The sequence below is a fragment of the Brassica napus genome, chromosome C6 (genome assembly GCF_020379485.1).
Source record: "Brassica napus cultivar Da-Ae chromosome C6, Da-Ae, whole genome shotgun sequence".
In the NCBI taxonomy this organism is placed as follows: Eukaryota; Viridiplantae; Streptophyta; class Magnoliopsida; order Brassicales; family Brassicaceae; genus Brassica; species Brassica napus.
Window position 1 is genome coordinate 39426370 of NC_063449.1, and position 72089 is coordinate 39498458.

At 37.4% G+C, this 72089-nt stretch overlaps 3 protein-coding genes, 2 long non-coding RNA genes, 1 other non-coding gene and 1 pseudogene across 6 annotated transcripts in view; 3 read left to right on the forward strand and 4 right to left on the reverse strand.

The window, feature by feature from the left end:
• Positions 1 to 1142: 1142 nt before the first annotated feature.
• Positions 1143 to 1249, reverse strand: LOC125589410. The gene has a single exon (XR_007325603.1). It is a non-coding gene; the product is annotated as a small nucleolar RNA R71 (small nucleolar RNA).
• A 12340-nt stretch (positions 1250 to 13589) lies between these two features.
• On the reverse strand, positions 13590 to 15784 carry LOC106371334 (annotated as a pseudogene).
• Positions 15785 to 33583: 17799 nt separating this feature from the next.
• LOC106404961 (S-locus-specific glycoprotein S13-like) lies at positions 33584 to 39675 on the forward strand. Its single transcript, XM_013845591.3, has 2 exons — positions 33584 to 38511; positions 39347 to 39675. The coding sequence occupies exons 1-2, from the start codon at positions 37203 to 37205 to the stop codon at positions 39520 to 39522; spliced, it is 1485 nt and encodes a 494-aa protein (XP_013701045.1). The 5' UTR covers positions 33584 to 37202; the 3' UTR covers positions 39523 to 39675.
• An 18924-nt stretch (positions 39676 to 58599) lies between these two features.
• Positions 58600 to 61977, forward strand: LOC111210237. Its single transcript, XR_007325068.1, has 4 exons — positions 58600 to 59271; positions 59366 to 59433; positions 59641 to 61234; positions 61682 to 61977. It is a non-coding gene; the product is annotated as an uncharacterized LOC111210237 (long non-coding RNA).
• A 52-nt stretch (positions 61978 to 62029) lies between these two features.
• On the reverse strand, positions 62030 to 63502 carry LOC125588864. The gene is made up of 2 exons (XR_007325069.1): positions 62482 to 63502; positions 62030 to 62377 (listed from the first exon to the last, which is right to left on the reverse strand). It is a non-coding gene; the product is annotated as an uncharacterized LOC125588864 (long non-coding RNA).
• A 34-nt stretch (positions 63503 to 63536) lies between these two features.
• LOC106405496 (S-locus-specific glycoprotein S13-like) lies at positions 63537 to 66391 on the forward strand. The gene is made up of 2 exons (XM_048760777.1): positions 63537 to 65003; positions 66136 to 66391. Exons 1-2 carry the CDS (start codon positions 63683 to 63685, stop codon positions 66150 to 66152), a joined length of 1338 nt encoding a protein of 445 aa, XP_048616734.1. The 5' UTR covers positions 63537 to 63682; the 3' UTR covers positions 66153 to 66391.
• Positions 66392 to 71597: 5206 nt separating this feature from the next.
• Positions 71598 to 72089, reverse strand: part of LOC106403693 — a 3396-nt gene continuing 2904 nt past the window's right edge. The window contains exons 4-5 of the mRNA XM_013844501.2: positions 71734 to 72089; positions 71598 to 71624 (exon numbers count right to left, since the gene is read on the reverse strand). The exon at positions 71734 to 72089 is cut by the window's right edge and continues 361 nt beyond it. Coding sequence (XP_013699955.2) covers positions 71598 to 71624; positions 71734 to 72089 — 383 coding nt within the window. The remainder of the gene's footprint in view (positions 71625 to 71733) is intronic.

The window sequence follows — 72089 nt, forward strand, 5'->3', positions numbered from 1 at the left end:
TCTATAACATAGAGAATTAGCGCTACGGAAGTAGGTTAATTCTAATATCGTGTTTGAGTTCTAGACGGTTCTTAATATATCCCTGTGTCTTCCATTAATTGTATCTTGATTAAAAAGAAATCCCTGAGAATTCCCAATGCCCAACGTTTGTTTTAAAATAGTTTTCAAATCGTTTAAATCATCTTTTTACAACTTGTTTATGCTTTGTGACACTAGAGAAAATTAAATAAAAACCAACAAAAATATATCTTGTTTCGCTGTAGCTATTAACTTGTCTGCAACTCTACGTGTGATCATCGGTCCCTGTGGATTCGATCCCGCATTACTACTGCGTACTTTACTGTGCACTTGCAGTTAGATAATCGGGTTAAAACTCGAGACATCAAGTTTTTGGCGCCGTTGCCGGGGACCATTTGGTCACCCTAGAGTTAATGATCAGTTTAAGACTATAGCATTTTCTTTATTTTGTCTAATGTTTCTGTCTTTCTCTTTTTGTTTGTGTTTTCAGGTGAATGAGCGGATTTCATACTAGAAGCAAAGGATCATCGAATTTAATACCTTTGGAGTTAGAGCTCGGCCGCCTAGAGAGACAAGTGAAAAAGAAAAGACTTGAGTCCGCTGAAGAGGTTGAAATGGCTGAACACCAAGAAGACCAATTTCAGGACAACCCGCAAAATCCAATTCCTGTAAATGAACGAGAAGGCAACAATGCCGGTGATAATCAGCAGGCTGGTGTAGCTGCAAGACAACAAGCTGGAGACTATGGCATGCCTAGGATGACGCTTGCACATTATGATACACCAGATGCATTCTATGCCGATCGTTCTGGGATTCGCCCACCTCCCATTGAGAGAAGAGACTTTGAGATCAAGACTGGTCTCATTAATTTGGTGGAGAAAAATCCGTTTCATGGAAACCCGTCTGAGGACCCGATGTATCACTTGGAGCATTTTGAGCGAGTCTGTGACACCAGCAGACATAATGGAGTTCCTCAAGGCGCTTTGAAATGCAGGTTGTTCCCGTTTTCCTTAGCTGATAAAGCTATCAGATGGTTAAAGTCCATCCCTCCAGGATCTCTTACTACATGGGAAGAGACAAGAGCTGCTTTTCTACAGCATTTCTTCACCAAGTCAAGGTCCACATATCTGAGAAGCAGAATTGGAAGCTTTCAGCAACTTGATTCAGAAAGCTTTCATGAGGCTTGGGAGCGTTTCAAGGAGTACACACAGGACTGCCCTCACCATGGCTACACTGATGTGAGTTTGCTGAACATTTTCTATAATGGAGTTCATGAAGAGAGTCAAGATGCCATGGACACAGCAAGTAATGGTGATTTCATGACCAAGACTGTTGAAGAAGCTTACACCTTGTTGAACAACCTGTCATCCAGCAAAGCAAACCGCAAGTCAAGGTTTGATACCAGCCAGAAGGGTGTTGGTTATGAATCCAAGAAGATAGATGAGCTGAATGCCAAGATTGAGATGCTTCTCAAGAGAGATCAGAAATCTGTGAAATTTGTGGAGGAGCAAGGCTATCGTTCCTCACAAGAAGCTGTTGGTGATGATTCAAGTGATATGCAGGCTGATGTGAACTACATTGGTGGTCAAGGAAACTACAACAGAGGCTACAATCAGAACCTTGGGTGGAATCAAAATCAGCAAAATAATCTGTCTTACCGGAGCAACAATGTGGAGAATCCACAACATCAGTCCTACCCTCAGGCAGGAAACAGGCAGAACCAGAATCAGAACCAGAGTGTGTTCAACCAAGGATTTCAGAACAGAAATCAATATCAGGGGAACAACTCGGGCAACTCAGGATTTCAGCAAAGGCAGCAGTACAACAACTATCAGAATCAAGGAAATGCCTCTTCGTCACAGCCTTCTCAGGATAACGAAATTAAGAAGATGCTGCAAATGGTGCTAGAAGGTCAGAAGAATAGCACTGCAGAGATAAACACCAAGGTGGATAACATGTATGGAGAGCTTAATGGGAAGTTCGAAGCTTTGAACACCCATTTGAAAGTTTTGGAAAAGCAAGTTGCTCAAACCGCCTCCAGCAGCAGAACAGCACCTGGATTTCTACCAGGGAAGTCAGAGACGAATCCAAAGGAGTTTGTGAATGCTATAACACTTAGGAGTGGAAAAACGATTGAGGAATCGAAAGAGAAAGAGATCGACCGATCTCAAGAACAGATCGACCGATCCAAGGGGAAGGAGATCGACCGATCCAAGGGGAAGGAGATCGACCGATCCGGTCCATCCGGATCGACCGATCCCGTGTCGACAAGCCAAATTCCTCTGAACCTGAAGAGGTGTATGTGGCGCCTCCTGCTTATGTTCCTAAGGCTCCATACCCATCCAGACCAAGGCAGAAGATCAAAGAACGTGAGTACGAGAAGCTAAAGAACCTTGTTGGGGAGTTACATGTGAGATTGCCATTTGTTGAAGCGGTGAAGATGGTACCTTCTCTTAAAAGGTACATGAAGGAGATTCTTACCGATAAGATGAGCCTAGAGCGGGGTGTGTTGATGCTCAATGAGGAGTGTAGCGCAGTTCTACAAAATGTCATGCCTAAAAAGCGTGAAGATCCCGGAGCATTTGTTCTACCATGCCGCATTGGATCACTTACTTTTGAGAAGAGTCTCTGCGATCTGGGTTCAGGAGTGAGCCTAATGCCTTTCTCTGTCTCTGAGAGGCTAGGCATGACGAACTACAAACCTACAAGGATCTCCTTGGTCCTTGCTGACCGATCAGTGCGAAGACCAGTCGGTGTACTAGAAAACATCCCTGTTGGTGTTGGAAAGGGATATGTGCTTACCGATTTTGTAGTTCTGGAGCTGGAAGAGGAACCTAAAGATCCTCTCATTTTGGGCAGACCATTTTTAGCTACTGCTGGAGCCATGATTGATGTACAGAATGGGCATATAGACTTACGTCTAGGAGACATGGCGATGAGATACAATGTGGAGAAGGTGCTGAAAAATCCGACTATTGATGGACAGACTTTCTGGGTTGATACATTGACTGAACTGGTGGAGGAAATGGATGAAGAGTTGCACACTGATGATCCTCTACAAGTCGCATTGACCCAAAGGGAGAGTGAGTTCGGGTTCATGAACCAAGAAGTGGTTGGATTTTCTGAGATTTTGGATTCAGCCCACCGATTGAGAAGCATGTCGCCTATGTCAGCCTTGAAGACTCAGGCACCGATAAAACCGTCAAACCGTCATCCTCCCAACCAGATTGGAGTGAGGAGAATGCTCCAAAGGTGGAACTTAAAGCCCTCCCAGCTGGGCTGAGGTATGCATTCTTGGGACCGAATTCCACATATCCTGTTATTATTTGTGCTAACCTGAATAATGTGGAGACCGCTTTGCTTCTTTCAAAATTGCGAAAGTATAGAAAAGCATTGGGGTACTCTTTGGATGATATTACAGGTATTTCTCCAGATCTTTGCATGCACAAGATTCACTTGGAGGATGAGTCAAAGACGTCCATAGAGCACCAGCGAAGACTGAATCCCAAACTGATGGAAGTTGTGAAAAAGGAGATTCTAAAGCTGTTGAGTGCAGGGGTGATCTACCCAATTTCAGACAGCACTTGGGTGAGCCCGGTTCATGTGGTTCCTAAGAAGGGTGGCATCACTGTCATCACAAATGAGAAAGCTGAGCTGATTCCTACCAGAACAGTCACAGGGCATAGGATGTGCATTGACTACAGGAAGCTAAACTCAGCCACAAGGAAGGACCACTTCCCACTTCCTTTCATTGACCAGATGCTGGAAAGACTAGCCAACCACCCCTACTACTGTTTTCTCGATGGCTACTCTGGGTTCTTTCAGATACCCATTCATCCAGACGACCAAGAGAAGACAACATTCACCTGCCCATACGGTACTTTTGCCTACAGGAGAATGCCTTTCGGATTGTGCAATGCTCCTGCCACTTTCCAGAGATGCATGATGTCGATCTTTACTGATCTTATTGAGGACATTATGGAGGTTTTTATGGACGATTTCTCAGTCTACGGTTCTTCATTTAGCGACTGCCTTGCTAATCTGTGCAAGGTGCTGGAAAGATGTGAGGAGAAGAACTTGGTGTTAAATTGGGAGAAGTGTCATTTCATGGTGAAAGATGGCATTGTTTTGGGTCACAGGATATCAGAGCAGGGTATCGAGGTTGACAAAGCAAAGATTGAAGTTATGACCAGCCTACAGCCTCCCAGGACAGTGAGGGATATTCGGAGTTTTCTGGGACATGCCGGTTTCTACAGGAGGTTTATCAAAGACTTCTCTATGATAGCGAGGCCACTCACCCGTCTGCTGTGCAAAGAAGCGAAGTTTGTTTTTGATGCTGACTGCCTCGCTGCGTTTCAGATTCTCAAGAAGTCTCTAGTCAGTGCTCCCATTGTGCAGCCACCAGATTGGGACTTGCCATTTGAAATAATGTGTGACGCAAGTGATTACGCGATTGGAGCTGTTTTGGGGCAGAGAAAAGACAAGAAACTCCATGTGATCTATTATGCCAGCCGAACGCTTGATGATGCTCAAATCAAGTATGCTACCACTGAGAAGGAGTTGCTGGCAGTAGTTTATGCTTTCGAGAAGTTCAGGTCCTATTTGGTGGGCTCGAAAGTAATTGTGCACACAGACCATGCAGCCTTGAAGTACCTGATGACGAAAAAAGATGCTAAACCGAGACTCTTAAGGTGGATCTTACTGCTACAGGAGTTTGATATTGAGATCAGAGACAAGAGAGGAGCAGAAAATGGAGTGGCAGATCATCTTTCCCGAATGAGAGTGGAAGCTGAAACACCACTGGATGATACATTACCCGAGGAGAATGTCTATGTGATCACCTTGCTGGAGGATGAGTATTTGGATCAGGCTGATTGCTGTGTCATGAGACAAATTCAGGATGATCTCCCATGGTTTGCAGACTTTGCAAACTACCTATGTGCTGGAATTGAACCACCGAACCTGAAGGGTATGAGAGGAAGAAGTTCATGAGAGATGTGAACCACTACTACTGGGATGATCCCTTCCTCTACAAGAGATGCTCAGATGGTTTATTCAGGAGATGTGTTCTGGAGAATGAGATGCAAGGGATTCTTTTCCACTGCCACAGTTCAGAATACGCAGGCCATTTTGCAACATTCAAGACGGTTTCTAAGGTCCTGCAGGCTGGTTACTGGTGGCCTACACTTTTCAGAGACGCCCATGAGTTTGTCTCAAAGTGTGATGCATGTCAGCGGAAGGGTAACATCAGTAAGAGAAATGAGATGCCCCAAAATTTCATCCTTGAAGTTGAAGTTTTTGATGTATGGGGAATTGATTTTATGGGCCCTTTCCCATCTTCTTATGGAAATGAGTACATCTTGGTTGCGGTTGATTATGTCTCCAAGTGGGTGGAAGCAGTAGCCAGCAAGACAAATGACTCTAGTGTTGTCAAGAAAATGTTCAAGACAGTCATTTTTCCAAGATTCGGGATCCCGAGAGTGGTTATTAGTGATGGAGGCTCTCACTTCATCAACAAGACGTTCGATAAACTGCTGAAGAAACATGGAGTAAAGCATAAGGTAGCTACACCTTATCATCCTCAAACAAGTGGGCAGGTTGAAATATCGAACCGAGAAATCAAAGGGATTTTGGAGAAGGTTGTAGGCAAAACGAGGAAAGACTGGGCTGTGAAGCTTGATGATGCCTTATGGGCGTATAGAACCGCCTACAAGACTCCTTTGGGCACCACTCCTTTTAATCTGGTCTATGGAAAGTCTTGTCACCTACCTGTGGAATTGGAGTACAGTGGTTTTTGGGCAACGAAGTTGATGAACTTCGACATTAAAACCGCAGCAGAAAGGAGGATGGTTCAGTTGAACGAGCTGGACGAGATTCGGTTGAACGCCTATGAGAACACCAAAATCTACAAGGAAAGAACTAAGGCATGGCATGACAGAAAGATAATCCCGAGAGACTTCGCTGCTGGAGACAAAGTCCTTCTGTTCAACTCTAGACTCAAGCTATTTCCTGGAAAGCTTAAGTCTCGTTGGTCCGGACCTTTCGCCATCACAGAGGTTAGACCTTATGGAGCTGTTGTCTTGGAAGACAATGGGAGGAAATTCACCGTTAATGGGCAGAGGCTAAAACCTTACTTCACAGATGCAAAACCCGAAGAAGGAACCAACATTCCTTTAACGGAACCCAATCTCGCCTAAGGACAACAAAATAGTCAGGCTCGCGACTTTAAACAAGCGCTGACTGGGAGGCAACCCACATGGTTTGATTTTCTTTCTCTTTTGTGATTATGTTTTCTTGTGTGAATTGATTTTTGGTTGTGTTTTTAGATGATTTTCAGGCATGTATCACGATCAGGCAGAGATCGATCGATCATAAAGAAACAGAACAGGCGATCCCTGTAAGAGATCGGTCGATCCTACACGTACGGATCGGTCGATCTAAGGTGCTCACGACACATGACGACTCGGGCGCTCACGACACCGCTGCTGGACCTGAGGCAGCGGAGGACTCTGACGATGATGGAGCCTTGGAGAGGCGCTCCAAGAGGCGCACTGACCGCAACGCCTGATCGGTAATCTCTCTTGGAATTATTTTCACACCGAGACGGTGTGAAGTAAGTCTGGGGGAGGATGCTACTTATGTATCATATTGCTTTTATTTCTTTTATTTTCTTAGTTTATCGGATTTGATTGTGTTTTTTTTAAAAAAAAAAAAAAAAAAAAAAAAAAAAAAAACTCTCTACGTATTTTTCTCAGACCCTGTGATGATTACTAGACTATTTCCTTGTGTGTTGTGCATTATATTTCATATTGGCCATTTTTCAGGACTGTTAGCGCAGACAAACCGAGGAACCACTTGACCAAACGACCTCTCCTTAAATCTTTTATCAAGTCTCGGTGAATTGTAATCGACTCAACTATTTTTGACCATTAATGAATTTAATTTCTTTTGACCAGGAATCAACATCAGGAAACGGTACACCATATACACATTCAGGATTATCTTTACCACATTTTACCACTCTTTAATAATCCTGAATGGCCAGACTCATCAATAGTTTGGTACCTCACCTACACCTTACCCTTTTATTTCATCTCCATGCATTCTTACACACTGATCATATGTGCATACATGTGCAAAAACAATGGAGAGATTAGGGTAGACATGGTTCATCCGACTGCTTAGGTAGGATCGGAACATTTAGGTGGTTAGACACGGACCTGTGTGTCTAGAGGTGTAAATAGAAAAATTGGGTGTTGTAAGTGTGTGATTGCATCGCAGTGTATATATTCGATTTCGGTTTGTATAAGTTTTCGTTCTAAAAAAAAAAAAAAAAAAAAAAAAGAAATGAAAATGAAAAAAAAAAAAAAAAAAAAAAAAAAAGAGTTCATGTTTATATCTCATTCAGTAGATTTGATTTAGACATTTTATTTTTATTTTGTGTACCAGAGATGATGCGTTGTTTAAATTTGGGGTTAGAGTTTGAGATTTGTTGGGTTTTGATCATTTGAAACTTGAGCAGTTCGAAAACGTGGTTATCAATATACTCGGTTTCTCCAGCGATTTTGCATAATGTTTTGCATTTTTTTTGTTATCGCTGATACCCACAAACACTTGAGCCTCACCTAATTAAACACTAAAACAGCCTCCCAAACACCGAGCCCGTTAAACCTGATGGAGATATCTTTGGTGGAAAGGTCACGCCCTTTTTAATGAATGTAAAGAGTTGATTACTTGAAACTGAGACTTGCAGGTCTGAAATATGGAAAGGTTTGCGCGGTCTTGGTGGGGATTTGGAATGAATGCCTTGACAGTCTCTGATTTAAGTGGTTAGCGAAATCACAAGGTAAAGTCTACTGAGGGTTAGTGAGCTCCCAAATTTTAATCCTCTTTACTTGAGGACAAGCAAAGATTCAAGTCTGGGGGAGTTGATATTCCGTATTTTTAACGGTTTTAAACTCGTTTTGGAGCAATTAAATGGTCGGTTTTAATTAATGTTTTGGTCTATTTGATGCGTTTTGGTGTTCTTAAGTGTAATATGCAGGTTACTAGATAGCTTGAAAGAAAAGAACGCATTCGGGATTTATTCAGAAGCAAGATGGACCGAACAATGGACCGAATGAAGTATTGATCGCACAGAGCACGAGATCGACCGATCCGGGCTACCTGGATCGACCGATCTGTGGCTTTCATGCACTAGATCGACCGATCCGAGCCATGTGGATCGACCGATCTCAGGCGCTACGGGCTCCACACGCACAAACGAGCTTTTCACTCCTTTTTACCCACTCCCCTCAATAATTCAGAGAAGAACTCGACTTTGGAGACTCAGAAAAGACCAGGGGGCGACCAAGGAGGAGATTTACAAGTTCTAGAGAGAGATTTGAGTGTTTTGTACTTGTTTTGGTGTGATTTGTGAAGATTTGTAAAGGAGTTCATCTCAAAACCATTTGGAGAAGATCTTCTGAACCTTTACTCTGTTTTAATACAATCTTATCATGTTTTCTTCATCAAAATCGTTTTGTTCTTGCTTAGTTATGTGTGAGTAGTCATCTAGTTGGGTTTAGGGGTTCTCATAAGGGATTTCTTGATGTTTTGATCCATAAAACGTGTGTAGACTAAGGGATTACGTTTTGGTTCTTCATCTAATGGATTTCTTACTGCTTGAACTGAATTGATCACTTAGTTCATGATATTAGATTGTTTGATGCACCGAAAGTGATTGTTTGAACTTCCGAAAATACTTTAGATGAGCAAAGTGTCCTTAACCCTCGGAAGTTGATGTTATTGCGCTTTGTGAACATATTGAACCTGTTCTTAATGCTTGTTTAGAAATTGAAACTCAGCGGAAGTTAGTGTGGAGATTTCTATAACATAGAGAATTAGCGCTACGGAAGTAGGTTAATTCTAATATCGTGTTTGAGTTCTAGACGGTTCTTAATATATCCCTGTGTCTTCCATTAATTGTATCTTGATTAAAAAGAAATCCCTGAGAATTCCCAATGCCCAACGTTTGTTTTAAAATAGTTTTCAAATCGTTTAAATCATCTTTTTACAACTTGTTTATGCTTTGTGACACTAGAGAAAATTAAATAAAAACCAACAAAAATATATCTTGTTTCGCTGTAGCTATTAACTTGTCTGCAACTCTACGTGTGATCATCGGTCCCTGTGGATTCGATCCCGCATTACTACTGCGTACTTTACTGTGCACTTGCAGTTAGATAATCGGGTTAAAACTCGAGACATCAACTGCCAAGTTGAACAATTGTCTTGTTCAACTTGTTCACTACTTATTTACTGCTTTATAATCTATTAGCCTAACTTAATCATAAACTGTTTAGATCTAATTGGTTCCCTAACTCCCTGTGAATTTGATCCCTAAGTATTACAACTCGACCTCTTATTTGAAAGAGTATAAATCACTACTTAGAGTAATTTGAGTGATATCATGAGTGTCATCAAGTTGCTTCTTCAGGTCAAGGATGCAGAAGAAGAGAATTCACTGAACTCGCGCTTGCCATTGACCAGAGTTTGTTGGAGGCTGCCAATCCCATAGTGCTGTCCTCTTTCATTTGTGAAAATAAACTACTACAACAACAACAAATGTTAATTTTATACTACAAAGCATAAGAAAAAGTATCAAGTATGAAGAACAAAGCCAAAAATAAAAGAATCAGCTTACCAAAACGAATAGCTTGTTATCCTCATCTAGGGAGATATGTTGATCATTGGAAGCACCGTCTGATATCTGTGAGTTATCACCCTCAAGGGTAGACAACTCGGCTTCTTTGTTCCTCTGATATACCTCTGCAATCTGCTGGGTTTTCTTATCAACAAAGGTTCCATCCTTTGTTGTATGTGTCTTGATGAAAACTTCACCAAGAGTAACTGGTCTACTCAATTCCTCAACCTGAAATGGTAAAAAAAAAATAAAGGTTAAAAACACAAATCAAAGTATATATATATATGTATGTCTATATTTTAGGGTTAAGTTATGGGGTTTAGGGTTTGAAATATGATGTAAGTTTTTGGTTATGTTTTGGAGTTTAGGATTTGAAGGACACCAAACTCCATATACTAGTATCTTACTAAATATATAACCCCTAAAATATTACACATATAAATATTTTATATCAAAACTCTAATTATCATTTTTATCTCTATTTTTATGAATATATATAAATATTGTATGACCGCCGATTCCAATGGTTTCTGTTTGGTTAAGTATTCTTCCGGTTTTTTATTTGATTCAAATAATATCAATAGTACATCAAAGATACAACACACAAACAACATAAGCAAACATATACTCACTCCACAATGAAACAAAGAGATCGCACGAAAGAGAAAAAAACACACACAAGATAAAACCTCTGAAAAATACTAAATGACTCAATCTTGAACAAATTTAGGATTTAGCCCTCTTGTCTTCCTCGTCTTCCCTACAAATAGATCCTTCGACTTGATCAAACCAGGGAGGCAACCAACGACTGTCGCAAACGGAAACTGAGCCAACGAATCTTTTCTTCCTAAAGAAACAATGGCCATCTCTGTCTTTGACCCTAACTATCTTTCAAAACAGTCCCAGTGAGCCATTGAGAGAAAGTGTAATTTTAAAATTTTAGATTAAAAATTATAAATTAATAGTACTATCTTAGCAAAAAAAAATGATATTGTGAATTTGAGGAGCTGGTATTGGATTGGGAAGTTTGGTGGAATTAAATATAACTGTAATTAGGATTCTTTTAATGGATTTCATTGGATTCTTAAAAGATGAGAAGGAAAATAGAGATTTTTGAAAGATTCTTTACGTGATAAGCAATTGGATTTTAGAACTATACACGAACTTGGGCTTAGACTTTGTTTCCAAATCAACAATAAAAAATATGAAAATCATTACTAAAATATCTTTTGCAAATAAATAAAACTATGTAGTTGTTGCCAGAAAAGGAAAAAAAAAGCTAAGTAGTTGCATCTTTCCACATTTCTTCAGCCATAGCTTCTCTCCAGATATTAGCACTTTCTGTTTCTTGATCTTGTGTCTCCAAAATTTCTTCAACATTTTCAGAATCATCTCTTGCATTGTTTCCTTCCCTATTTTTTGCATTGGTAGTTTCATTGGGAACTTCAACAGGAAACTCATCTGAGCGACAATGCTTGCGAAGAAAATTATGTAAAGCTACACAAGCCAATACCAATTCTGCTTGTCTCTTGATAGAAAACGGAGGAGCAGATTTAAATATTAGAAATCGTGATTTGAATATCCCGAATATTCTCTCAGTCACATTTCTTAAGGAGGAATGACGATGATTGAACAATTCATGTGGAGTTTCGGGATCACAGCCTTGGCCAGTAAAGTCTTGAAGATGATATTTAGTACCTCAAAAAGGAGCCAAAAGTCTGTGTCTGTTAGCAAATCCACAATCAGCTAAATAAAATTTTCCTGAAATAGAATTAAACATAGAACTATTAGCTCATCATTTAATAGATAAAATTACTAGCTTAATATTTATTATACAAAAAATTACCATGTGGAAATTCAAATTTATTAGTTCTCTTCGTTAAAGCATCATATGATACTTTTGAATCATGAGCTGAGCCTTCCCATCCACTGAGAACGTATATGAATTTCATATCAAAATTGCAAACAGCCAACACATTTTGCGATATTATTCCTTTTCGATTGCGGTAGCTAGGAGCATCACACTTAGTACAATCAATTGCTCCTAAACAATCCTAAAATAAATATGAATTTTTAGTTTTCTCAAATATAATAATAAAGAATAAAAAATATATTAAAACACACACATACCTAAAAATAAAGATAAAATCTCATACTTTCTCTGATTTTCCTAGGTACCGTGAGTTTGGGTTTGGCCATCAAACTTGGAGCAATTGTATTTATTGCCCTTAAGACTTTGTGGAAATTTGTGCTTGTTGCGAAATTTGACCTTTTGAAAGTATCTTTGGTGTGACAATACCTCGAATTTTGGCCGACGGTGACTAGAAAAGTGGCAACCATTTCTTCAACACAGATGAATCTCGTATCTTTCAGATGTGTTGTTTCTTTAATAAGGTCACATAGCTTGAGAAACACATCTGGATACATTCGATACAACTGTCGAAAATGTTGAGGATCTTCTTGCAACACCTTGTGTATATAGTCGTATCCGATTCTTGTGATAGGCCGTCGAATGGGATAATCGATATAGCTCTTAAATTTGAAATATCGATGTGCAATCAATATTTGTGCCAATCCAATCATTGTCACCAATAAATGCAACACTTTTGTATCTAAATCTTCATCTTCTATTTGTTTTCTTATAATTTCGATCTCTTCACCTTCATCCGTTAACCTTGTGCAAGAAAAAAGATGAATCTATTAAAATATATGGACTAATATCATTATCTCAAACAATTAGTGATACTAATATTATTAAAATATATGGACTAATATCATTATCTCAAACAGTTAGTGATACTAATATTATTAAAATATATGGACTAATATAATGTTATTGCTAGGCCTGAGACTTTTATCTGAGATTCGATCCGGATCTGATCCGAAAATCCGGATATCCGGAGGGGCCGAATCCGGATCCGAATAGTAAAATGTTGGATCCGTCAAAGTCGGATCCGGATCCGGATACCTTAATTTTTTAGTCCAGATATCCGGATCCGTAAGTTTTATTAATAACTATTTCAAAAATAGTAATATCTATATATAAAAATTAATTTATTTAATATATTTTTATTTTTATAATAGTATATATAAATTTTATGTAAATTTTGTAATATTAATACATAGAAATAATTAAAAAACATTATATATATATATTTTTTTTTTAATATTTTTTATATATTAATATTATTTTTTATTTATTTTAAGGATCCAAATCCGGATCCGGATATCCGCCGGATATTACAATTTTTAGAAGGATATCCGACACCCGGATATCCGAGAACCCCGGATCCGGATAAAAATAGTAAAATTATGGATCCGCCGGATAAAGATCCGGATCTAGATACCTTAAAATTGCCCGGATATCCGATCCGTCTTAGGCCTAATTATTGCTATTAATATTACTAGGGTTCGTCAGCGCGGGGTTAGTAAATGTTGTATATCCCAATATACTAATTTCCAAGATTTCTAATAGAACTGCTATCATTTCTATACCTCAAAGATTATAACTTACTTAGAAAAACACGTTGATTAGTGAGCAAAGTACGAATTAACTTTGGACCATATGTTTTCCAAAACTTATATGATCGTGCTTGGGAGAACATATATTTTGCGTTTGGTAATGCATTTAGAAAGTAGCTCAAGAGAGTAGAGCTGATTACTTTCATGAGCTGTTCGAGTCTTCATGAATCATATTTGATGCTTCTGGGGTAAAGTCTTTCATGATTAGATTAACTGAGAAGTTTTGACATATGACTCTCAAAGTATTTTACTCTGTTTTTCTTTTATCAATTCTATGTTTTCTATTTATTTATCTAACATTGTTTGAAATTTATGAGACTTTGTAATAGGTAGAATCTATTATCAGTCATATAAAATATCTATGTATTAGGAAAAAATATTTTAGCAAAAAAAAAACAACATGATTAATATTTCTTGGTGTGCAGGAAGCTTAATATTTAGCAAATACATCAAACTACAAAACAAATGTACGTGGAGTGAACGTCTTTTACATTTCCTCGAGTTATTCAATGACACAACGTACACCTCCCTGCTAAGGCCCCCACCTACAACCCTCTGCACATGCAAAGATCTGCAGCTCACCACTTCATAGTTCTTTCAACCTACAACCTTAGGAGATGTAAGAACTGGGTATTGTTGTGGCTTTGTGTGCCTGATGTTGCAGAGCCATTCTTTGAGGTGGTCAATGAATCCACCACATCGTCTTGCTAAAATTCTCGTCTGTAATCCAAAGTTATGACCTGAAGTTCGTGCGTGTCTATAATCTCTTGAGGTATGCTCATATGATTATTACTGAAGCTGATGATGACACTAACCTCAAGAAGCCATCCAATATATGTGACATTATTGACATGATGGTTCATGCCGAGATCAGCTCGTCTTGGCTGCAAAGAAACATGATTATAAAGTCCTTTAGGAATGTTGATTCTTACAAAGAATCTTATTGTTCTATTTTATACCTTAAGTCCAATGATTGAGTACTTGGCCAGATCTTCGAGTTTGGGGATATTCTTCAAGCTTCTGGTATTTTCCTCCTCAGGATATGCTAATCTACAAAGATATACAATAAACAGAATAGTTGGCAATTCATGAATATAACGATATGATTGACCAGCAAACATTGCATTGGCACAAAGTTCTTTTACCTGGGTTCTTTAGGACAAAACATCAAGTGCTCGTCCCGAACATCATCAGAAACTTTCTGTAGCCGTCTTGTGTCTTGGTTCATCATCACCTACTTGCTGAAACGGTAACACATAGGTACAACTAATCAGGACAGTCCCATAAACCCAAGTGACAGAAACTTATATCTTTAACATAAGAAAATTTTATTCCATTGCACAAACCAATGGAGAAAGCAAACAATGATGAGAAGGAAACCTAGTAGCGCGGCCAGTGAATTCACCGTTAGCAATGTCCTTAAGAATCCAGTCACGCCTTGTCGCTATCCTTCCTTCACTCTGACAACCACATCACCCCTGTAACCAAAATTTTTAAGAATTCAACTCATTTGTTGTCATCAAAACATACGCAGCCAAAAAGAAAAAAAAAAAACAATACCAAGCTGGATATCTGTAGATCTCAATGTGCATTCTCGAAGTGACCCAAATGAGATTCAGTTTCCTCATGGTAGGTGTTGTCGCAAACCCATCAGTCAAAAATACAACGCTCTGAAACTGATTACATCCCACCTCCTAACCTACATCAAACGAACAACAAAGTTCTTGTTTTTTTAAATATTGACCAATCAAGATGCATACATAGTTTTAACTATCTAAAATCTAACCTGCAAAAGATTGGCAATGGTTTGAACCGTAGCGGTTTTGCTACATAGCACTTCGTGGGATCTGACTATGAACTTCTCCGTATACACGATACGCCATCCTCCGTCAAGCTACCCAACATGATGCCTCTTTCCACCGCCGAGTAGACATCTGTGACGAGGTCCACCATTAGAAACCGAATCCCCTCCTCCTCTGCCATCACCACATCGCTCCACTGGTTCGTCTTCACCCTTCGATTCTTCAACCTGCAACAAAATCAAAGCCACACAGAAGAGAGATGATGAGAAAGTTAATTATTTGTATACCTAAAAAAAGAGGAGGGGATTCGTTACCATCGACAGCACCGGTAGTGAGGATGGAGAGACATGAGATCTCGCGAGGGTGGAGATACAGGGAGCATAGATCTGAGGAAAGAAAAAAAAAACAGACATAGAGAGAGTTAGAGAAGAGTAGAGACGCAGAGAAAGATGGGCGGAGAGGAGCTGAGATGTCACGAAGTAGGAGAGAAGGCATCACCGTGCTTAGTTATTTCACGGAGAAAAGAGGCATAGGAGGAGTGGAGGCGTCACAGTTCTTGGTGACGGCGAAAGAGGGGAAAGAAAGATTTCGTGGAGTAGAAATGTAGAGGAGATGAATTTTTTTTTTGATCAAAAGAAGCGGATCAAATGACCACAATGGGTCAAAAAAATCTGATATAGACTTCTTGATTTTTTTACTTTAAAAATGAATTAAAAATAAATGAGAAATAGGGAAAAAAAACCATGAGATCTAATAATTTAAATATATTTATTAACCTATGTCATTGTAATCATATCCAGATTCCAATCCGGATCCAAACCCAAACCCGACCCGGATCCAAACCCAAACCCGACCCAACTTTAACCTAATCTTTTTCTTCTTCCATTTTTCTTCTCCATTTGATGTTCTTTCACTTTAAAACAAAATCAAAAAATTTCTTCAACCATCCACTAATTTTCTCATTTTTGATCTAAATCGATCAACTCATAGTCATATTTAATCAATTATATCTTATCTAGAATCAAATTTCATCTTTTACGAACGAGATTCAAAATAAAAAAGAACGCAAAGTATAACTAATACAACTAGTACAACTCCAACTAGTACAACTAATACAAATCAAATTAGTACAACTAGTACAACTAAAACAAGTATAACTAGTATAAATATACTGAGTCTAGCCAATATAACTGATACAAGAAAAACTTGTATAACTAGTACAACTTCACAATAATTTGGTGGTCTTTATTTTTTGTTTTCAGCGTATAATAGAAAAAAGGATGACGTAGAACCAATAAGACATGTTAGTCTAATTTTCTCCCGCCTGCATGTATCAAATACATGAATTGTATATTTTTCATAATATTAGAATTGGATAATGATTTATTTACAAGTTGTACTAGTTATACTAGTTGTACTATTTTCGGAAAAAAAAATCATCTTCATCTTTTTGTTCTCAAGGCAAAAAAAGTAGATGCGGATCCAAAAAAATATTCAACCATGGTTCCAAAAAACACTAGTCAATGGAAAAAGAAAAAGGAGGGAGCGTCGACGATGAGTAAGAGTAACCACCGTCGTTGAAGAAAAAGAAGGTCTCTACTGTGAAGAAGAGAGATGATGCATCGAAGAAGAAGAAAGACGCAGTGAAGAAGAAGAGAGATGTGAAAAACAAGAGTGAAGTCGTGGCGAAGAAGAGGAAGCTTGACGATGGTGTCCACGGTGGATCTTCGTCAAATCAAAACAAGTGGGCTCGAAATTGCGAGAGAGAAACCGCATCTCCACCGAACCCTCAATGCGATCTTTTCCCGGAACCATCAACGGCTTCTCCATCTCAACGCACTAGTAAGCCCCATAAATCATCAGGTCAACCCAAAAATTTAGATGTATTTTAATATAACTAATGCAACAAGTTCAACTACACAATAATATGTAAGAATAGTACAACTAGTAAAACTACTCGACATTAGTGTTTGAACCAAAATGTTTAAAACGTGATACACATTTAAAATGTGATGCACATTTAAAACAATATTAAATAAAATAACAAGTAGTTGTACCAGTTTTCTAGTTGTACCGGCTATGCATAGTTGTACTAGTTTTTGAGTTGTACCACTTTGTGCATAGTTGTACTTTGGCAGTAAAAAAGAAAATATTAGTTGTATCATATAATAAATATAGTTACCTCAGTGGTACCACTTTTTTATGTTTTCATGTCTTTGTCCAGTTACAATGAAATCATCAATTTTGTAAAAATACATTTCATGTATGTTTTCCAAAAAATTATGTGGACAAACAAGTTAACAAACCTTAAAAGTATAAGGTATATCATGTAAACTTTTGGAGTTGTGTAATAATTTTTTATCTTTTCCAGAACTTAAAATAAATTAAGAGAAACTTTCTGAGTACATACCAATTGAGATATTTGATTGTTTTTCTCATGTGGAATACCAAATTGGTTTTGTTAATTTCTAAAATATCAAAGTTGTACCAGTTGTACCAGTAATACTTGTCTAATATATAATAAAAAAATTATATCAATTGTGTATATGTCTAGTTTTAGGGGTTGTACCAATATTTTACATCATAGGTTTGTAAAAATATGTTCGAATAATATGACTAATGTAGTTAACATACCTTAAAAATATATAGTATATAATATAAAATTAGGAGTATAATGTAGTAATTTAACAACAATTTGAAAAAAAAAGTTAAATAAAATAGATGAAATTTTGTCATTATATACCAATTAGGATATTTGCTTCTCTATTTTATATGTAAAACAAGATTTATTAGTCGTGTCTAGTAACTACATATTATACATAAATTATAATATTTATATACGAGTTATACCAGTTATACAATTTTTAACATGTTTAGTTGTACGAGTTATATTAGTTATACTCAATCGAACGAGAGAATTAGATAAGGAAGATTGTGTGGCTGTGAATTGTTAATGTGGTTGAAATTAAAGAAAGAGAAATAGAAAGAAGGAAATATAATTGTAAATTCAATGGCCAAGATTAAAACATAAACATAAGATCTGATGGCTAAGGGTGAGCTATCATTAATGGTAAAATTGTTATTTACACAGCCCTTGGTCCATGTAGATTAATTTAGGAAGTTGTAGATTTTTTTGAAGGCATTTGGTCTATATCAAATTTTTGTCCAAAAGAAGCCCACTCACGTAAAACTCTTTTTTATAGCCCATTTTGTTAAAAAAAAGAGGTGGGACCCATTTGAAATGAGGCAACTGCCCCCATTATATTATAGATTTAATTCTTAAACTGCTTATTATAGTTTAATCAAGAAACATGCTATTATTGAAAGAAAAAAAACCTTAGACACTAAACAGTATATATGAAGTCTTTCAGAAACTTGATAAAAACAATCGTACTTGATTACTCTTGTTTTTGAGCAAAGATTACATTAAAATCTATGGTAACTGAATTCTACCAAAATCATTTGGTTTTTGAATAACACCTGTTTTGATTCATTTTCAATTCCACTTATCAAATCCTCAATCCAATAACAGTTGATTTTAATGTACTTTAATCAAATCCTAATCCAATAACACGGGAATTCACTCTAGATTTAAATTACATTCAATTCCATTAGTCTTCCCAACCCAATAACCCCTTCTGAGACTTTGTTATGTTTAACTTAGACATTACTTGTTTTTCAAAAAAATAATATTTACATATTTTATAAAATTTAATTAAGTACAATAAATAAATGACAGATTTTATAAAATTTAAATAAGTACAAATAAATAAATTACAGATTTTATGAAACTAAAAGTATAAAATCATTGTAACTAATATGAATATGAAACATATAAATTAAATACATACAAATCATTGGGTGTTCATGGGCTTGACCATTTGGACATAGTCTCTATTGGTTATGGGCATTTTTTGGACTATTGTCCAATATAGACCATCCAATACTGTCCATAATTGAAATGGTCCATTTGGTCAAGTTCAAATGAGTTCTGGACGGTACATTTGACAGTTCTAATCTCTGACCCAAACTATCTTTCAAAACAGTCCCACTGAGCCATTGAGAAGACAGAGGTTTCCCAACACAGAGAAAATGACAATCTGCGTGTATAATCTCTCCTCCTGAAGTCCGGTATATTTTGTTTCCGTCTGAAGCTAAACAGTGATTTCTGCAGCTAGTTCCACACCAGAAGGTCCTCCACCAACAATCAGAACTGATTTAAAAGATCTGATCTTCTCATATTCTGCAACCAAACAAGATCAGTAAAGAAACTAGTTTTGAATCCTAAACCGGTCTAAACCGTAAACATGAACCAACTATACCAAGTGATCTGTACACACTAATAGTCCCCCTCAAGATGGGACGAAGATGTTTAAGAGACCCATCTTGCCAAACAAACGTCGAAATGGAGCAGGGTACAGAGGTTTGGTGAAAGGATCTGCAAGCTGTAAGTCAGTACGGACATGAAGAAGCTTGAAGTAACCTGCAACCAAACGCTCTCTCACACTATGACAGTCAATCTCAAGATTATTGGTGCGTTCATGAAAGATAAGCTGGTGTTTCGACTCTCCTATGAGATGACTGAATCGTTGATTCAGGAACATCAGAAAGAGGGACCGCAGTGGGCAGATTCATCTTGATTGAAGTAGAGGAACAAGTATCTACAACAGGAATTGGTGAATTCACAAGAGGAAATGGAGGATAGATCCGGAAAGAAGTTATGAACTCATCAATCTAAATCAACTTCAACAAAAGGAAAGAGATCTTCATGAAAAGTAACATGACGAGAAATAGAAATTGAGTTAGTCTCTAGGTCAAGTAACTTGTATCCTTTAACGCCTGAAGGATAGCCTAAAAGGACACAAGCACAAGCCCGAGGATCAAATTTACGTCTACCCTTTGGTGAAGTAGAGGCATAACAGAGGCAACCAAAGGTCTTAAGAAGAGAGTAATCAGGAATCTTTTTGGTTAAGAGTTCAAAAGGACTTTTGTTTTCAAGAACATGGGATGGAAGGCGATTAATGAGATGAACATAGGTGAGAATACAGTCACCCCAATAAGAAAGAGGAATGTGAGATTGAAAATGAAGAGATCGAGCAACATTAAGAATGTGCTGATTTTTACTTTCCACAACAGAGTTTTGTTGTGGAGTTTTAGGGCAAGAGTGAAATGAAAGAATGCCTTTTGACTTAAAAAGGGATGTGAAGCTGAGTTCTGGTGCATTGTTAGATCTAACTCCCTTAATTTTTCTACCAAATTGAGTTTCAACCATAGTAATAAAGCTAGGAAAGATTGTAAGGACATCAGACTTAGCCTTTAAAAGATAAACCCAAGTGGCCCTAGAGTGATCATCGACTATGGTGAGAAAGTACTTAAAACCATCATGAGTTGGTGTAGAAAAGGGACCCCAGATATCTATATGGACAAGATCAAAAGGTTCAGTGCTTCGGTTATGGTTTGATATAAATGGGAGATGTTTTTGTTTAGAAAGATGACATACATTACAGTGTGAATATTCTTTATTTAATGTATTTGGAAAAGAAAGTACAGACTGCCTTATTTGAAGCTTAGAGAGAGAGGGATGACATAACCTCTTATGCCAAAGATCCAAACTAACAACAGACCCAACAAATGGTTTAATAGAAGACACGGTACCTTGTGAAGAAACTGACTCAATGTCCAGGAAATATAAGTTGGCGACTTCTCTACCCATTCCAATCATCCCGTGTAGGATCCTGAATACCACAAGAAAACTCGTCAAACCAGACACAATACATTTTTTTTGTTATGCAACTGACACTAAGAAGATTAAATTTAAATTGGGGTATGTAAAGGACATCTGTTAAGACCATGTGACTACCCAGATTAATATTTCCTATTCCAACAACGTTCACCAGATCTCCATTAGGAAGAGTTACATTGGTATTAGGAAGGGTTTTAAAAGAGGTAAAAGAAGATCTTTGATGAGAAAGATGGTTAGTTGCCCCTGAATCTATGACCCAACCATTAATAGCGTTGATATCACTATTAAGAGAACAAACAAAAGGCCTATCAACTCCGGTAAAAGAACAAAGGATATAGGGACTGAATGTGCCGCAGATTGGGCAAGTTTGAGAAGAAGAGGGCACAAAAACTGAGACAGAGTGAACTTTGGATTGAGGATGATCCGCTGGACTCTGAAGTTTGCTGCTAAGGAAAGATACGAGCTGCTAAATTTGTGTAGGAGATAGATCATCTGAAGCTCCTTCATCAATAGTAACGTTAGCAGACACAGGAGCAGAGATCTTATCAGAACGTTGATTTGGTTTAAAGCTTGTAGGATAGCCATAATTTTTGTAACACTTATCAAAGATATGAACTACACGGTGACAGTAAGTACAATAAGGACGATCTTTTCTGATATAGCCTCCAGATTTTCCAGATTTTCCAGCAGAAGATGAGGACTGATATTGTCCAGGACTCGGAGATTGAGAGATGTGAAAGGCTGTTGTGAGATATCCATAGAAGATAGAACAGTAGCATCCTTTTGACTATCTTCTTGATCGAGAAGATTATACACCTCTGATAAAGAAGGTAAGGATTTCTTCATCAAGATTCTGCTTCGAATAACTTTCATAACTCTCGTTGAGTCCAATAAGAAAATCAATAACTCAATTGGTTTCTTTCTCAGCCAATAATTCTTCAACAATAGATACAGGGGGTTGAATACTTATTAATTCTTCCTAGAGAGCCTGCGTTTGAGTGTGATATGAGGATAAATCCAAGCTGCCTTGACATAGTGAATGAATCTGATGTCGAACTTTGTACAAGCGAGGAAGGTTGGATTTGTGAAAGCGAGTGTGAAGATCCTTCCAGATATCCGCAGCATTCTTGAAGTAAAGAATACTAGTGTAGATCTTCTTAGAAACGCTATTCAACAACCAAGACTTGAGCATACTGTTGCAACGACACCAAATCTTATAGTATTGATCATTCTCCAGAGGTTTAACTATAGATCCATCCTAGCTTGTTCTTAACTTCAAGACTAGTAGTCATAGCAATGAGCCATATCCCATAGTTATTTCCATCCAATGGTTCCGAAACTAAGACTAAGACTGGATGATCCGAGTTGTGAAGATAATATGGAGAATGAATGTTATCAGGACTGTTGGATACCTCAAAACAATCACCAGAAGAGATTTCATGAGATCGATGAATGACAAAAGGAGTTGCATCGCCGGAAAGAGGAGTACGAATCTCCGATGGTCGATGAGCTGAATTAGAACGAGATGCTTCACCATGAGTCATAGGAGGTGGGGAATTGATGTTCGGTGAAGCTGGAACGGCGGAATGATACTTCGATTTGCAGTTTCGCTTTCCCATTGAAACTGATTCGGCTGAATCTGAGCTCGAATTGCACAGGAAAGTGAGGAGAGATACTAATCAAAGCTTGTGTGAGGATCGGTGAGTGAAATCTGGCGAGATTCTAGTGATAATCCGACGAACACACGATGGAGACGATGAGTTTGTTAGAGTTTGTTAGAAAATGTTATGGCTCTGATACCATATGAGTGATGGACCTAACTCACATCATATGATACCATATGAGTAAAGTTCAACATTTTCATTAATTGTAAAAGAATGTACAATTGAGGTTTATATACAATTCAATAACTCACTAATGAACCGGTCGATACCGTAAACATAAACCAACTATACAAAGTGATATGTACACACTAATAGTATCCTATAAACTCAAGAAGAGAGAAAACAAAGAGCTATCAAATAGAAAAAGAAAAAAAAGATGACATCTTTGCTTTATTAAGAACCAAATAAACAACCTTTTGAGGCTTGATCAATGAACTTACCAGCGAATATGAAATAGGGTCGTCTCCTGTAACCAAAAACCGTTACAACATTGGTCAATAAACCCCAAACCTTTACTGAGACCTTGGATAACGCCGTAGACGATAATTTCACCGAAGAAGAAGCTGCAGTGAAGCTCTTCGATGAGCATTCTAAGCCACCATAGAGGCTTTTTGAACATTACCAGCAGATTCCTCTTTGGTAACTTCGCCGCAAAACTTTGTCGTGCTCTGCTTCCTCTGACCCAGAAATCATTACAAAATCGTAACCCTTGACCCTGAAACAGATAGTCAAGATAAATCGAAACCCAAACCTAAAAACCCCCAAATCGAAACCCTAAGAAAGAATTAAGAAGAGAAACTGACCGGAAAGCCATGAAGAAACTGACCGGGAAGCACGACGGAGGAGAGATGGAGATGAAGAGACGATGAGTTAGAGAGAGAGAGGTAGAGAAAGAGACTCCAGTTTGCGATTCTGAGAAACAATACATGTGGGAACCGAAATTCGCACTGTCGATTTCCGTTGATTTAGGAAAGATAGGAAACCCTAAATTTCCTAGCAATCAAAAACACGAAACTATAGACGAAAATATGAGAATCGAAAAGAGAGCAAGAAGTGTTTTATTCCGAATCTACGTATGAGCGTTACAACAAGGTAAGAGCCTTGGCCACGAGAGCTGTCGGTGAGATCCCTAGTTCTAGCAACCTAAGACTGCGGAAAACCTAGTTGAGTCGCAGCTCGATAACAAAAACGGAAAGTTGCCTAAATGCTCTAATTGCTAAGTTTTGCTCTGAGTAGAAAAATTGTGTCCCTCTGCATCTTCAACCTCGACATCCTTATATACTTCTCCTAGAGGCGGTATTCTCTTTTCCTTTCTACTATCAGTCAAGTTTATCTCTTCGCGGAAATATTCCATTTTTCTTCGATCTTCGTATTTATCTTTGGAAACTTCACATTTATTTTCCGAACTTGACATTTATCTTTTCCAACATAACAAAAGATAAACCGTCATACGATTGGGCTCGATTTCGTATAAAATCGCGAGTGGGCTTCTAGCCACATTCTGGACCCTTTCGTGCCGTCTTCCGACTTAAGCGTTTTTACGATTTATCGAAAGAGCGCTTCCGAAACGACGTTGATTCCGAAGAAAGTTTGAACTTCTCATATAGTGGAGGAAGTTTGAGGTGTTTAGTTAACCGTTGCCGTTTTATACGATTAATTCGAATTTCATACGAGAAAACGAGTTCTCGCGGTTTTTAAACTGTAAAGTTCCAATGCTAACTCCGATCGAAATGAAACAAGAGGATGTTCGATCCGATCTCAAAGGAGTGCTCGTTCATATGTTGCTGACGTATCTCCTCAAACTTCTCCTGGACCAAAACCAGTGTGTCTTGATCCCAAGTTTGAGTTTTCTATAAAAGAATAGAGAAGGTTGATGTTAAAAATCAAATAAAATAGGGTTTAGATTAAATATAAAAGAAAAGACTTAACTGCAAATTATATAAAGAATCAAATAAAACTTGTTTGTAAAGATCTTTGTGATCTTCCGCCCTTGACACGACCGAACCTCAAAACACAGAAACAAAATTGTAACGATCCTAACCCGGTTTTTTTTTCTAAAGCCGGTTTGCTTTGGCTAATTAATTTTTTTTGTTACTAAACCAAATCCCTTATTTTATTTTTAAGTTGTGCGTGTGTGTATTTAAAAGGAATCACCTATTCTTTTATGAGAAATTCTTGGGTTCACCCCCTAGGTGAACCTCTAGATTCACCAACCAATAGTGTTTGAGTATTTGATATTTGATATCTTTTAAAAAAGGAAACAAAATTGAATTTCCAAATAAGATTATATTTTTGAAATAAAACAATAAAAATACATAAAAATAGTTAAAAAAATAAATAAATAAATATTGATAAACTTTTAGCAAAATACTAAATCTTATACCCTAAATCCTAAACTCCAAACTCTAAATTATAAACCTTAAATCTTGGATAAACCGTAAACCATTAGAAAATTTTAAATCCTAAATCATACATTAAAAACTAAATCTTAATAACACTAAACCCTAAACCCTAATCACTAAACCCTAAACCCTAATCACTAAACCCTAAACCCTTGGATAAACTCTGAACCTTGGATAAATCATAAACTCTAAATCAAAAATATTTAAAATTAAACCCTAGAATTTATGATTTATCCAAGGGTTCAGAGTTTACCCAAGGGTTTAGGGTTTACCCAAGGGTTTAGGGTTTAGTGATTAGGATTTAGGGTTTAGTGTTAGTAAAATTTAGTTTTTAATGTATGATTTAGGGTTTAAGATTTTCCAACGGTTTAGAGTTTATCCAAAGTTTAAGGTTTAACGTTTAGGGTTTAGGGTTTAGGATTTAGGATTTAGGGTATAGGGTTTAGTATTTTGCTGAAGATTTAACAATATTAATTAATTTATTTTTGTAACTATTTTTATGTATTTTTATTATTTTATTTTAAAAATATAATCTAATTTGGATATTCAATTTTATTTCTTTTTTTAAAAGATATCAAATATCAAATACTCAAACACTATTGATTGGTGAATCTAAAGGTGAACCCAAGAATTTCTCTTTCTTTTATTATTTGGTCGAGAGTGGAGCAGCCGTTATCATCTGATCATCTCTTCTTCTATCTCTGGTATCTTTTTCTCCATTCACCATTTCTCATCTCCTCCCCACCTCTCTATCGCGTTAGTATCTTCTGCTCCTCCATTATCATTCATGTGTTAGTGTGAAAGGAGAGGTCATCTCTGTTGTGTTGACGTCGGAGGAGACGAGACGCACCGTTCACCACCAATCACCACCGGATCCATTGTAGTTGCTGTCAGTTGAGCCACCTTTGCCCTTGTTGGTTTAGTGTATCAGAACCGAGACATGGAGGAGATGATTAACGTCGTAGCTGCCGCATCTCATCCCCTATGTTTCCGCTCTTCACCACTTCCGTCTCTGATCCACTCGGCAATCAACTGTGACTCGCCGGAGACGTTTCCATGTCACCGGAGCCAGAGGTATATAACCGTAAGCTCATGTGTATGGTTCTCATGCGTATGGTTTAAGTGCCAACTTTCCATGTTACTTTTGAAGCAAGTAACATCATGTCATAAATCTGTTATTCATATATAACGATGTCTCTCGTTTGACCTTGTTTCTTTTGATCCCGTGCATCTTTGGCATGAGGTCGACATCTATGGTGAAACTCTAGCTTTCTTGCTGATCAAGTGATTACGCGTTTAAGCACACACCAATTAACCTAATGTGCCAACAATACCACAATCGAATGGTATGTCATTGTAGCATTTTAGGATCGAATCCACAGAGAACTAGAGACTTATAACACCAACAATACACAAACCTTCCTAATCTAAGCAAACAAGAAGATAGATGATTTGTAACAAACTAATATACTAGAAATATAAACAAGGTGATCTCAAATCCAATCAAGAAATAAGTGCAAGAATTCAATCAAATACTAAGGATGGATCCATGGTAAGGATAACTGATATAAAATGATCAAGGTTCAATCTAAAGGTGGCAACATTCAATCAATCTATCAACTTTAGGCTTAGACACAATCCTAAACAAACTCTATCTCTAGATGGATGTTCATTCACTAAGATAACTCAAGCATCAAATCTCTTTGGTTGAATATTATCTAAGCAATCATTAAAATCAAGTCTATTAGCCATTTTAACACCTTTAACAACAAATCTCTTTGGTAAAGAATGTTAAAAGCTTAGGAGAGTTGGTTCAGACATTTCATCAAACACCTTTCGGGTATGAAATGTCTAGAGCTCAATTTTAGAGAGGCCAACTCTAAAATAGCATTAAGATCACTCAACAAGCAAGGAATAAGAAGGATCTACAATAAAACACCTTAAATCTACACTTAAGCACCCTAATCTACCTTAACCCATGAATCCAAGGAGTGTCTACTCTCTAATCTCCATGAGAAACCTCAAACCCATGATGGATTCAAGGCTCATCATGTTTATGAGAAGGAGAAACAAGATATAATATGAAGAACTTCATTAGATTATGATATAAAGATTCAAGCTTTTTACAAAGGAGACAATGTTCTTGAGAGAAAAAAATGAGATTCTCCTCAGATTAGGTCTTAAAGGTGTTTATAGATGTCTAAAAACGAGCTGGGTTAACCCAACAAACCTTGGTTAACCCACAAAAACATAGATATTTTTCTCCGTAGTGACCAGAAAAGGTCGCTACCAGAGGTCACTACGCTCTGTAGCGACTTGTCATGCCCGCTACGTGTGGCCGCTAGGATACTTGGGAAATTTTAGAAGTCTTGAACGCATAGCGACCTCGTAAAGTCGCTATGGGTGGCCGCTGTAGAAGGCGCTTCAAATCTAGCGGCCTCTACATCCCGCTACACATGCCCGCTACGGTACTTATCTTCTGTAGCGACCAGCCTTTGCCGCTACGCCTGGCCGCTAGGATCCTTCAACGACTCATCTACATTCTTTGGGCATCAAAACACTCCCTGGGGCACAAAGTTCATCATGAAACTCCCTCCAACACCTGATAAGGACTAATGCATGGAAATGCAACCTAAACATGTGTAAATGCTATTCCAAAAGACCAATGTGCACAAGAAATGATAATTAAAACAATGTAAATATGCAAGATATCAACTCCCCCAAACTTGTTCTTTACTTGTCCTCAAGTAAACATTCAAGATCAATTAAAGAGGAGGGAATTGAAAATGGAAACACATAACCAAAAGAGACACTTTCTAGCCTTCAACCTAACATCCTAAAAGAAACATAGCAAATAGCATGAGCAACTCTCTAGTGCACTCTAGTTTCTCAAGGCCTATTAAGACTCTTTTATCTCTACACAAGGCTCATTGTCATCCAACCAACAAGTTTCTTAGCCAACTCTCACATTCATTCACACACACACACACAAGTTGAATTCTTGCAAATGGATATTTGATCTCGATCATTTGGTTTGGTGAGAAAGAGTGGTCTAGTAGTGTGAAGAAAAGTGGGTTTCAATTGCATCATTTATAGTGGCTCACACTCAAGAATATGAGCAAGATCATTATGCAAAATTTATCTAAGAAAAGGAGCAATTCATGCATACAATGCTTGTTCTCATCATTCTACCATTTTCTTAAGTAGCTTTAAGTTCTATCATTCCTTTCTTTCTTTCCTTTGATTTAACTAACTAGAGACTTGTTCTTTTATATTTAAACTTTTAGACTTAGCTCTCTTCTTTTCTTTTCCCCCACTCAACTATTGTTTCTTTGATTCCCTTTTTTTTTAATATTTGGGAGGGGGTTCTATTGATACTTTAGAGCTTTTCCTTCCTAACTTTCTTTGTCCCTAGGGGTTTCTTACTTTAAACACTCTTTTTGGTTCATCTCTTTCGCTCAATCTCTCTCATTCCCAAGATCAAAAGAATTTAAGCTTACAAACCCAAAAACAATCCTAGAGGCTAGCTCAAATGAAGTCCCAATGCTAGCCAAAGATTAGAACAACCCCATTGTCGCTCCTAATACTCTAAAGATTTTGCACATGACATGCTATCAATAAAAGACCTCACTCAAGCAAATTAATGTTGGCTTCAAAGAATGGTGAGGGTTAATGGGTATGAGAGTGCCATTTGGGTTAACAAAGATTGGTACAAGGAGAAAAAGATAACCCAAATGTGTATAATATCCACGATCAAGTATGCAAATGCCCATATGCAAGAGAGATTAAGTTCATTAAGCCTTAGTTCATTTGGAGTTGGTTTCAAAAACAATGTCAATCATCAAGCAAGCAACATGTGTCAAGAAGAGTTTTCAAGGCTCAAAGCTTACAAGCTTTTTTCAAAAGATGCTTAAGGTACTATATATATTTAGCTAGGATGTCGAATCGAGTTCTAGACATGTGTTCTTTACAAGGTTTCTTCCTATGCATGAATGGAATCTAAATGCTTCTAGACTCAATCCTACAAATGCAAATGATGCAACTAAATTTTTCATTTTTTTTTGATAGGTATGCACAATGGAATGCATGAGACTCAATGACAAGTAGACAAAAGAAAACACAATATGAGATAGTAGACTCTCCCCCAAACTTACTTCACACAGTCTCTTGTGTGAGAGTAAACTTGAAAGAGAGATCAAAGGAGAAATAAAAGATGAAAGAGCTAAGTATTTACAAGGGTGGAATGCACTTAGTTGAAGTTGGCTGTCATGATAGAAGGGAAATGAGGAGGGAGGACTTGTTGTCGCCTTGGAATTTTCGACATGATCTTTGGGAATTTTTGAGAATTCCCCCAAACTTGTCCCTAAGCTTATTCAAACACACTAAAGCAAGAAAAAGATATATAAAAAAATTTATACAAAGGATACCATGGGACTTCCTCCCAAGTGAGCTTTTTTTAAGTCTCTAGCTTGACTTTGTGTGCTTGCTAATCATAAGTATCAAAAGGCTGAGCCAATGCACCTTTGGTCTTTCTCCTACAAGAACAAGAAACCAAGTGTGCAAAGAAACACACTACTGTCCATAGAAAATAGACAGATTTTTCCTCAAAGAGCTTCACTAAAGATATGACATGAGTTATGAAATGCTCCTTGAGGTTCAGATGATCATGAGAATCAAAAGCATTAGGTGGAAACACAAAATCAACTACAGGTTCAAACGAGGTTTTAACAAAGTAGTCAACTCTATCTCCATCAATCAAATAATACACAATGTTCATATTCTCATGATAGTTTTCAGCATGGGGGTTTTCTATCTCAAGCAAGGGCTTATCCACATCAAGTTCATCCCCTAAATCAGCAAGTTCAAGAAGAGGTCTAGAATTCTCAAGCAGCAAAAAGTTGGACTCAAGATCAAATGAAGCACAAATATAGTTCTTGACAAAGCAAACTTCAATGTGATCTTTAGCAAGTTTTTCTACTCTCAATTCATCTAGTTTCCTAGTTTCACATATCAGATCAAGACATTCATTTATGAGCACAAGAGAATCAAGATCAGGGGCGCTATCCTCACCACAAGGCAAGCAAATTTCCTCAAGTTTAAGTTCTAAAGTAGAAATGCTTGTACCTGCCAGCTGGGGTGGTGGAACCCAATACATTATCTCATCAAGGGCACAAGCAGCATCAAACTCATACTGAGTAACATCTCTTCTTTCAAACTCTGCTCTATCCCTAATAAGGTGTATCCGGACCATTTGTGCTAGGTGTCTTATTGGCTTGCCCCAATACTCTTTCGTTCTCTGAAGCCGGTGTAACTCCACTCTCTGATCTGGTGTGAGTATGCGTATATCAAAGGGTGGTGGCTTCACATATGGCTGATCTTCAATGTGATCTTCAAATGTCTCTTCCTCTTCCTGTGGCTTCTCAGAGTAGCTTGAAGCCATCTCTACAAATAACAAAAGCTAGAAGAAGAGGTTAGTAGCTATACAAAAGCAAAACAAAGCATAAGAAAATAAAGCTTAATCTCAAGAAAGTTTGAAATCCTAATGACAAATCTACTTAGTTCCCCGGCAACGGCGCCAAATTGATTACGCGTTTAAGCACACACCAGTGAACCTAATGTGCCAGCAATACCACAATCGAATGGTATGTCATTGTAGCATTTTAGGATCGAATCCACAGAGAACTAGAGACTTATAACACCAAGAATACACAAACCTTCCTAATCTAAGCAAACAAGAAGATAGATGATTTGTAACAAACTAATATCCTAGAAATATAAACAAGGTGATCTCTGTTGTGAAAGGAGAGGTCATCTCTGTTGTGTTGACGTCGGAGGAGACGAAACGCACCGTTCACCACCAATCACCACCGGATCCATTGTAGTTGCTGTCAGTTGAGCCACCTTTGCCCTTGTTGGTTTAGTGTATCAGAACCGAGACATGGAGGAGATGATTAACGTCGTAGCTGCCGCATCTCATCCCCTATGTTTCCGCTCTTCACCACTTCCGTCTCTGATCCACTCGGCAATCAACTGTGACTCGCCGGAGACGTTTCCATGTCACCGGAGCCAGAGGTATATAACCGTAAGCTCATGTGTATGGTTCTCATGCGTATGGTTTAAGTGCCAACTTTCCATGTTACTTTTGAAGCAAGTAACATCATGTCATAAATCTGTTATTCATATATAACGATGTCTCTCGTTTGACCTTGTTTCTTTTGATCCCGTGCATCTTTGGCATGAGGTCGACATCTATGGTGAAACTCTAGCTTTCTTGCTGATCAAGTGATTACGCGTTTAAGCACACACCAATTAACCTAATGTGCCAACAATACCACAATCGAATGGTATGTCATTGTAGCATTTTAGGATCGAATCCACAGAGAACTAGAGACTTATAACACCAACAATACACAAACCTTCCTAATCTAAGCAAACAAGAAGATAGATGATTTGTAACAAACTAATATACTAGAAATATAAACAAGGTGATCTCAAATCCAATCAAGAAATAAGTGCAAGAATTCATTCAAATACTAAGGATGGATCCATGGTAAGGATAACTGATATAAAATGATCAAGGTTCAATCTAAAGGTGGCAACATTCAATCAATCTATCAACCTTAGGCTTAGACACAATCCTAAACAAACTCTATCTCTAGATGGATGTTCATTCACTAAGATAACTCAAGCATCAAATCTCTTTGGTTGAATATTATCTAAGCAATCATTAAAATCAAGTCTATTAGTCATTTTAACACCTTTAACAACAAATCTCTTTGGTAAAGAATGTTAAAAGCTTAGGAGAGTTGGTTCAGACATTTCATCAAACACCTTTCGGGTATGAAATGTCTAGAGCTCAATTTTAGAGAGGCCAACTCTAAAATAGCATTAAGATCACTCAACAAGCAAGGAATAAGAAGGATCTACAATAAAACACCCTAAATCTACACTTAAGCACCCTAATCTACCTTAACCCATGAATCCAAGGAGTGTCTACTCTCTAATCTCCATGAGAAACCTCAAACCCATGATGGATTCAAGGCTCATCATGTTTATGAGAAGGAGAAACAAGATATAATATGAAGAACTTCCTTAGATTATGATATAAAGATTCAAGCTTTTTACAAAGGAGGCAATGTTCTTGAGAGAAAAAAATGAGATTCTCCTCAGATTAGGTCTTAAAGGTGTTTATAGATGTCTAAAAATGAGTTGGGTTAACCCAACAAACCTTGGTTAACCCACAATAACATAGATATTTTTCTCCGTAGTGACCAGAAAAGGTCGCTACCAGAGGTCACTACGCTCTGTAGCGACTTGTCATGCCCGCTACGTGTGGCCGCTAGGATACTTGGGAAATTTTAGAAGTCTTGAACGCATAGCGACCTCGTAAAGTCGCTATGGGTGGCTGCTGTAGAAGGCGCTTCAAATCTAGCGGCCTCTACATCCCGCTACACATGCCCGCTACGGTACTTATCTTCTGTAGCGACCAGCCTTTGCCGCCACGCCTGGCCGCTAGGATCCTTCAACGACTCATCTACATTCTTTGGGCATCAAAACACTCCTTGGGGCACAGAGTTCATCATGAAACTCCCTCCAACACCTGATAAGGACTAATGCATGGAAATGCAACCTAAACATGTGTAAATGCTATTCCAAAAGACCAATGTGCACAAGAAATGATAATTAAAACAATGTAATATGCAAGATATCATCAAGTCATCTCGTCTATTATTGGATCCCCATCTGGTTTTCTAGTATTGGCTAAGGTGAGGTCTATTCTGTAAATCTCGTACCAGTGTAGAATTTTCCCTATGTTAGTTTAAATTTTGAATCATGATCTCTCTGTTTGGATTGAGTCTATTTAAGTTTTGATTGTTAGTTAGTTTGTTCATGATAAACTAAAATTTGCGGTCTAGAAAATTCAATCGTTCATTAGACTGTGTGATGTTAAGAGATGCTATATATGTGTACACATAGTTATGAGTAGGGACTATATGCGAGGGTGAGGGTTCAGAGATGTATGGACTATCAAAGCCACTATGGAGGGTGGGGGGCTCAGAGACATCTGGGCTAGCGACACAATTGTGTGGGGCGTGGTGCAGAGATGTTTGCATTCGACGCAACTTTGGTGGGCGGAGATACAGAGACATATTGTACTAGTGATGCCGCGTATGTATATCCGTATGAGGAAATGTGGGATGTGGTCTAACTATGTACTATCAGCGCTAGGGGTGGGCACTTTACCCGATATCCGAAGCCGCACTCGAACCCGATCCGAAATCCGAAACGAAGTAGCAAAATATCCGAACGGGTATTGAATTAGGAGAGATTGGATATCCGAACCCGAACGGGTAATATCCGAACCCGAATGGATATCCGAGGATAACCGAATATATGTATAATTAACCATATATTTCTAGTTTACATCTCTCATTTTATATAAAAATATTTATATTGATACTACACATACTTTATGTTCATATGATATATATAGAATTACGGAGAAAATAATTTACTACTCACTTAAAATGGCATGTCAAACTTTTTATTTCAAGAATTAACAAAAAGTTACATCCAAAATTTAAAAACAATAACCAAATTAATGTCTTTTTTAGTTTTAAAATGTTATGTCCAAATCTATTAATCATTCAATCTATTAAAAATAAAAAATTAGTTAAGTGAAAGTTATATTTTTAAATACAAAAAATTTGAGAAATGAAAAATTTAAATTTTTTTTCAAAATCTAAATATCCGAACCCGATCTGAAATAACCGAACCTGAACTAAAAATACCTGAACCCGACCCGAAGTACATAAATACCCGAACGGGTTCTATACCTCTATACCGAAATACTCGATCCGAACCCGAACAGGTACCCGTCGCCCACCCCTAATCAGTGCATTGGTTGTTCCGTGTGATGCTTTAGGCGTCTGTTTGTTCATGTTAGAGCTAAACATCCATAGTGGGAGTTCTCTTTATTCAAGTCAGTGGTTTGTGTGGTTAGCATCGTATACCTTACTGAGTGATTCCCGTGTTACTACTCTTTTTTCCCTTTGCGGGTTAGCATGACGAGTAGTCATATATCTGGAGGGTTTGGTGTTTTGGGATCGCTGTGATTTTATTTCGGTTTTAATTCATGTTTTATACGATTTTTCAATATATTTTATTTTGGCTATTAAATTTAAAAATGATTTATCGCGCATTTACTTTATTTAATGTTTTAATATTTATCCGATTTTTAATAATTGGTTTAATTCGATATTTTACCGGTACATAACATGCTCTTCTCGAGAAGGGAGGAGACGGTGGTTATGAAAATAGTGAATATATTAGACACGGGTCTGAGCTAGATCAGAAAGAGAACCCAAGAAATGGGCAGATTAAATTTACAAGTTCTATGACATAATACACTTGTAAGAAAGACATTATAAGTCAATTAAAACTCAGTGACAGAACCAGTTAACATCTAATGAAGCAAGCCTCAAGTCCCGAATTAACATCGAGTCAAGTAAAACTCAATGGAATGGAACATCATAATTTTTTTTTTAAAACATCAAACAAAAAATGCCTCAAGTCTCGAACTAATTAACATTGAGTCAAACAATGATCCACAGCTCAAACCAGTGAGATAACATCAAACTCAAAACTCAAACATTCAATGGAATAAAACAAGATTCCCAAGGGCGGTCGACCTCAAACACTCAAAATAATATTATTGATCATTGCCAACTATTCATCAAATATCAATCAAACTCAAAACTCATTCGGTCAATTAAAAACATCAAGTTAATCAAACCAAGCCTCAAGTTTCGAACATCAACCCAGTTAAAAAACATCAAGTTAAACAAACCAAGCCTCAAGTCTCGAACATCAAGTTAAACATGAATAACTCACGTACCACGTGCTTCCAAGCTCGAAGGTCGGAGAAAGGGTCTGCATGTAGAGCTCCCGTTCTGGCTGGGATAGCAGTGCGTTGAGAACATGCACTGCTCTTCAGATAGTGTTGGTTCGACTGGAGGTGGGTCGAGATCAAGTTCCACAGCTTCCTCACCTCGAGGGGTTTTGAGCCTGAGAACTGGAGGAGGTGGGTTCAGACCGTCGAGGTTGTGTGATGTTTGAGGAAGAGGCGCTGAAGCAGCTTGAGGGACAAGCTTGACTCTTTATATTGCTCCCTGTGTTTAAAATGGCGCATGGCGCTCCATGGCGATGAGGTGTGTGCTTTGCGCCTTGCGCCAAGGCGCACCGAGGCGCTCGCCTTGAAGACCACTTGAAAGTTAACGTTAACTATGTCTTATTGTCTTGTTATGTAACAAGCACGAGTGTTGGTGTTATGTAAAGAAGTTATAATAAGAAGAAGAACCTATGAGACTAGAAAAGAGTAGATAGTACTCTAACCTTAAGCAAAACACAGTTAGATCTATGTTTTGTGAGTATTTTTGATGTTTGGTTTTCACTTTCATAAAGAGGAAGTTAGAGTTTTGAGGAGTATTTTTGACGTTTGGTTTTAAGATTGGTTAATTAGTTAGAGTAGGGTTTCGTTTCTACTTGGTTTAGTACCGGTTAACATACAGTCTCCAAGGCGCGCCTTTGCATCGCCTTTGATGCCACTGCCTTATGGCCAAAGCGCACCTAGGCGAGCGGCTTGGGGAAACTAGGCTAGCCTCAGGGTTCCATGGCGGTGGAGCCATCGCCACAGTGCGCCTTGCGCCTTGGCGCAAAGGGCTATGGCTTTTTTAAACACAGATTGCTCCAAATAATATGAGCTACTGAGGTCAAAAGCTTGGAAATCAACCGAGGAAGACGTGGAGAAAAGCGATTTTACCTTGTGGAGCAGAAGAAACTCTCAGCCAAAAACTTGAGATTAGCGATCACTGTAAATCTCGAAATATCTTGAAAGTTTCCTTAAAATCTCAGCCGCCAGAGCAGCTGTTCCAATTGAAATCAGCTGGTCCATACAAGAACGGCTGGTCTGGCAAGAATTCTCGGAATTTCACTTTTTTCTGCATAGGTCCTTACATCTCAACCTACTTCGGACCTGAAATGACTCGAAAATGACAAGAAAGATTCGATAAAGATCTAAAAACACTTTATAAGACATATACAATGTGTCAAAAACACATATATCAAAGATCCGAACCGTTGCATCAAGACCAAGATAAAGCACTCCTCCTACGCACAACTTCTTCAACATAACTAGGCACTAGAGAAGTCTGAAAAAAAAAACTAGGCACTAGAGAAAAAACTCCAACCAGAATGTCAGAAGCGCCAACACAAAACCAGATTGGGATGATAATTAATCTCTTGCTTAACCCTCACCCCAAGGTAAATAGAAACCTCAGCAAAGCCACAAGTGCAATCCATCCAAGTTACCGCAACAGCTCAAACTGAGTAACAAGCAAAACCAGAATGAAACCAACAAGAGAAGGACAAAGCAAAAACCAGAGCTTTGCAAGTCCAAATGCTAAAACAAACCCAATACTCTACCAAATGCCACAAGAGACCACAAATGAGACCGGGGAGAGGTACCAAGAGATAATGCCTTCACGAGGATCAACCCAAATCTCGAAATCTGTTGTAACCAACTGTAGAATCAAGAATCTGTCTACTCTACTAGAGACGTCAAGCCTATATCTCCATCAGTAATTACACCAACCCGCTGGGAAGGAAGAAAGCCACCAAGGAAAGAAACCCATCAGAAATAGACGATAAAACACCCATCATTGAGATGGTAAGCCTAGACCGAGTTAACATCCATCAAAAAGAATCCCACGCTGGCACGGATCTAACTACGAAAGAAGTAAAAGCAAAAGAAAGAGGATTGGGACCTCTCCGGAGAGGCCCAGATCTGAAACTTGAAAACTTGGCGGCAGAAAGAGAGAGACTGCGGACTAGGGCGAGCCAAGTTTAATTATGTGACATCATGATGATTATTAGCTTTTGTTTCCTCTAGTCCAGCTATCGTTTAATCTTCCATGATCGTTAGACTAAATGGTACGAAAGTTTTCAATATACTTTGAATGTATCGATTCATACTATTGAGACCACCATACTTGCGGAATACCATATGCTATGTGTTTTCTTAACGAAAAGTACTCCATATGCAATGTTGGCAGCGTGAGAACTACTAACGTGTAGATATAAAAGTAGTTGACGAATGATACAAGTTTGTGGAAGTGAATTAATCGATGGGATGAAAAAGTCATGGACTATGGAACACAACATTTTGCTTGCCAGCTAGGTTCGTCATAATAGTTTAATTTCGAATTTTCTTGCAAAGTAACTTAGGATGTATATATATATATGTATGCAAGTTAGGACAAAAACTAACAACAAGAAAAAAAGAAAGAAAGAAAGTGGTGGGGAGAGATGAAAGGGCTACAGAACATTTACCACCATTCTTACACCTTCTCGTTCTTGCTAGTCTTCCTTGTCTTGATTCTATTTCATCCTGCCCTTTCGATCTATGTCAACACTTTGTCGTCTTCAGAGTCTCTCACAATCTCGAGCAATAGAACACTTGTATCTCACGGTGGAGTCTTCGAGCTTGGTTTCTTCAAACCCTTGGGACGGTCGCGTTGGTATCTCGGAATATGGTATAAGAAAGTCTCCCAGAAAACCTACGCATGGGTCGCCAACAGAGACAGCCCTCTCTCCAATTCCATTGGAACCCTCAAAATCTCTGGCAACAATCTTGTCCTGCTAGGTCAGTCTAATAACACTGTTTGGTCGACAAATCTTACTAGAGAAAATGTGAGATCACCAGTGATAGCAGAGCTTCTTCCCAACGGTAATTTTGTAATGAGATACTCCAGCAACAAAGACTCAAGTGGATTCTTGTGGCAGAGTTTCGATTTTCCGACAGATACTTTACTTCCGGATATGAAACTAGGTTACGATCTCAAAACAGGGCGTAACAGAATTCTTACATCATGGAGAAGTTCAGATGATCCGTCAAGCGGGAATACCACGTACAAAATCGACACTCAAAGGGGATTGCCAGAGTTTATTCTTAATCAAGGACGTTATGAAATGCAAAGGAGCGGTCCGTGGAATGGAATGGAGTTTAGTGGCATACCGGAGGTGCAAGGATTAAATTACATGGTTTACAATTATACGGAGAACAGTGAGGAGATCTCTTACACGTTCCATATGACCAACCAAAGCATCTACTCCAGATTGACAGTCAGTGACTATACACTTAATCGATTGACGTGGATCCCGCCATCACGGGCATGGAGCATGTTCTGGACTTTACCGACGGACGTGTGCGATCCACTTTACTTATGTGGATCTTATTCTTACTGTGACCTAATTACGTCACCTAACTGTAACTGTATTAGAGGGTTCGTTCCCAAGAACCCGCAGCAGTGGGACTTGAGAGACGGAACACAGGGGTGTGTGAGGACGACGCAGATGAGCTGTAGTGGAGATGGCTTTTTGCGGCTAAACAATATGAATTTGCCGGATACCAAGACGGCGACTGTGGATCGGATAATTGATGTGAAAAAATGCGAAGAGAGGTGTCTAAGTGATTGTAACTGTACGTCGTTTGCTATTGCGGATGTTCGAAACGGCGGATTGGGTTGTGTGTTTTGGACCGGAGAGCTCGTTGAGATCAGGAAATTTGCCGTCGGTGGTCAAGATCTTTACGTCAGGTTGAATGCTGCTGATCTAGGTTAGTGTAATCTTCTAAAACTAAACACATCGGATATCCTATCTCATCAATTCAAATAATAAATGTGACCCGTTCATCCAAATAAGTAAATAAACAAAAAGCAAAAACAGTTAATAGAATAAAATAGTATAATTGGACAGTTACATAGGAACATATTGATAGCTAATTATAATCCCATTGATAGTGTATGCATCTACTATGTTAGAGTTTCATAATGATGTTGACAAAAAAACATTGTGGATACAAAAAAAATAGTGGATACAAAATTATAAAATGCATAATAAATGATATATATTTTCTGATCAAATCAATATATGATATTATAAGATGCAAAATAGTAAGTTATCAGCCCGTACCTTGCATGGACAATATATAGTAGATATAAAATCGTAAATAAATAAATTTAAATATATTTTTTCTGTTGGACAACTAAATAAAATTATTTAAACACGAATTATACATGCAACGGGCCGGCTAATATTAGTATTTATGATTACTAATTCTGTAGAAGCAGGACGATAAAATAGATGAATATAATTCGGCAAATACAAGGGATGTATACGTGAACTCGACCAAATATTTTTTTAAAAAAAAACTCGACCAAATATTTTAAAAAACTATAACTCATAATTTCTGTCATGTCAGCGTCAGGCGTCATTAACTACATAAGACATTAGTTTTTTGTTTTTGTTCCTCGTCCTCGATCTCATACTAATTTCTTAACCTGTCGAAGTCAATTTTTTTTTGTTTTATGCGCTGCAAAAGCCATTCATGCCAAAAGGTTTGAGTTGGTCAGCTTAATAGCCTGTCAAATTTGTGACACGACTCTGTGCAGATTTTTCCTCGGATGAGAAGAGACACCGAACTGGAAAAATCATAGGTTGGAGTATTGGAGTCAGCGTTATGCTTATTCTGAGTGTTCTCGTGTTATGCTTTTGGAAGAGGAGACAGAAGCAAGCAAAAGCATATGTTGTTGGAATGAAAAACTTTGTAGAGATGGAAAAAGTGTGAAAAAGTGTTTAAGTACTTGAAAAAAAAGAAATTTTGCGAAGAAAACAACTTTTTATTATTTAAGAGGATTTGTTATTACTAGAATGATACAAAATGAAAAGAGAATGAATGTATTTAGAACCTCCAAAGTACAAAATATTTTAAATATTTTAATCTAAAATCTAAAAAAATCTACTTAATTAAACATCTAGATAATTTTATGAAAATATATAGATTTTTATTTTAAAGAGATGGAAGACTTCTTTAGAACTTATGTTAAATATGGACCAACACATGATTTGTGAATTGTTATCCCAATAATATAACCCAAATCGTTGCCAAAAAAAAAAAATATATATATATATATATATAACCCAAATCAAGTTTTCTTTTCAACACCCTTCCCTAAACTTGATTTGCTTATTCTGAGTAACCTCAGCATTTTGATATTGTCTTTCCGTTTGAGTGGCTTAGTGAAGATATTAGCTACTTGATAATTTGTCTTCACATACTCCAATTGCACGTTCATATTGGTAACCCATTTTCTAATATAATGATAACGAATATTTATGTGCTTACTCCAATGATGAAAGACTGGATTTCACCAATGCTATTGTTGATTTGTTATCTGTTGGAGGATGGACCTTCAGCCTGTTCGCGAGTTGAACATATTTGAATAAGGCCCAGTACGGGGAAGCCGACCCGTTTGGAATGATAACCCTCGCTCTTCACGCAAACAAGGACAACGAGGAACAGTGGCCTAGACCGTAGGCTGCACTCTTCGCCGATCATAGCCAAACACGAACCGATTCTCTGACACAACCACCGCTAGACGGAAGGAGAAAGGGAAATAGGTCTTTATATACAGGAGAGAATTCAATGAGAAAGGGGGATCCAGAACGAGAGAGAGAGAGAGAGAGAGCTATTGACAACGAGTTCACTTTCTTTTGTATCTTTCTGTTCGGCAAACAGCTTAACACTTCAATAAACAAGATCTTTGGCCCCTAAACTCTATTTATTATTGTATAAGATCCTTAAACTTGGTTACAGGTTTTAGGATTCAACAATATTGGCCCCCACAGTGGAGCCTTAAGGATTCCTACGCACAAAGTTCGCAAGCGCTATCAGAGTTTAAATTATATTGGTTAAATTCGGTTTCCTTTTGCCGGTTTACCTTAAGTTTGGTTTAGTATAGATTGTATATAAAGTGAACGTTGTACATTGATTTTAAACTAATGAGAAATATCTTTTAATCTGTAACAAACTTTCTCATCTCTTCTCTCTTGATTCTCTCTCGATTCTCTCTCAGTCCTGATTCGTAATATGGTATCAGAGCCATCTGAGCTCGTTTATTCGTGATTCTTCCGTTGATTCGTGTTTTTCTCAAGCTCACGATGGTATCGGTGAAGAAGATTCCGCGAAAATCGACTCGCGTAACTCGCAAACCGATCCGGTCCACCGATGTCGATGATTCACCTCCGCCTTCTCCTCCGGTAGCTCAACCTCGCAACACCGGAGCTCCGCGAATGGTGATACCTCCTGAATCGATGGATCCGAATCAATCTCCTCTATTTATGCATAATGCCGATCATCCAGGTTTACAGCTGATTTCTCTTAAACTGGATGGATCGAATTATGATGATTGGAATGCAGCTATGAAGATTGCTCTAGATGCGAAAAATAAGATAGGATTTGTAGATGGAACTCTCACTCGTCCTGATACATCCGATCCTACTTTTCGCTTATGGTCTAGATGCAATAGTATGGTGAAATCATGGTTGTTGAACTCAGTTTCTCCTCAGATCTATCGCAGTATTTTGCGCTTGAATGATGCTGCAGATATTTGGCGTGATCTTCATGGTCGCTTTCATATGACGAACCTCCCTCGGACGTTTAACTTGACTCAAGAGATTCAAGATCTCAAGCAAGGATCCATGTCTCTCTCGGATTACTACACTACTCTAAAGACACTTTGGGATAATTTGGAGAGTGTAGATGAACCAGATACACCTTGTGTTTGTGGGAATGCAGAAAAATTGCAGAAAAAGGTAGATAGAGCAAAGATTGTTAAGTTTCTTGCTGGCTTAAATGACTCTTATGCAATCATTCGAAGACAGATCATTATGAAGAAAGTTTTGCCCTCTCTGGTTGAAGTATACAACATTCTTGATCAAGATGATAGTCAGAAAGGCTTCTCAACGGCTATCACTCCGGCAGCTTTCAATGTTTCTGAGAATGTGCCTCCTCCAATGGCTGAAGCAGGGATTTGTTATGTTCAAACTGGTCCTAATAAAGGAAGACCTATCTGTTCTTTCTGCAACCGTGTGGGTCATATTGCTGAAAGATGCTATAAAAAGCATGGATTTCCACCGGGGTTTGTTTCCAAATACAAGTCTCAGTCATCAGGAGATAGACTTCAGAAGCCTAAACAAGTGGCAGCTCAAGTATCTTTCAGTCCTCCGAACTCAGGACAGTCACCGATGACTATGGATCATCTGGTTGGCAATCACAGCAAAGAACAACTTCAACAGTTCATTGCTCTCTTCAGTTCTCAGTTACCAAATGTCACCATGGGTTCAAATGAAGCAAGTTCTTCTAAACAGCCTATGGATAACTCTGGTATATCTTTTAATCCAACTACTCTTGTTTTCATTGGTTTATTGACTGTCTCTAGACATACTTTGGCCAATGAAACATGGATAATAGATTCTGGGGCTACTCATCATGTTTGTCATGATCGCAGTATGTATACTTCTATTGACATCACTACAACTAGTAATGTGAATTTGCCAAATGGGATGATAGTCAAGATCAGTGGAGTTGGAATTGTTCAACTAAATGAGCATATTACTCTCCACAACGTCTTGTATATACCAGAATTTCGGCTCAACCTCCTCAGTATCAGTTCTCTGACAAGTGATATTGGTTCTCAGGTTATCTTTGATGTTTCTTCTTGTGCAATTCAGGATCCTACCAAGGGTTGGACGATTGGACAGGGTAGACGTGTTGCTAATCTCTATGTGCTTGATGTTAAGAGTTCACCGATGAAGATCAATGCAGTGGTGGATATTAGTCTATGGCACAAGAGGTTGGGACATCCTTCCTACACAAGACTGGATAAAATTTCCGAAGCTCTAGGAACTACGAAACACAAGAATAAAGGCGATGCTCACTGTCATGTGTGTCATCTTGCAAAGCAGAAGAAGTTGTCTTATTCTTCTCAGAATCATATTTGTACTGCGAGTTTTCAATTACTTCATGTTGACGTTTGGGGACCATTTTCTGTGGAAACTTTGGAAGGTTATAAGTATTTTCTCACCATTGTTGATGATCACTCTCGAGCAACATGGATCTACTTATTACAATCCAAAAGTGATGTTCTTCACATCTTCCCTACCTTTGTCAATCAAATTGAAACACAGTACAACACAAAGATCAAATCAGTGAGAAGAGATAATGCACCGGAGCTAAGTTTCACAGAGTTATTCAAGGAGAAGGGTATTGTTTCTTATCATTCTTGTCCTGAGACACTAGAGCAGAATTCTGTTTTAGAGAGGAAACATCAACACTTATTGAATGTTGCTCGTGCATTGATGTTTCAGTCTCAAGTTCCTTTACAATATTGGGGAGATTGTGTGCTCACTGCTGCTTTTCTCATCAACAGAACTCCATCTCCTTTGCTTGCTAATAAGTCACCTTATGAAGTACTTATGGGTAAAGCTCCTCAGTATGATCAGCTTCGAACATTTGGGTGTTTGTGTTATGGTTCCACATCTCCAAAACAACGTCACAAGTTCATGCCTCGGTCTCGTGCTTGTGTGTTTTTGGGCTACCCTTCTGGCTATAAGGGGTACAAACTTCTGGATTTGGAGAGCAACAAGATATATATATCTCGGAATGTTACTTTTCATGAAGATATCTTTCCTATGGCTAAACATCAGAAGATGGATGAATCATCACTTCATTTCTTTCCTCCAAAAGTTACCGTACCATCAGCTCCATCACCAAATATTTCTTCTTCTCCTTTTTCAACCTTATCACCACAAATTTCTAAAAGACAGAGAACAGTTCCTGCTCATCTAAAGGACTTTCATTGTTACTCTGTTCATGACTCTGCTTATCCCATATCTTCTACTCTTTCATACTCTCAAATTTCTTCACATCATCTTGCTTACATTAATAGCATTACAAATATCCCTATTCCACAATCATATGCTGAGGTACGGCAATCTAAAGAATGGACTGAGTCTGCAGATAAAGAGTTGGATGCAATGGAGGAGAATGATACATGGGATGTTGTTCCATTGCCTAAAGGGAAGAAAGCTATTGGATGTCGTTGGGTACATACGTTGAAGTTTAATGCGGATGGCACGTTGGAAAGAAGAAAATCTCGGTTGGTTGGTAAAGGTTATACTCAAAAGGAGGGATTGGATTATATTGAGACATTTTCTCCAGTGGCAAAGATGGCTACGGTGAAATTGTTGTTGAAAGTTGGAGCTTCAAAGAAATGGTTTCTTCATCAGTTAGATATATCAAATGCTTTCCTTAATGGTGAACTGGATGAAGAAATCTATATGAAGCTTCCTGAGGGTTATGCAGAGAGAAAGGGGGACTTGCCACCTAATGCTGTTTGTAAGTTGAAGAAGTCCATCTATGGTCTCAAACAAGCATCTAGACAGTGGTTTAAGAAATTTTCAACCTCGTTGTTTCAGCTTGGGTTTCAGAAAGCTCATGGTGATCATACTCTTTTTGTGAGACAAACTGAGAATGATTTTGTTGCGGTATTGGTGTATGTAGATGATATCGTAATTGCTAGTACTGATGATGCTGTTGCAGTGAAACTCAAGTCTGATCTTAAGAGCTTCTTTAAGCTACGTGATCTTGGAAGCCTTAAGTATTTTTTTGGGTTTGGAAATCTCTAGGACATCTGATGGTATTTCTCTATGTCAACGCAAGTATGCCTTGGAACTTCTCACTTCTACAGGCATGCTAGACTGTAAACCATCCAGTGTTCCTATGATGCCAAACTTGAAGTTGTCTAAAGTGGATGGAGATTTAATTGAAGATCGGGAGATGTACAGACGTCTTGTTGGTCGTTTGATGTACTTGACAATTACAAGACCTGACATCACATTCGCAGTAAATAAACTCTGTCAGTTCTCTTCCGCTCCAAGAACATCTCATCTTGGTGCAGTATATAAGGTGTTACAATACATCAAGGGTACTGTAGGACAGGGTTTGTTCTACTCTGCTCATTCTGATTTGACTTTGAAAGGCTTTGCGGATGCTGATTGGGCGGCTTGTGTTGATAGTCGCCGCTCCACTACTGGTTTCACGATGTTTGTAGGTGATTCATTAATTTCTTGGCGCTCTAAGAAACAGCCCACGGTTTCTAGATCATCAGCTGAAGCTGAATATAGAGCTTTGGCGCTTGCATCTTGTGAAATGATGTGGCTGTGTATTCTTCTTCGTGAACTGCATGTTGCTTCTTCATCAGTTCCAGTTCTCTTTTCCGATAGTACTGCAGCCATTTATATTGCGACAAACCCGGTCTTTCACGAACGGACTAAGCATATTGAGCTTGATTGTCATACCGTGCGTGAGAAGATTGATAAAGGTTTGCTTAAGACTCTTCATGTGAGAACAGAGGATCAGGTTGCAGATATCCTTACTAAACCATTATTCCCTTATCAATTTGAACATCTGAAATCCAAGATGTGCATACGCAACATCTTCTGCACATCTTGAGGGGGACTATCAGAGTTTAAATTATATTGGTTAAATTCGGTTTCCTTTTGCCGGTTTACCTTAAGTTTGGTTTAGTATAGATTGTATATAAAGTGAACGTTGTACATTGATTTTAAACTAATGAGAAATATCTTTTAATCTGTAACAAACTTTCTCATCTCTTCTCTCACTCTCGATTCTCTCTCAGTCCTGATTCGTAATAAGCGCCCGCAAAGCAGGAAAAATGTCTACATCATCCACCGGACAACCCACGACTAAAGCAAGTGACCGACAAACCCTAGCACCGCGACAAAGTGGGGTGGAGTCAGGAAAGAGCAGCCAGATTAACCCCGGAAATATGCGCCACCCATCCTCGTCCGCCATCGACGCCTTGCTCTCAAACGCCAGGACCGCTTCTACCACGACACCATCTACGGCACAGACGAACCACCCTCATGAAATCATGACCAGCCCGGCGCAACCCCTGATCACCCGATGGAACTGCCGAACCCAACCCACACGCGGCTAAAAAAGATCCCCAAATACTGACGTTACGGCCGTACTACACACACTAGTCGAAAAAGTAGATGAACTCACTTGCCGAGGAACGCAAGAACCAGCGACCTAAACCTAGATGCCGACTCCACATAACTGCTGGAGGAGGAGCAGACGACCCGAAATGTTGGGCGCATACCCATCGAGTTGACCGCTTAGATTCAGCGAAACCTTTTTGGAGACTCGGAAACACCGACCCAAAGGAAAACGGCACCTCCAACTCACTTTTAGACAATTGTACGTCCCATCAACTTTTTATGGATATCCTTGAACTATGCTCCTAATTGATTTGCTTGGCTTGCATTAATTTCCAAGAGCTGGTTGAGAAGAAGATCAGTACTAATCTCCTTTGGTTGAGGGTTTGAAGAACTTCCTTTTCTTTGGTTTGGTGTATTGTCTTTGTAAGGACAGAAACTGGGTGGATAGTTGTTGAGTTTGGGTTGATAGCCTCCTTGTTGGTTGTTGTAAGATGGCTTTTGTTGGTAGTCTCCTTGGTACTGAGGTTTTCTTAAAAAGATTCCTTATAGAGTGTTCTGCTCATTTGGTTTGAAAGGTGGATAGTTTTGATCTTTTTGTCTACATTGTGCTTATGTTTGAGAGGTTATAGTTGTAGTAGTTGTTATAGTTGTTGTTGATGTAGCCTTACCTACTGACATAGTTAACATCTTCTTGACCCTCTTGCTCATGATTCTGTCTTGCTCATGATTCTGTTGAGATTCATTGTAGCCTTGCTATTGATCAAATTCACCCATTAAATTTACATTTTTCTGCCTTTTCAAAAAGGATGTCGATTTGGTCATGTACTGCTTTCGCTCCCTTCTTGTGTGCTCATCTTGAGCTCCACCTCTATTGTTGGTTCTGTCATAATCATCACAATAGATAGTCACTTTGAGCAAGATTCTCTACCAACTGCATCCCCTTGTTTGAAATCATCCCAAGAGATGCCCACTGCTTACAGTGTCAAGCATGTTCTTAAATTTGGGCAAGACTCCTCTGTAGAAGGGTCTCAACAAAGTCTCCTTTCTGAATTCATGGTGAGGGCCCTGCATAATCTAGCCCTTGATGAACCGCTCCATCCTTCACCAAAGTTCTCTATTCTTTTATATTATAACTCAATACTTTTACTCCTCAAAGACATTTCACCTTTCATTGACAAATATAGATAAAGAAAGTAAGTTAGTAACCAAATAGAAAATAAGATTTAGTCTCAAGCAATGACTGAATTCCAATGTCAAAATCAATCTTAGGATTTGCAACGGTATCAAAACTCAATAAGAAATCAGTTTATTAATCTTGTATAACTCTAGTTACAAGCTCTAATGTTGTTGTAATATAAGAGTTGTCAATCAGAACCTAATATGACTCTAAGCAAAGAGAATGAAAATAATTACCAAATATAATTAAGCAATATAAGTTTTGTGAATAAGTAATTAAACATAAACTAAACAAGATTCAAACTTAATGATCTGAAACTCAAACAAACTTAAGAACAATAACAACCTTTTAATCAAAGGTTAAGGTATGGATCCATGGGCAAGACTTTCATTTAAGATAATTAATATTCAACCAAAGGGGCTCAAACTAACAATCATTCAAGTTACATACGTCTAGACACAAATGTTTCAGCAAACTTATTTCGGACATGAAATGTTTGGATCTAGATATAGAGAGATCAAGACTAATTCAGTATTAGGATCACTAAAGAAGCATAGAACAAGATATGAAGGATCTAGCAATATACACCCAAGTCTTCACTAAATCATCCTAATCTACGTAACCATAGATCCAAATAGTGTCTCTCACTAATCATCATGAAAGACCTTAAACCATGTAACGTTTAAGAATAATCATGTTAGAAGACAAGATAAACACACTAAACATAAGACTTATAAGAGATATTGCATTATTGTTTTTTTGTCAGAAAAAGAAGAGAAATTGCTTAAAAGATGATAAATGAATAACTTTTCATCAGAATCAATTGTCTTACTAGATAAAATAAGATAATTAAAAAATTTGGCCTAAAAAACAGATATATAGGCCTCCAAAGTCGGACTTGATCGACTCATCAACCCTAGATTGACCCAATAGAAACTGGGTAAAATTCTGGTGAAAGCTTAACTCTTTATATTTTCAAAGCTCACATGTCTGTTATCAGCATACCTCTAGTCTGGCTGCCGTTGCACTCAAGTCACCCAATGGCTTCTTGTAACCGCTGCATCTGGTCACAAAATCAAACAGTATGGCTCAAAACTGTATAAGCTCAAGGCTGCATGACATCATTGTGAGTGTTGGGAAAATCCTTTTTTGGTCGAGGAGTCCTGTAGCGGCTTTTTGTAGAACGATGTGGTAGGCTGCTATGAGTGTACAAGGATTCAAGGTTTCTTTGATAAACTGCTGTTATGCCCCGAAATTCAAATGGTAACTCGTCAACGCTGCACCGGACGGCTACGAGTGTTGGCTAAATTAAGGTAGTCATCTCATGGCCTTTCTATACGCTACCCGCCAAGACGGGTTTTCCACCGAACAGTAAAATTTAGTTTTTTTTGCCCAAAAACACAAAAATTAATTTTTTTTGCCAAAACCACAAAATCAATTTTTTCACCAGAACAAAAAAATTTACTTTTTCCGCTAAAATTGCAAATCAAGTTTTCTGCAAAACCCACAAAACAAGTTTTTGCCAAAATCGCAAGACGAGTTTTGTCACCAAAACTGTAAAATCGAGATTTTTGGCAAAAACCGAAAAAATTAAAAAATTTCACATAAATGAGTTTTCCGTGAAGACCCACAAAATTGAATTTTCTCGCAAAAACTGCAAAATGAGTTTTCCACATCAAAACCCAAAAAATATTGCTTGCTTATGATAGATCTTTTAATAATACTATTCTATTTATCTAAATCATAAGGTACTGTTATTTACTTATTTTTTAAAAAAATATTATGATTTGGGCTAACCCGAACTCACAACAACTCATCCATTTATATATGAATTATTAAAGGTTAAAATAGGGTTTATATCGTATAGAGTTGGACTGGGCATCCCTAGCTGTTAATGTCTCTCTGCTCCAACTTATTCTCTCGTCTAAATATGACTTATTCTTGGGTTCAATCCCTAAGTTGAACCTCTAGGTACACCAACCAATAAGATTATGTTGTTTCATATTCGATATCTTTTAAAAACGGAAACAAAATATTGTCAAATTATATTATCTTTTTAAAATTAAATGATAAAAATAAATAAATAAAAAATAGTAGTAATTACAAAAAAAAATATTTTTAACGTCGTCAGCAAAACATTAAACCCTAAATTCTAATCCCTAAACTCTAAATCCTAAACCCTAAACCCTTGGGTAAACCCTAAACTCTAGGATAAATCTTAAACTCTAAATCAAAATCACTAAACACTAAAACACTCAGGGTTTAGCATTTAGAATTTAGGGTTTAGAGTTTTAGGGTTCACTACAAGAAAACATAGGCTCTAACTGGTAACCATAAAAGGAATAAAACGAATAAGAAAAATAGAATAAAATGAAATAAAATAAAAGGAAAATCTATTCCTCTTCTATTTTGTCAAGGAATAAGTGTAGTCTTTTATTCTTTAAATCTTAAGGAATGTTAAGGAATCATAAGTAACAAATATTCCTTATAAATGGTGAAAATTATAAGGAATGTTAAGGAATTAGCTATTCCCACCCATTCCCTTGGTCACCATTTGGAGCCGTAATCTTAACGAGGGCGATTTTCCTCGTGACTTCGTCGTAAAAGAGGCTTTACGACAAATTAGCGAGGAAACACGTTTGCTCGTTACTCATCCGTCGTAACACATATTTTCTCGCCAATTCGTCGTAACTTAGCGAGGACAATATTTCATCGTAAAGACGAAGCACATCATTTCGTCGTAAAGACCACGTAAATATTCCACGTAAGGAGGTCGCTATATTTCCTCGTAAATACCTCGAAACGAGTTCCTCGTAAACTACACGTAAATACCTTCAAAGTGTTTCCTCGCAAAATACACGTAACTACCACGAAAGTATTTCCTCGTAAAATACTCGTTTATCTTTCCTCGTCATTTCCTCGTAAATGTTTTCTCGTAAAATACTCGTTTATTATTTCTCGTCATTTCCTCGTAAGGTTACCACGTAAATAGGTCGTACATTAGCTATGAATTTACTTAGTTTTTATTATTTTACAGAATTTAAAAATATAATTAAAAATAATTAAAATTATTTAATTTATTAATAAAGTTATAATTTAAAATAAAAATAAATCAATACGAAAATATTTTATATATAAATAAGTTTTGAATTTATAATACAACAACCGGAAAAAAAAGAACTAAGGGTCGTTCATCGCCTGGTAGAATTCATCACTCCTCCTCGCAACATCCGCCTCGTTATGTATCTCGGATGACTCGCCTCAAATTGGATGTTGTTGTCGCATGTTCCTCAACATGGACTCCCATTTCGGATTTGTGGCCGCTATAACGTCCAAGAAGCCCTCGACTCCACCCATACGAGATTTTGTCGCGGCCAACTCGTTACGCAGCTCAGTGACTTCATCATCCTGTCGCTGACCATAAGACGATGTCGCTCTCGGAACATCGTTGACGGAACCAATCCCCAACGTCCGTCCTTTTTTTTATGGACAACCTTAAAAACAAAAAATAAATATTGTTAGTAAAAATTTAAAGTTATATTAAATGAATAATAAAAAATTAAAATTTTTGAAAATTTACCTTCTCGTAAATCTTATCCACTTCAAGTGTGGATAAAGTGACGGGTAATCCGTCGGTAGACTGCTGGGTCAGCTGGGTCTGGCGGTCTTCAACCTGAGCAACCACGTCGTTGTAGATTTGCTCGGACTTGCCATCTACAAATACGCCCACCTTATTCTTGTGGGTCCTCTCGTAAAGTTCCATAAGAGACGGGAGATGTCCCGTCTCTTTGGCCTAAAAAACATTTAAAAAAGTTAGAATAAAAATATATATATTAAAAAAATTATTTAATAAAATATTTAATTACCATTTCCAAACGGACACCGTCGTGGAGTTTTTGGCCTGTAGTGTGAAGCATCGGCCCGTTTCCGTTCTCATCGACCATGTTACGGGAGTTAGAGCAAGACTGGGCGATTCTAATGGAATCAGGAAGATGCCAATAACGGATGAGGCCATCCCACACATCCGTGGTGAGCTCAGCGGGTTTGCCACACTCATACCCCTTCACGATCCAGTCACCCTTCCAATTGGAGACCGTGTCCAACAAGCGAACTTTCGCCTTCGCGTTAAACTTCTTCCTCACTCTCAGTAATCCCAAAGGCCCAATTATATTTTTGTTGTTGGAAAAAATAAATTAACAATTAGTTTTTTAGAAAGCATATATAAATCATGAAAAAATTAAAGTATATATAATAAATTAATAGAAACTTACATCGTAAATTTTGAACCACGTCTTTCTGACGAAGTGAGGCGTCTTACTCCAGTTCGGATGTGCCATGGAGAAGTAACCTTTGATCGTGTCGGTTATGTCCGATGCAAGACATCCGTCAACCCCCCACCTGGAAAATACAAATTTAAAATATAAATTATTTTTTAATGTTATAAAATAATTTTAAACGAATTAAAAAAAAATTAATGCAACATACCACAAAGTTCCGTCCGGTCGGTCGGGGTCGATGACTGGTAAACCTTCTCTGCCTGGCAGACGGAGAATGACCTCTACAGTGTATTGTGAGTAAGGAGCACTCGGAGCCACCATCAAATCGGGATGAATATCAGCGGCCATCGGAGGTGCCATCGGAGGAGGCATAGGAGGAGGCATCGTCGGATGAGCCATCGGGGAAGGAACATGAGGAGCCGATGGTGCACTAAAAAAAGTAGACCCAGAGACTCTCTGAGTGTACTGAGTCTCGGGGACAGTCTTCTGACCCGAAGAACTGGGAGCTGAAGAAGAGGCCAGGTCTAAACGACTACCCGGCTCACCGAAAATCTCTCTGTAATGGGCAGTAAGTCTTCCTTTTCGAACCTGGGAAAAAAATTTAATTTTTAAAATTAACATCAACAGTATATTTCCCAAAATTATCCACCTAATCAACACCAAATAACATAAAATCCGTAAACCTATCTAAATTCTCTATACTAACCACCTAATCTATCCTAAACTAACCAAATTAGAGAGAAATTAGAGAGGCTTACCATTGCTACGAAATTGAGAGGAAGTGGAGAGGGTGTAGAGAGGAAAGAAAGAGTGAGCGCTCGGGGGTATATATAAGATTACATATCGTCGCAAATTCCTCGTAAGCTTACGACGAAATAGCGAGCAATTACAAAGGCCCGTGTTTTTCTGTACGAGGAAATTGCGAGGAATCACAAAGACCCATGTTTTTATATACGAGGTATTAATGACGATTTTGCTTACGTGGAATTAACGAGCCTTGCTTTCCAATAAATATACCCACAACTCTCATTCTCAAACCACACACAAACTCCCAAATCACACCCTATCTCAAATCACATTCCTCAGCAAAATCCTATTCAAATTATAAATATTTGAAAAAAAAGGAAAATGAGAAGATATTAGAATTCATGTGGACGAGACTTACGTATTATAATTGCTGGAAGTCTTGCCACATGTGAATCTGGTTCCTTTCTCCTTTTTCTATTTTTGCTAGTTTTCACACCACGAGGTATTTACGACGATTTTTGCTTACGTGGTGTTTACGACGATTTCTGCTTACGTGGTGTTTATGACGATTTCTGCTTACGTGGAATTAATTAGTGTTTTGTTTAAATCCTTTTACGTGGTACTTACGACGATTTCTGCTTACGTGGAATTAACGAGTGTTATGTTTAAATCCCTAAAATCTGAAACACCAAACCCCAAACCCCAAACCCCAAATCCGAAACCCCAAACCCCAAATCCCATATTCCTTATTTTCTACTTCATATATTCCAAACCCCATCTTTATTTTTAAATTTCGTCGTTATTTCCTCGTTGGCTTACGTGGTGTTTACGACGATTTCGCATACGTGGTATTTACGACGATTTCATCCTACGTGGTGTTTACGACAATTTCGCTTATGTGGAATTAACGAGTCTTGTGCTCTTTATTTTTATATTTCGTCGTTATTTCCTCGTTGGCTTACGGGTCCTCGTGGAATTAACGAGTGTTATGTTTAAATCCCTAGAATCTGAAACCCCAAACCCCATATTCCTTATTTTCTACTTCATATATTCCAAACCCCATATTTATTTCCATTCCAGACCACAATTCCCACATTTGCTTATTCATAAAACAAACTCCCACATCTTATTCATAAAACAAATACATCAATCGGATACAGCGACATTCTCGTCATCACTAGAAACATCATCATTTTCATTAAACTCGTCTTCAACAGCTTCGTCTGTGGCATCATCGGTAAGATCTTCGTACTCGTAATTATGCGGATCAATGAGAAGGATGTCATCAGTTTCTTGCTCAGGTTCCTCGACTTCATTTATCTGTTCTTCTTGCAATGGGGGTTCTTCTCCACTGATGATTCGTCCTCGAGGTGTAACTTTGATCACTGCTAACCAATTTATACCTGAATCTCTCATCCCAGGGTATGGAAGGAAGCTAACTTGGTGTGCTTGTGAAGCTAAGATGAAAGGCTCGAATTTGTTGTACCTTCGTCCACCGTTGACATCAACTACACCGAATTTGTTAAACCGAACACCTCTATTGACAACGGGGTCGAACCATTCACATTTGAAGAGGACGCATTTCAACTTCAGTATCCCTGGAAGTTCAACTTCAATAATCTCCGTCAAGATCCCGTAGAAATCTGTTTCCCCTTTCACACATATTCCATAGTTACTGGTCGCCCGCTGTCTACCATACTCATATGTATGAAAAGTATAGCCTCGTGTGAAATACATCTGTGATGTGGTGACCTTTACAAGTGGAGATTGAATTACTTTGTGTAACCACTTAGGATAATCTGCATCGTCGTCGTCATAATCAACCTGCAAAAATAAAGAGAATGTTAATGAAATACAGATCATGTATGAAAAAAGAGTTTGAGTTCATACCTGATTCCGCAACCACTTAATGAAGTGTTGATCTTTCCTTTTGTCTACGTCACTTGTGGATATACCAGGAAATGTTTCTTCGACTTGAGAAACAAATAGGCTGTAAAATCACATTTTATAGGAATGAATCTCTCGCAATTATATAATTAATTATACTTATATGTGTTTCGAAGTGTCAATATATGTTACCTTTCAAAAAAACGCATCAATGGATCCTCGAAATTGAGTAGAATATAGGTGTGTGCACTATGAGCGTTTGTTCACTCGACCACCAAACCTCTTTAGACTTCCCACCGAGTCGCCCAATCTGGCTAAAGATGTCTGGAACACCAGCAACTGCATATGTTGGCGCAACACCACCATCATCATATCTTCTTGGAGCTCTTCTCCGGGTACGTACTTTTGACGCAAAGTAGTACGATGTGAAGTGAGAAACTTCTTCCGTCAAACTTCCAGCAATTATAGAACCTTCAACTTTGGCGAGGTTCTTTGCTTTTCCCTTCAAATATTTCATGGCTCGCTCATACTGATACATCCATCCGTAATGTACAGGTCCACGAAGCAATGCCTCATATGGGAGGTGGACAGCTAGATGCTCCATGACGTCAAAAAATCCGGGAGGAAATATCTTCCCCAAGTTGCACAATAAGATGGGAATGTTCTCCTGAAGCTGTTCCACAACTTCTTCTTTAAGAGTGCGTGTACTCAGATTCCTGAAATGCTCCAATGCCTTTTATATTCCAAAAAAAATTAAACACATTGTTAGTCATATATTATTTTGCAAATTAGACCGTTATAAAATTATTGTGATATAATACACTACGTACCTGCAAGTGCTTCATGTATGTTTGTTGGAAGTAGCTCCGCAAATGCAAAGGGCAGTAGTCGTTGCATAAAGACATAACAATCATGACTCTTCATCCCGGAGAACTTTTGACCCTTTTCAACACATCTAGAGAGATTCAAAACATACCCATCGGAAAACTTCACTTCTGATGCCACCCAGTTGAACAACACCGACTTTTTTTCTGAAGATAATCTGAATATCGGAACGGAAACTTGTCCATTGCTTTTAATATGTAACTCGCTTCTTGAGCAAATATCCGGCAAGTCCAACCTCGATTTTATGTTGTCTTTTGTCTTCCCTGGGACATTCAATATTGTATTCATGATGTTCTCAAAGAAATTCTTCTCTATATGCATCACATCGAGGTTGTGACGCAGAAGAAGATCCTTCCAATATGGCAACTCCCAAAATATACTCTTCTTGTGCCAGTTGTGATGAACACCGTAAGAATCAGACATATTACGAGGGACATGCCAATTACCACCCCAACGAACTGTTTCGTTAGCTCCGTAGTAGTCGATTTGCGCTTCAATTTGTTCTCCAGTTAGATATGGAGGAGGAGTGTCTCTCACAACCCTTTTGTGCCTAAACAAATTCTTGTTTCTTCGGTAAGGATGGCCAATGGGAAGAAATCGACGGTGAAATCAAACCAACTTGTCTTCCTACCATTCTTCAGTTGAAACGCATTTGTCGTTCCATTACAATATGGACAAGCTAATCTCCCATGTGTAGTCCATCCAGACAACATCCCATAGGCAGGAAAATTACTTATGGTCCACAAAAGCATCGCTCGCATCGTAAAATTCGTCTTCGTTGAACAGTCATACGTCCTCACCCCTGTTGACCACAAATCCTTCAACTCTTTTATCAGTGGTTGTAGGAAAACATCCAGGGACCTTTTTGGATGGTTCGGACCAGGTATTAATATGGTCAAGAATAGCAACTCCCGTTGCATGCACATCTCTGGTGGCAAGCTGTATGGTGTAAGAAAGACTGGCCACAATGAATATTGTCTCCCTGACATTCCGAACGGACTAAATCCATCTGTGCATAGTCCGAGATACACATTCTGGCTATTGCTAGCGAAATCCAGATGTACTTTGTTGAAATGTTTCCAGGCTCTTGCATCTGATGGATGAGTCATCTCACCATCCGTCTGAGTATGCTGGGCATGCCATCTCATCTTTCCAGCAGTCTGCTTTGATTGATACAATCTTTTCAATTTGTCTGTAATTGGTAGGTACCACATCCTTTGGTACAGTACCCTATTACGTCCCCGTCCTTGCGGCCTGAATCGTGGCTTCTTGCAGAATCGACATTCTTCTAGCTTCTTATCATCTCCCCAATAGATCATTCAGTTGTCGATGCAAACATCTATCATCTCCGAAGGCAACCCAAGACTATAAACCAGTTTCTGAATCTCATAATAAGAATAAGGAGACACATTGTCTTCCGGCAAATACTCTTTAAACAAGTCTGCCCATTCGTTCATGCAACTTTCAGGTAGATTGTGATCAGTTTTAATATTCATAATTCTAGCAGCCAACGGCAATTTAGAGAGACCTTCTCTACAACCACTGTAAAGTGGTTGATTCGCCGCGTTTAACATTTCGTAAAACTTTTTTGCATCTATATTAGGTTCTTCATCTTCATCATGAGCTACGAATGCATCAGCTACCATATCATGAACCCTATCATAATCTACCATCTCCTCCTGATGGTAACTATGTTCATTATGCAAATGATGATCAACCGGTTCTTTTTCCTGAAAAATTGCTATTACTACTACTAGCTTCGTTCTGATCATAATTAAAACCTTCTCTATGTTGAAACCAGATATAGTAATTTGGCGTGAAACCTCTATTTATTAAATGCTTCCAAACATTTTCACGGTTTGCCAGTTTTGAATTGTTGCATTTCCGACAAGGACAGAACATCTTACCACTTTCTTGAGCGAGCGGTGTTGAATCTGCTTGATGCATAGATGTCTCCAGCCCCGCAAGGTATTCTTTCGTCACTCTCCCGTTAGCATCTCTATGCATATACATCCACTTCCGCAACTCGTAAATAGTCCCGGAGCCAGCCATTTTTTTTTCTTTCACGTTTTTTGTTGTTGGTGTGTTTAAAATGATGTTCAATCATCCATATTTATAGGAAATTTCGAATCTGATAGTTGTAATTTTCCTATGAATTTACGACGAAAATTAATTATGTGGGAAAAAAACGTGTAACACCTACAAAGTTGGTGGATTCAAAATTGCCTCGCTAAATATACATAAATTATTTTCTCGTAAATAACACGCGACGTTTACGTCGTATTTACGAGGAAATAGTATATCCTCGTAAAAGACACGTCAATTTACATCGATTTTACGACGAAACGCTTTTGTCGTTACTTTACGAGGAAATAACGATGACACTATTTTTCCACGTAAGTTTCTCGTAAAATCGACGTAAATTTACGAGGATTGTTTTTCCTCGTTAGGCTTCTGTTTTCTTGTAGTGGTTTAGTGTTTTTATTTAGAGTTTAGGATTTATCCTCGTTAAACTCATACAGTCAATTAAAAACATCAAGTTAAACAAACCAAGCCTCAAGTCTCGAACATCAAACCAGTTAAAAAACATCAAGTTAAACAAACCAAGCCTCAAGTCTCGAACATCAAGTTAAACATGAACTTTAAAACTCACGTACCACGTGCTTCCAAGCTCGAAGGTCGGAGAAAGGGTCTGCATGTAGAGCTCCCGTTCTGGCTGGGATAGCAGTGCGTTGAGAACATGCAACTGCTCTTCAGATAGTGTTGGTTCGACTGGAGGTGGGTCGAGATCAAGTTCCACAGCTTCCTTGATAGCTGCGACCTCGTCGAATCACAGCTTTAGAACAGATAGAAGAACAAGTTGTACAAGGCACTTGAACCAGTCGCAGAGAGAAACATAAAACACACAAACATTTGGGAAAATAATTCTTGCCTCTTTTTGGCTTTTCATTTGGTTTAAATAGAAGTACATAAACAAACGTGGAGTATCCACTACTAGAAAAAGGGAAATGGGAAAAGTGGAAGAGAAGTTACCTAAGTCCATTATTATAACTGAAACAAATTACTAAATTGACAAATTAAACAACTAACGACAACCTTTGATTATTTGTGGACTCATCATTCCTCACCTTCTGTACCCGAGGAGTTTTGAGCCTGAGAACTGGAGGAGGTGGGTTCAGACCATCGAGGTTGTGTCTGTTGACATGGTTGAGGAAGAGGCGCTGAAGCAGCTTTAGGGACAAGCTTGACTCTTTATATTGCTCCAAATAATATGAGCTACTGATGTCAAAAGCTTGGAAATCAACCGAGGAAGACGCGGAAAAAAAAACGATTTTACCTTGTGGAGCAGAAGAAACTCAGCCAAAAACTTGAGATTAGCGATAATCAACACCATGACTGATACACTAAAATTGAGTCTTGTCTGCTATCAAGTTAACAGTGATAGTTGTAATATTTATGACTCAATTCCAGAGAACCAGTAACACTTTATCTTTATGGGTTCAATGTCAAACTAAAACAATCGGGTGTTAAATAATAACGAGCCAAACAATTATTCAAGGTCTTGTGAATCGTGAGTCCAGAATTCGGCAAAATGATTATAGATCAACCCACTCTCGTGGTGTTTCTCCCTTCATCGATCAACTTCAAAGCCTAAGCTATCGCTTGGTTTAAACTCGATGAACGTTATAGATCGGATCCGATTCGTTCACAATGCATCCTAATATCTACTTTCGCATAGTTAGGAATGTAATGCTCATTTATGCCATGTGTAGCAACCTATAATATGTATAAGTTAAACCTGGATTCATACACTAAGTGATCAGATTAGCTTAAACATTAAGTGCAGCAATGTACGAAGACAGGTAGCTGCCGGCTGACGTCGTCTTCAGGGAATCGGACGCTTCCAATTTAGTAGTTGGAAACACAATGATGAGATAGTGAAGAACAGGCGAATATCTGGACTCTCTCTCTCTCGCCAGTTGCAAGTCGATTCAGACAACGTTTCTTTTACAGTTTCGGTTCCTTTTGTATGTGTCTTGAGAAAGTTTATGACTTTATTATGTATCAACCAACTGCTTATAGGAAAGAAGTGGAGAATGTGTGTTTACTCAAAGCAAAACAGAGTTTGTCTGAGGAGAATTATTATCAAAATCTCGTGCAATCTCGTTCCGTATTGAACGCGGCGAGTGATGGGTTTATAGAATTATTATCATCGACTAAAGTTGGGTCCTTTCATAGATAGTCTGATTGACTTTTGAAGATTGTAGCATTCTCAATTGGAAAGTTTCTGAAGGCTGTTGTTGACTTCATATTCCGATTTCAGCAAATTGCCGGCTTTTTAAGCTCAGGGTTGCTAAATTTAGGGTCTGTGATGTATGTTTTTGTTACTGCAGATTTTTGTGTTGGCTGAATCTGCGATGATACCTTGAGCTTATCTTTTCAGGGCAGAGGCAATTCCAATGGAGAAGAACAATGTGCGGCTTCAGATGAGACTGGTTCATAACAATTTTGCTTCGTTATTACTCATCTTGTTCGGGTGGTTTAATCTTTCTTTAATCTTTAGTAGTTCTATTTTATCTTAAAGTTGTAGTTCTTTTTCTTAGAACTTGTTTGTCACCTTGCTTGTACAGGTTCATTCTGATGGAACAACCTAAACATACCACGAACGAAAGGAAAACAACTATCAGTGAGTTCTATGGTAAGCAAACCTGTTACCATTGCTGGGAGATGTTATAGGCTATAACGTTCATGTCTTTAACTTAAGCTCTTTGTAGAAATAGCCATTCTCTTGAAAAGGATTCTCATTCTCAGTTACTTAGTAGATGCTGTTGGATGTTTTGACACAATACTTACAAACTCTGGAATCATGTCTCTAAATTTCAATATCATCGGCTTTGACTTTCAGGTGAATGTCCAGTGGTCATCCACTTGTTCCATATCCACGAATTCAAGGTTTAAGATTAAAAAAAAAACAGCTGAAGAGAAGAAAAAAAATTGATAGAAAAGGGAGACAGCAAGATTTTATTGTTTTGAAATCTAAAATGTAATTTAAAATTTGAATGTTTGATGTTCGTTGTTTAAAACGTCTTGCTTTAAACTAGTTTTAGAAAACTTGTCTAAAACATATTTACCACATGTTTAAAAATTATTTAAAAACTTCAATAATTTAAAACATGAGTCTGTTATATATATTATATCATTTATATACTAAGATGAATAAGACACCTAAAACATGTAAAACATATTTGAAACGTGTATATATATATTATCTTTTATATTTCTAAAGTTGATGATAATTTGATTTATCTAACCCTCCAAAAATCCTAAACTCTAAAACCCTAAACCCTAAGCTTTAAAACAACCTCTAAAACTCACATATTTTATTATTTTAATCTCACATTTTAAGTTTTATTCAAATTTTAATATTTAAAAAAAATTATTAAATATTGTCACCCTAAACCCTAAATATGTTTTTTATACCCTAAACATAAACTTCAAAACTTCAGTCCAATCTTAAACCTAAAGTCAAAATTTAATCATTTTAAAAATCTAATCTTAAATTCAAATTCTAAACTTCAAACACTAAATCTTAAATCTATACTCTACATCTAATACCCTACACGCCAAACTTAAACTCTACATACAAAATCATAAATCCAATCTTTACAAACTTATAATAGAAACTTAAAATTTAAATTCCAAATATATTCTAAAACTCAAATCACATACTTAATCCTAAATCTTAACCCTAACTCCTAAACCACATATCTCATTTTAATATATATCATAAAATATTAAATCTCAATTTTAAATAAATTATAATTCCGTAAATAATTTAAAATTTCAAATACAAAATTTAGATTTCAAATATTAAATTATGATATCAAAGTATTTAAATCTTAGATAATTTTTATAATAGCTATAAATAAATAAAAAGATAATTTGTATTATGTTTTTTGATCCATTGATTAATTTGAATCAAATGCCCAAAATCACTCTTGTATCTATCCTCATCCTTCTTTTCTATTAGTCGTTGTTGTTTATGGCATGGATCACCATCTGCACCATTGGATAATATTGAATCAACGCTTGAAATTAATTGTTCTTTATTCTTTTTTATTTTATTTTTTTCTGAGATCTACGAGCCAGGGAAGCAAGAGAGAGAAGAGACGGAGTTCGTAGAGAAAGGAGAAGAAGCGACGGCCGCTCGTCACCACACCACCATCGTTCGTTACCACCCCCACCATCGCCATCTCTCCCGTCCCCCATCGCTCGTCACCACCACCATCGCTTCTCCGATCCGTCTTCACCGGAGTCGCCACCACCACCGGTCACGCTCGTCATAACCACCATTGATCACTTCTCTGTCTCACATTCTCTCTGTGTTTTTTTTTGTTCTTATATGGTTTGATTCGAAGTTAAAGTTCGTTTCTTTAATTATGTGTGTTGCAGAAGTCCAAGAGGAATGAGTATGCCAAACTATCTCCTACGTTTGCAAGGTATTGTTTTACCTTGTCTGATTTGTTTTCTATCATTCTGTAATTTTCATGTGTTTGTTCGCTACATGCTCGTAAGAGACTCAGCTTGATCTTTGAAAAGTGCTCTGCTTTTTTCAATTTTAGTTAGAGACCAAGGTTTCAATTTTTGTTGCTGTTTGTTTGTGTCTCAGACTGTTTCGGTCAGGTTGATAAAGGGACTAATATTCTTGAAATTTATCGCAATCATTGTGATACTGATCACACTTGCTCGCATGATGCTGCTACTTGCTCTTTTTGGTTCTTTGCTGGAGAAATTGAAAGATTTGCGTTTAGCATCTGATCTCTCTTCTTTGTGTGTGTTTCTGCAAGTAAAAATGGTTTAGGGCTGTGTATGTACTTTTCATTCTGATGGGTTATTTGGGATTTAAAGTTTTTGACATTCTCATAGTTTCCATAAATTTTCAGCAGGTAACGTCACTTTCCCTTTATGAGTCCGTGCAATAAGCTTGAAGACAGAGGTGGATGGGACGAGCTTGCTGTGATGGGTGGGGCGGAGAGGCGTCAGATCTGAAGAAGCTGTGTAGTGGAGATGGCAGAGGAAGCTAGCGATGGTAGTGGTGGCGGCACTAAAAGATAGAGCACTAGAAGATAGGAGATGAATTTTAGGTTTAGAAATTTTAGGTTTAGTTAAAAATTTGGTTTAGTTTAATATCACATTCATAAATATGTAAACAATTTCAATATATAAAATTTAATTTAATTTATATTTTTCATAATTTTTTATTTTTTTATAATGAAAATAATTAACAAAAGTAATACGTCATTAAAATCAAACTAATAAATTTTAATAACATTTGTATCACGTTATTATAAATATTAAAAATTGCATAGCTATTAACGATATCGTTGTTTATTTAACTATAGTATACGACAGATCCGCTATCAAAAAGGTCAGACCTACGATAACGGGCGCTGTCAGAGCGTTTTAGGGAACGCTATTAAAACGAATTAATAACGTTTAACGCCAGCTATTAATACTCACATTTCCTGTAGTGGCGCTCCAATTGAAATCGGCTGGTCCATACAAGAATGGCTGGTCCGGCAAGAATTCTCCAAGTTTTACTTTTTTCTGCATACGTCCCAACCTCTCAATCTACTCCGGACCTGAAATGATTCGAAAAGGAATAGAAAGACTCGATCAAGATGTGAAAACACTTTAGAAGACATATATACAATGTGTCAAAAACACATATATCAAAGATCCGAACCGTTGCATCAAGACCAAGATAAAGCACTCCTCATACGCACAACTTCTTCAACATAACTAAGGCACTAGAGAAAAAAACTCCAACCAAAATGTCAGAAGCGCCAACACAAAACCAGTTTGGGATGATAATGAATCTCTTGATTAACCCTCATCCCAAGGTAAATAGAGACCTCAAAAAAGCCACAAGTGCAATCCATCCAACTTACCACAACAGCTCAAACTGAGTAACAAGCAAAACCAGAACGAAACCAACAAGAGAAGGACAAAGCAAAAACCAGAGCTTTGCAAGTCCAAATGCTAAAACAAACCCAAAACTCTACCAAATGCCACAAGAGACCACAAATGAGACCGGGGAGAGGTACCAAGAGATAATGCCTTCACGAGGATCAACCCAAATCTCGAAATCTGTTGTAACCAACTGTAGAATCAAGAATCTGTCTACTCTACTAGAGACGTCAAGCCTATATCTCCATCAGTAATTACACCAACCCGCTGGGAAGGAAGAAAGCCACCAAGGAAAGAAACCCATCAGAAATAGACGATGAAACACCCATCATTGAGATGGTAAGCCTAGATCGAGTTAACAACCATCAAAAAGAATCCCACGTTGGCACGGATCTAACTACGAACATAAGAAGTAAAAGCAAAAGAAAGAGGATTGGGACCTCTCCGGAGAGGCCCAGATCTGAAGCTTGAAAACTTGGCGGCAGAAAGAGAGAGACTGCGGACTAGGGCGAGCCAAGTTTAATTATGTGACATCATGATGATTATTAGCTTTTGTTTCCTCTAGTCCAGCTATCGTTTAATCTTCCATGATCGTTAGACTAAATAGTACGAAAGTTTTCAATATACATTGAATGTATCGAATTATACTATTGAGACCACCATACTTGCGGAATACCATATGCTATGTGTTTTCTTAACGAAAACTACTCCATATGCAATGTTGGCAGCATGAGAACTAATAACGTGTAGATATAAAAGTAGTTGACGAATGATACAAGTTTGTGGAAGTGAATAAATCGATGGGATGAAAAAGTCATGGACTATGGAACACAACATTTTGCTTGCCTGCTAGGATCGACAAAATAATTTAATTTCGAATTTTCTTGCAAAGTAACTTAGGATGTATATATATGTATGCAAGTGAGGACAAAAACTAACAACAAGAAAAAAAGAAAGAAAGAAAGTGGTGGGGAAAGATGAAAGGGGTACAGAACATTTACCACCATTCGTACACCTTCTCGTTCTTGCTAGTCTTCCTTGTCTTGATTCTATTTCATCCTGCCCTTTCGATCTATGTCAACACTTTGTCGTCTTCGGAGTCTCTCACAATCTCGAGCAATAGAACACTTGTATCTCCCGGTGGAGTCTTCGAGCTTGGTTTCTTCAAAACCTTGGAACGCTCGCGATGGTATCTCGGAATATGGTATAAAAAGGTCCCCTGGAAAACCTACGCATGGGTCGCAAACAGAGACAACCCTCTCTCCAATTCCATTGGAACCCTCAAAATCTCTGGTAACAATCTTGTCTTGCTAGGTCAGTCTAATAACACTGTTTGGTCGACAAATATTACTAGAGGAAATGTGAGATCTCCAGTGATAGCAGAGCTTCTTCCCAACGGTAATTTTGTAATGAGACACTCCAACAACAAAGACTCAAGTGGATTCTTGTGGCAGAGTTTCGATTTTCCGACAGATACTTTACTTCCGGATATGAAACTAGGTTACGATCTCAAAACAGGGCGCAACAGGTTCCTTACATCGTGGAAAAGTTCAGATGATCCCTCAAGCGGGAATTTCGCGTACAAACTCGACCTTCGAAGGGGATTGCCTGAGTTTATTCTTATAAATACATTTTTGAATCAAAGTGTTGAAACGCAAAGGAGCGGTCCTTGGAATGGAATGGAGTTTAGTGGCATACCGGAGGTGCAAGGATTAAATTACATGGTTTACAATTATACGGAGAACAGTGAGGAGATCGCTTACTCGTTCCATATGACCAACCAAAGCATCTACTCCAGATTGACAATCAGTGAGTTGACACTCGATCGATTCACGTGGATCCCGCCATCATGGGGATGGAGCCTGTTCTGGACTTTACCAATGGACGTGTGCGATCCGCTTTACTTATGTGGATCTTATTCTTACTGTGACCTAATTACTTCACCTAACTGTAACTGTATTAGAGGGTTCGTTCCCAAGAACCCGCAGCAGTGGGACTTGAGAGACGGAACACAGGGGTGTGTGAGGACGACGCAGATGAGCTGTAGTGGAGATGGGTTTTTGCGGCTAAACAATATGAATTTGCCGGATACTAAGACGGCGACTGTGGATCGGACAATTGATTTGAAAAAATGTGAAGAGAGGTGTCTAAGTGATTGTAACTGTACATCGTTTGCTATTGCGGATGTTCGAAACGGCGGATTGGGTTGTGTGTTTTGGACCGGAGAGCTCGTTGCGATCAGGAAATACGCCGTCGGTGGTCAAGATCTATACGTCAGATTGAATGCTGCTGATCTAGGTTAGTTTATTCTCTTAAAACTAAACACATCGGATATCCTATGTGTCATCAATAATTTATACTTTTGTTCGGATGAGGAAGTCTCCCTATTTTTTTCGATCCAAATATTTGACATGTCTTAAACATCTTTTCTACTTTCTTTTTTTTTTTTAACAACAAAATCTTTTCTACTTTCTATGAATTTGTTAAGTTAAAAAGTTTTAAAGTGCGAAATATAAAACTGATTAACGGGAAGGCTGAATAAAATTTCCAATCCAAGTTGTTTTTGTTTTACTCTATAAATTTTTAAAATAACTAAAATTAAATTAATTGTATAGAAAAATATATTCAATAAAATTATAAATTTTGTGTTACATATATAATTTGTTTTGAAATACAAATTTAGGAAATAGTACTTGCACATACTTTAGCATTGAACAATACCTGCTTAAATAAGAGTTTAAAATTAATCATTTTAAACATTTATTCCAAAATTCAAATAATAAATGTGAGCCATTCATCCAAATAAGTAATTAAACAAAAAGCTAGTTAATAGAATAAAATAGTATAATTTGACAGTTACATAGAAACATATTGATAGCTAATCATCCCATAGAAAATCTTTTCTACTTTCTTTATTTTTAACAACAAAATCTTTTCTACTTTCTATGAATTTGTTAAGTTAAAAAGTTTTCAAGTGCGAAATATAAAACTGATTAATGGGAAGGCTGAATAAAATTTCCAATCCAAGTTGTTTTTGTTTTACTCTATAAATTTTTAGAATAACTAAAATTAAATTAATTGTATATAAAAATATATTCAATAAAATTATAAACTTTGTGTTACATATATAGTTTGTTTTGAAATGCAAAGGAAATAGTACTTGCACATACTTTAGCATTGAACAAAACTGCTTAAATAAGAGTTTAAAATTAATCATTTTAGACATTAATTTCAAAATTCAAATAATAAATGTGAGCCATTCATCCAAATAAGTAATTATACAAAAAGCATTAGTTAATAGAATAAAATAGTATAATTGTACAGTTACATAGAAACATATTGATAGCTAATCATCCCATTGATAGTGTATGCGTCTAAAAATGGATATCAATATTATTGTGACATTACAAGCGTACGTATTTATTTGCAGGCACATGCACCGGTTAACTCTAATAAGGAAGAGGCATAAAATATAGTAGCTGAATAATAAAAGTGCGGGTCTACACCGAGGTTGTAGCAGAATAGCCGAATCAATACATTGCAGTGGTATTATTATAAGACTAAGCGACATATTCATGTACGCATATAAACATTTATAAAATAATCAAATTTTAATTAATGAATGCGTTGTTTCCACATGTTGATCAGTTTTAAATCATTTATAATTTATATATATGAAAAATAAATATAATATTATGTTGTTATTTCAATTTAATATGTGATTTAATATATAACAATTTAGAATGGTTCATTTTTTTGGAATAATAGATTATATATAATTTTAAACTAAATCATAATTCATTTTGAATCTAAATAGATGAAAATCATATTATTTTAAATTATTTTAAATCATATTTAGTTCTATTCATCCTATTAGTTTATAAATAGATTTTATTACAATCTAATTACACTAAAATGTGAATAATTTATTCATTTAGTTTATTCATTTACACTAAAATTAATATATGAATAAATTATTCACATTTTAGTTAGTCATCTTACATTTTGAAGTATTTTATATAATTTGTATATGTTGCCTAAAACTAACATTAGAAGAAGAAGAATAAAAATTACAAATATTAATTTTCCCAATTTATAATTAAATAATTAATAACTTTGTTTTGAAAATAAAATAGCAAATTTGTTTATTCCATTGATATTATGAAATAAAAATTGAATAACTAGTATAGTATGTATATATTACATAGAATAAGTTATATACATATATTTTTTAATCAAATTTTTTATAATAAATAATTAATTGTTAAACTAATTCTTATTAATCCAATATACATATAATACTGAGTTTCGAAAAACTGATGTAAAATATTTCATAAAAAACATTCCAATAGCTTTAGAAAGATATACAAAATTTTCATTTTTGTTATTTTAGAATAAAAATTAATAAAAACTAAAATGTAAATTTTGATAATGTCAATTACAAAATAATTTAATCCAGTAAAGTCAATTACAAAGTTATCAACGTAATTGACCATTGGGAAAATTAACGTGAGTACGACATGTAAAAAAAGTGATTTTTCAAAAAATATTATAAAATTATTTATTTAGACATTTTATATCTTTTGTATGGTTTTTTATTTTTATTTGTTAGTTGGTTTGGGACAACTCATAGCAAATTATTTATGTTTTACTAATATTATGATTTGAGTCATAACATTGCATGTGTTCGTTTTAATAACCAGTTAACTGTAACAAAAAAAACACTGATAAAATTTAGTAACCGGTTATGTCACAAAATTACGTCATAAAAAAGAAAAGAGTGATGCTAGTGACAGTTTTTTTTTTTTTTTTTTTTTTTGAAACAATGCTAGTGATAGTTTGTAACGACAATTTGGTGGTTGTTTAATTAATTTATTGTGGACTTTCAATTACTTGTGCAATTGCTATTTTATTGGAGGACGAAATATCATAATGAAGATGCCGATATGGTTATGATCACGACTTTAGTGGTGAGGTGAAAAAGGGACTGACGCGTAGAGATGGCAATCATGGATCTGGATCGCGGGCCTATCCTGTGAAGAACTGACGCGGTACGATATTGGGACGATTACGGGCCTCGCGGGACGGATCTTTGCGGGACTGGATCTTTTGCGGGATGGGCCGAAACGGGTCATGCGGGATTACAGGGACCCACATTTTTTTTCTTCATTTCTTATTTTACCTGAAACAAATGAGAAAAAGAGTGAGAAGAAAGCGATTCTTGTGACTTTTCCCCTAGAAAACATAAGGAATTCAGACGATGATGCATGATTCGAGCTTCGGGGATGATGACTCCAGTTCCGGCGATGATGACTCCAGCTCCGGCGATGACGATTCGAGCTCTGGTGGTGTTTTGATTTGGTTTTCTCTTTTTATTACACACAACTATGAATTGCTTTATTACAATGTGATATTTCTTGTTTAAGTTGATTGGTTTTGTTTTCAGTACTGTGAATTGGTGTTTTTCTTAAATTAAATTTGGTTACAATGGTATTGTTTAGGAGAAAAGTTAGTTGTATATCACGTCACTTGTATAATTTGGCAAAGTGATTCACGATTTTTTTTGCAATCCAAATTATTAAAAAGAGAGATGATTTGATGAAGACATACAACAATTGAGCCAAATTATTACAAAGACAACAACTCAATCAGATTCAAACTCAACAAAAGCTTATGCTGATAACAAAAGAAGGTTTTTAACTCAAGAACGCAAGTACAAACGGAGCTTTGTGGCATTGATTTTGATAATGCTTTAGTGAAGCTTAATAAGCTTTTTTCAACTCTCTTACACAATTCTTCTACTGGAACATTCATGAAAGAAACTGTAGTAGGCGGTTTAATAAGGAGGCGTCCCGCGGGACGGCCCGCGAAAGCTTATATATTCTGCGGTACGGGTTTGGGCCGGCATTTTGAAGACCGCAGCCCGCGCGGGACATGCCCGCTGTAACCCGTTCAACGACTAACCTGCCGCAGTACGGGACAGAAGGGATGGGTAAACCTGTTTGACATCTCTAGTGACGTGCGTCACGTCCTTCAGATACTATCTGATGGTGGAATAATATAAAACGTCTGTTTTGAAGACAATCTCAATTCATGTATACATTTGCAAGATGTACATGTAGGAAAAATCGACCGAGACGCTTAGAAACCGTAAATCTCTATTTATAATGAAATCGTCGATATTTGTGAATAATACTTACATATATAATTCAGACTATTTTAGAGTATTAGCTTTATTATATATGTGTGTGCGCTTTAATGTAGGAAATTTGTATATGTACTAATTTCTACTTTTATTTCAAAAGATTTTGGCCTCGTTCGTTTGCTCACCCAGAAGATCCATCTGGGTGAAGATGCAAATCGATGTTCGTTTTGTGTATTATAATGCATTTTCTCGCAAAAACTGAAAAACACATTTCCCCGCCAAAACCGCAAGATGCATTTTTTCGCAAAAAAACGTAAAACACACATTTCCATAAAACACACATTTTTCGGCCAAACCAGTAAAACCGCACATTTCGACCAAAACCGAAAAATCTCGTTTTCCCGTCAAAACAAAAAAAATGCATTTTCCCGCCAAAACCCAAAAAACGCATTTCCCGCCAAACTCCAAAAAACATTTTCCGGCCAAAACCGCAAAAAAACATTTTCCCGCCAAAACCGAAAAAAACGCAATTTTCTCGCCAAAACCGGAAAAACGTAATTTCCCGCCAAAACCGGAAAAATGCATTTTCTCGCCAAAACCGGAAAACACAATTTTCCCGCCAAAACCGGAAAAAACGCATTTTCCCTCCAAAATCGGAAAAACGCATTTTCCCGGCAAAACTGGAAAACATAATTTTCCCTCCAACACAGGAAAACACAATTTTCCCGCCAAAACTGGAAAAACACACTTTCTCGCCAAAACCGGAAAAACACACGTTCCCGCCAAAACCGGAAAACACAATTTTTCCGCCAAAACCGGAAAATGAAATTTTCCCGCCAAAACCGGAAAAAACGCATTTTTCCGCCAAAACTGGAAAACTCATTTTCTCGCCAAAATCGGGAAAACGCATTTTCCCGCCAAAACCGGAAAAATGTATTTTCCCACCCAAAACCGGAAAAAATGTATTTTCTCGTCGAAACCGCAAAAATGTTTTTCCCGCCAAAATCGCGAAAATGTTTTTCCCGCCAAAATCGCGAAAAAATCTTTTCCCGTCAAAAATACTTTTCCCACCAAAACCGTAAAACACACTTTTCCCGTCCAAACCGCAAAATGTATTTTTCCGCCAAACCCATAAAAACGTATTTTTCCGCCAAAACAACAAAAATGCACTTTTTCGCCAAAAACACATTTTTCCTCAAAAACCGCAAAAATATTTTCTGCCAAAACCGTAAAAATGCTATTTTTCCGCCGAAACGTAAAAAATTATATTTTAATCATTTTATTAACAAGTCCACCTGAATGTAGATGGAAGTTAAAAAATGAAAAGCAAACGAACATAGTTGCATTCAGATGATTCATCTGGATGCATGGACGAAATGAAGAAACGAATAACACCCAGATGGAGCATCTGAATAAGACATCTAGATGGACCATCTGGATGCATCTTCCAGATGTACAAACGAACAGGCCATATTATTTTTCCATAACATTTTCGTGTAGTACAGTATCGGTGGAGCATCTTGTCGACCGAGTATTAGCTTTATTATATATACTAGAATTTTTGTCCGCGCTACTTGCGGAATAGGTTTAGTATGTATTATGGGTTTCAGATGTTTTGTTTGTTTATATATGGCTTAGTTTTGTTTTATCTTATATATTGGGTTATCATGAAACAAATTATTAATCATAAGTAAAGTTCATGTGGTTGTGACAGAAATGAACCATGTATTACATGTGCCAAATCTGAGAACACATCACATCACTATTCTAACATAGTAGGTATTCACAGATTTATATTTTTGTTTGAAATCAGTGTGCTTTCACTTTGTATTTACAATTGAGTTCTAGATTTTGGTTTGACATCCTTTTTACGATTATAAAATTTGAGTTTTTGGTTTGAATGAGAGCATTGTATTCTCCAAAAAAAATAAGAAATATGGTGAATATCAATATTCTGCTATTGTTTAAAAAAATGGTCTAGGTAATCAAAAACAATATAAGAAGAAGTTCAAGTCATTTGGATAACAAGAGATGATGTGTGGACCATAAGAAAGAAATAGCCTAAAATTGTAAAAGAGTGAGTTAGTTAATTTAATTATAAGTATAAACTAAGCCATGGTTATTTATATAAGAAGATATTTACATGGCATAGCTGGGTATAAACTCCTCGTAAGCTCTTCTTCATTTGATTGTACCATCGTTTGGCTGATATGCTGGGGACTGTAAATCTGTGAAAATAATAATTGTTCAAATGAGCTTTGGAAATTGATGGATATGAAAAATTATATATTAATAAAATTACCATTGTGGGGGTGAAGGCCTTTGAAGATTTCTTTGTATACTATGTTTTTTACCCTCAGCTGGTGCGAATCTTCGTATTTGATGATCGTTAGTCCTGCTTTGCTTGTGACACGTGATAGAGCCACATAAAGTTGACCGTGAGTGAAGACTGGTTTAGGCAGATATAAGATGACCTCTTTTAAACTCTGGCCTTGACTTTTATTGATTGTCATTGCATAGCACAGTCTGATAGGGAATTGTCGCCGTCGTAATGTGAACGGTAGCTTTGTTTCTTCATGCAAAAGAACAATTCTTGGTATTAAGACCTCTTTCCCAATATGTGAGCCAGTGAAAATTTGCGCCTTCAGAACGCGGTCGCCTATGCGGGTTAAGATCATACGGGTACCATTGCATAATCCTTTTTTTTTTATTTATGTTTCGTAGAAGCATAACCAGGGCACCAACTTTCAGAGTGAGTTTGTGCGAGGGTAATCCTGAGAATTCCAATGAATTGAGATACTCGATAGAATATAATGTTTCATTATGTTTGGATCGAGTGTCCGATATCTCAAAGCTGTCGGAGCTAAAATAATCTCTTGAAACCCCGTCGGTTTGCGAGATGGTATAGGCGTTAATTTCATCGACGGTTTCATTACGGGGTGTGAGTATAGCCTTATCAGTGTAGGATGTCTGCGGATTAGTCATCTTGCTGATGTCTCCATATGCGGCATCCACAACTTCTTTTAGTGAATCATCACCACTCACACGAATCAACGATTTATCAACTGCTGTCATCTGTTCATGGTGGTTGTCACACTCATACCCCGATTCTAGGTGTGGATGACCTTCCCCGACCTGCAGAAGCCAATCGGAGAACTCCTTTTCGTCCTGATTGACTCGCATATTTATTTTTAAAGAGAATTTGTGACAGCTACCCCATAGGTATGAGTAACTTATCG

Excerpts from the sequence above, each read along its gene's own strand:
- LOC106404961 (XM_013845591.3), top strand. The coding sequence starts at position 37,203 with ATGAAAGGGCTACAGAACATTTACCACCATTCTTACACCTTCTCGTTC. Across the intron at positions 38,512-39,346 it reads GTTGAATGCTGCTGATCTAG|ATTTTTCCTCGGATGAGAAG; the intron begins GTTAGTGTAATC and ends GACTCTGTGCAG.
- LOC106405496 (XM_048760777.1), top strand. The coding sequence starts at position 63,683 with ATGAAAGGGGTACAGAACATTTACCACCATTCGTACACCTTCTCGTTC.